This window comes from Lactuca saligna, chromosome 8 (genome assembly GCF_052625555.1).
Source record: "Lactuca saligna cultivar CGN05327 chromosome 8, ASM5262555v1, whole genome shotgun sequence".
Lineage (NCBI taxonomy): Eukaryota > Viridiplantae > Streptophyta > Magnoliopsida > Asterales > Asteraceae > Lactuca > Lactuca saligna.
Window position 1 is genome coordinate 1,911,763 of NC_136424.1, and position 72,089 is coordinate 1,983,851.

Sequence of the window (72,089 nt, forward strand, 5' to 3'; positions counted from 1 at the left end):
TTCGCAACAAAAATATGTACCCTCTCGACATCAACATGATTATTGGCAAACCTCAACTCTGTCTTCTTTCCAAAGTTGTTCCTGATGTTAGCTGGTTATGGCACCGAAGGATCGCACACCTGAACTTTCAATACATGAATCATCTTGTATCTGGTAAAATCGTAAGAGGTTTACCTCTGCTCAAGTTTGAAAACGATCATTTGTGTGTTGCGTGCGAGTGTGGTAAGCAATCAAAGAAGGGTCATATTGTCATTATTGAAAAATCCATCTCCAATCCCCTGAAATTCCTACACATTGATCTATGTGGACCATCCTCTGTGGAAAGTCTTCATCATAAGAAATACATTCTTGTGATTGTTGATGATTTACAAGGTTCACTTGGGTCTTCTTCCTGAGGCTCAAATCCGAAACAGCCTCTGAGCTCATCAATTTTATCAAAGGAATAGTGTAACATCCGGATTACCAGGTATATTTTTTTATTCAGTTATTTTGGAGTTTGTAGAGGGACTCAGCAAGTTGGTGCTTAGACTCGCCGAGTAGAATCGTGGATTCTCATCCGGGTTCATGACTGGACTCGGCGAGTCCATGCTGTTTAATGAAACCCTAATTTCCTGGGTTTGGGACCTATTTAAAGGCCCTTAGGGCCGTCATTTGCGGCCATCAAACCCTAGAGAGAGACCCTAAGAGATCTAGAGCGTTTGTGAGGAAGGAGAGGCCACTTTTGATCATTTTGTTGGTGTGATTGCAAAAAGGAGGTGACCAAGGCAAGAGGAGGCTGAAGGAGGATCGGATCTGGTGATTTCAGAGTTCAGAGACTTCATCTTGAGGTATTTATTCGTACCTTCTTCAGTTTTGGTGTTGATTCTTAGAGTTAGGGTTTTCTAACCCCCTTTAGAGAATGGATATGTGGAGCAATTGGTCCCTTCTCGAGTTTATGCTTTGGATCTGGACTCAAAGAGGTCCAGAGACCTTAACCCTTGGAGATTTATGGGTTATTTTGGGAGCCATGAACTTAGGAGGTTATTTTTGGGGCTAAATCACCAAGTAGGACCATCTAGATGTTATATGAGTGTCAAGGTCTGAACGTTACGTGATTATCATGCTTGGGAAGGTCAGATATATGGATTTAAGGAACATATCTAACCTCAGAAGGTCAATGGAGTTTTTGCATGGCATGAACTTGCCGACTCCAAAGATCAGACTCGGCGAGTAGGGTTAGGGTTTCCCGTAAATCACTCAGCGAGTAGACTCACCGAGTTTGGGGGATAACTCAGTGAGTCAGAGAGGGATTAAAGGACTGGAGTTCAAGACGAAACTCGTCGAGTTGATCTTGAGACTCGACGAGTTGAGTTAGGGTAGCCCCATGATTCATGCCAGGCGTGACTCGTCGACAAAGGGGAGGGACTCGACATGCCAAGCGAGACTAGGGAGTTAGTGGACACGTGTAGACTCTCCGAGTTGCCCAAGTGCACTCGACAAGTCGGGTCAAAGTTTGACCATTGACTTTGGTTGAGTCTTGTCCTGAGAGTTATATTTATGAGAGTATTACTTTATGTGATTAGGTGGAGGCTAGATCGTATTTCTACCGAGTCAGAGATTTACCGAGACATCTGAGGTGAGTCTTCTCACTATACTTTACCTTGAGTGGTAATTAGAGTCATGTGACAGAGTTACTGTATGCTATTATTGATGGGTTTTGGTCCTAAGAACATCCTATGTGCTCATACAAACCCTAAAACTCGAATCTAGGTTTCTCTATTGTACATGCAAGTTATCCAAGACTACAAACCCTAATTCTAGCATACAAGTAATCGTATTAACATAAGAATAAGTTTATAATGTTACCTTGATTGATATGTAGCAAAAACAATCCCAAATATCCTTGAATTGACTTTGGAAGGCTTAGAGTCACAAGTGTCACTCCTCTAATGGCTTACAAACACCATAAGCAAGAGGATGAAGAGGAGAGAGGTTGGATGCTGCCCAAAAACATGTAGAAACCCTAGAAAGATCATTAGCCACGTTTTTGGGTCATAAGGGTCTTATATATAGTAAGGCTATTAGGGTTATCTAACAAGGAAACCCTAAATTGGATGCTTAAGCCCTAAGCAACCCATGGAGCCTTTTCTTTAAGGCCTTGGACGATTTCATATGGGCTTCCCCATAGAATTCGTCCACCTTATTATATAAGGCAATCCATGGCCCAAATTATAATTATCTTATAATTACAATTCCAGTCCCTTAAGTTTAATTAATCTCTTTTAGTCTTAATTAAACAATATGATTTCTCCTTTAATATATTATTCTCATAATACATTAATAAATCATATTTAATCCTTTCTCTCCATAATTCATCCTATCAAGTTGCTTTGGTGAAGGCAACCCAAAAGGACCATGCACCATCGGGTCAAGTACATACCAAAATAGTTATGGACTTAGACACTAATCCAACAATTATGTGATGTGTTGCACTACATTATTTCTATTTGATTTCTGCCATGTGTATATCAGAGTTGGAACCGGAAGGTTCACAGAGCTAGGACCAGAGGGTCCACAGAGTTAGGGCCCACAGAGTTATAGCCTCAAGTGGCTAGTATGTGTTATGTATGGTATTTTGGGGAACTCACTAAGATTTATGCTTACAGTGTTATGTGTTTCAGGTACCAGTGATGATCGCGGGAAGGTGCCGGCATGATTCGTACACATGCATGGGATTTATGTATTTTGATCTTGGGAAATATTTTGTGAAACAAAGTTATGATACAATGGGATTTTGTTAATAAATGTGTTAGGAAAATGTGTTTTAAAATGAGAAAATTTGTTTTAAATTTTACGGTGTTACAATTTGGTATCAGAGCCTTGGTTTGAGGGATTCGGATGCATCTTCGGGCGTATCTGAACTCAAACTGAGGATTTGAGGAAAATTTTGATAATAAAGTAAATTTTTTTAAGAGTAAAAAGAGTTTTGAGACAAACAGAGCAGAGCCGTGTGCACGATCAGCCAGCGCCCGAACGGTGATTTCCCAAAATACCCTTACAATAAGTTTTAAAAGAAACGTTATGTTATGCTATATGATGAATTATATTATGCATGTTAGAGTAAGACTAGGTATTCTTATTAGGACTAGAGTGGCCTGATTTATGATGCCTTAGTCTAGGGGTTTTTCTACTAGAGATGCTTGAGAGTGTTTAGATAGCAGCAAGGAGCTTATGAGAGATCTGCTAGTGAGTAGCACATGATTAGAGAGAATAGCATACTTGGGATTTAGGACTCTGGGAGGAGGACTTGGTGTGAATGCTGAGTTGGTGTGGTCGGTAGTATTGGGTCCGTACTACTGAAGGCACCGGGTCAGTGCGCAACCCGAGTAAGAATCCTTATGGTATCAGAGATCAAGTAGGGTTAGGATATCAAGTGTGTGTACATCCGAGCAAATTACTGATATCTTATGTTGTATTTCAGAGAGGCATCATGGTAGGGACACGCCACAGACCTGGGACCAGTGGAGGGGGTGTGAGCAACGAGGAGCTCCGCTAGATGATTCATGATGAGGTGGCTGCTGCCATCCACGATGAGATTCCAGAGATGTTCGGGTCTATCAAGACCACCCTGATAGAGACATTCAATGAGAGATACGCTGCTCTTTCTGATGTTGTTGTTGCTACGGCCACTGCAGCTATAGTTGTGGCTAGACCGCAGGGTGGTGATGCGTTGCTGTTCCGGGAGTTCAGCAACACAAAACCACCGGAGTTTGATGGGACCCAGGACCCGATTGCAGCGATGAGGTGGATATCAGACATAGAGGTATGTTTCTTTACTTGCTCATCTCCTGAGCATTTGAGAGTTCGGTTCGCGTTGAACCAGCTTCACTTGGGAACGAAGGATTGGTGGAAGTTTGTGACGGTGCATTATTCGCCTGCTGAGCTTGATGCAGTGACTTGGGAGAGGTTCACTGCTATGTTCCGAGGTGAGTACGTTCCCCAGGTGGAGAGGGAGCCTTTGGCCCAGGAGTTTCTGAACCTCAAGCAGGGTATTGATTATGTCACAGTAATTACGAGGAAGTTCCATGAGCGGGCGATGTTTTGCCCAAAGCACGTGTCCTCCGAGCAGGCACGTATGACCGCTATCTGAGGATTTTGAGGAGGGATATACGGGAGTTCCTGGCGAACTCGACGTATCGAACGTTTGTTGAGCTTCAGGAAAATGCCCGAAAGAGGGAGATAGAGTTGGAGACCAAGGCTAGAGAGGAGGCTGAGTCTCGGGCAAGGGATCAGCGACTGGCACAGTCTCAGCCGGCAGCCAAGCTGATTCTCAATCTGGGAGTCAGAAGGTCCGCACTTGTGGCAAGTGCGGAAAGAGCCACGAGGGGGTGTGCAGAGTGGGGTCTTGCTACAAATGTGGCAAGGAGGGGCATATGTCCAAGGATTGCCCCAAGGGGTTTGTAGTATGCTTTCACTGCAACCAGACCGGACACGGCAAGGCAGAGTGTCCAAAGCTACGAGGGACAGCCCAGGGAGCACCTCAGGGATATGCCCTTGTTGCTATCAGCCGACCAGTGAAGGCCGAGGTACCGAAGGCACGAGGGAGAGCCTTCCAGTTGACTGCGATGGAGGTCCGCGCAGCGCCTGATGTCGTGGCTGGTATGTATTCTTTCATATATTTACTTTTATGTTGAGATATTGTTCTTATATTATGATATGTGTAGGTACTTTTCTTGTGAATTTTGTACCTGCCTTGGTGTTATTTGACTCGGGTGCGAGTCGGCCTTTTGTATCTTTGGCTTTTACTCAGCACATCAGTATTAGTCAAGAGGTGTTGAGTCGACCTCTGAGAGTTTCCATAGCTGACGAGAGAGCGGTGTATGCCACCGAGGTGATCCGAGGGTGTGTACTCGAGATTTTCGGCGTTGAGTTTCCTATTGATCTAGTTCCTATTGCGATGGGAGATGTCTGTGTCATCATGGGCATGGACTGGTTGAGCAAATTTGGAGCGGTTATCGACTGCGAGAGACAACTGGTGACCATACGAGACCCTAGTGGGGGAGTTCTTACAGTGTACGTGTTCTGGGTTGTTCAGCCGTTAGAGCGAGGCAGAGTCTACAACAGGGCTGTAAGGGATTTGTAGCATATGTGATGGATACAAGGGTTGATTCAGAGAGACCGAGGTCAGTAGATAAGGTTCCGATAGTGCGTGAGTTCCCGGATGTATTTCCGGAAAAGTTACCGGGTGTGCCTCCCGAGAGGCAGGTTGAGTTCAACATCGATTTGGTTCTGGGGGTTGCGCCTATCGCCAAGGCACCTTATTACCTTGCGCCTCCAGAGATGCAGGAGTTATCCTCGCAGCTTCAGGAGCTGCTAGGAAAGGGGTTTATTCGGACGAGAAGTTCGCCATGGGGAGCACCTATCCTTTTTGTTAAGAAAAAGGATGGCTCACACCGGATGTGCATTGATTACAGGAAATTAATCAAGCTGACAGTCAAGAACCGTTACCCGTTTCCGAGGATCGACGATTGTTCGATCAGTTACAGGGAGCATCTTGGTTCTCCAAGATCGATTTGCGGTCGGGATATCATCAGGTGAGGGTGCGAGATGAGGACATCCAGAAGACAATGTTCAGGACTCGTTACGGGCATTACGAGTTCGTGATGATGCCTTTCGGGCTCACCAATGCACTGACGATATTCATGGATCTCATGAACAGAGTGTGTAGGACGATGTAGGATCGCTCGGTGATCGTGTTTATTGACAACATATTGGTGTATTTGAGATCCATAGAACAACATGAGGAACATTTGAGAGAGATCCTCGGAGTTTTGAGATCGGAGAGGCTTTACGCCAAATTCTCCAAGTGTGATTTCTGGTTACGAGAGGTCCAGTTCCTAGGGCATCTCCTTAACCAGAAAGGGATATTGGTCGATCCGGCCAAGATTGAGGCAGTGATGAGTTGGGAGGTGCCGAGATCACTTACAGAGATCAGGAGTTTCCTAGGATTGACACGCTATTATCAGAGATTTATCAGAGATTTCTCCAAGATTGTTGTGCCACTCACCAAGTTGACTCGGAAGGGTGTTGCTTTCTCATGGGGCCCAGAGCAGCAGGCCTCCTTCTAGACACTTCGCCAAGGGTTATGCGAAGCCCCGGTGTTAGCCCTTCCAGAAGGAATGGAGGACTTCGTGGTATATTGTGACGCATCGATATCAGGTTGGGACCAGTGGTTATGCATAGGGGGCACGTGATAGCATACGCATCGAGGCAGCTGAAGCCTCATGAGAAGAGGTATCCTACCCACGATCTCGAGTTGGGAGCAGTAGTGTTCGCCCTCAAGATTTGGCGTCACTATCTGTATGGGGTCTGGTGTACCATATACACAGATCACAAGAGCCTGAAGTACTTGATGGATCAGCCTAACTTGAATATGCGACAGAGGAGATGGTTGGGCGTGGTAAAGGATTATGATTGCTAGATCCTATACCACCCGGGTAAGGCTAACGTGGTAGCCGATGCCCTGAGCCGTAGAGCGGAAAGCGCCCCGATGCAGGACGTTTGCATGAGATTGACAGTAATGACTCCGGTATCGGAAACCATTCGAGGGCCCCAGGATGAGGCTGTGAGACCAGAAAACCAGAAGTGGGAGCGAGTTATCAGACATGTATCGGAGTTCGTTACCGATAGCCGGAGGCTTATGACATTTCAGGGTCGGATTTGGGTACCGTTTGTGGGTGGGAAGCGTACCATTTTGATGGAAGAGGCACATCGATGGAAGTTCTCGATCCATCCCGGGGACACTAAGATGTATTTGGACTTGAAGAAGGAGTATTGGTGGCCCTGTATGAAGAGGGACATCGCGTGGTTCGTTGAGAGGTGCCTAACCTGTCGTAGGTTTAAGGCCGAGCACCAAAGACCGCATGGTAAGTTGCAGCCGTTAAAGGTTCCCGAGTGGAAGTGGGAGCATATTGCTATGGATTTTATCACCAAATTGCCAAGGACTGCGAGGGGCGTCGATGCAATTTGGGTGATTATAGACAGGTTGATGAAGAGCGCTCACTTCCTTGCTATTAGCGAGAGCTCTTTTGCGAAGAGGCTGGCAGAGTTGTACGTGGGAGAGGTGGTATCGCGGCATGGAGTACCGATCTCGATTGTCTCAGATCGAGATGTGTGTTTCACTTCCAGATTCTGGAAGAAATTTCATGAGGAGTTGGGTACGAGGCTGCATATTAGTACTGCATATCACCCACAGACTGACGAGCAGAGCGAGCGGATGATTCAGACACTCGAGAACATGCTCCAAGCATGTGTGTTAGATTTTGGCGGGAGTTGGGACACATATTTTCCCTTGGCAGAGTTTTGCTACAACAACAGCCATCATTCGAGCATTGGTATGCCACCCTTTGAGTTGATGTATGGGAGGAGGTGTCGGAACCCCATTTGCTGGGGAGAGGTAGGGCAACGTGTGATGGGTAGTACAGAGATTGTGCTTCAGACGATTGAGCAGATACAGCAGGTCAGACAGAGGTTGTTGACTGCTCAGAGTCGTCAGAAGAGTTATGCGGACAGGCACCGGTCCGAGCTCGAATTTCAGGTCAGCGACTTCTTGCTCCTAAAGTTCTCTCCTTGGAAAGGAGTAATACGATTCATGAAGAGGGGAAAGTTGGGGCCACGACATATTGGACCTTTCAGGGTGATCACGAGAGTAGGAAGGGTAGCCTACCGTTTGGAGCTACCTGCGGAGTTGGGTCAGATTCACGACACTATCCACGTGTCGCAGTTGAGAAAGTGTAAAGCCGACGAGTTGGTAGTGGTATCATTAGAGGATATTTAGGTGGCTGTGAGCCTGAACTATGTTGAGAGACTGGTGACAATTAGAGATCGGAAGATCAAGGTTCTGAGGAACAAGGAAGTGCCTCTGGTGCAGGTACAATGGCAACATAGGAAAGCGTCAGAACTGACTTGGGAGCTGGAGCGCGAGATGTGTGAGCAACATCCAGAGTTGTTTGCAGAATGAGACTTCGAGGGCGAAGTCTGACTCTAGTGGGGGAGAATTGTAACATCCGGATTCCCAGGTATATTATTTTATTCATTTATTTTGGAGTTTGTAGAGGGACTCAGCGAGTTGGTGCTTAGACTCGCCGAGTAGAGTCGCGGATTCTCATCCGGGTTCATGACCAGACTCGGTGAGTCCACACTATTTAATGAAACCCTAATTTCCCGGGTTTGGGACCTATTTAAAGGCCCTTAGGGCCGTTATTTGCGGCCATCAAACCCCAGAGAGAGACCCTAAGAGATCTAGAGCGTTTGTGAGGAAGGAGAGGCCACTTTTGATCATTTTGTTGGTGTGATTGCAAAAAGGAGGTGACCAAGGAAAGAGGAGGCTGAAGGAGGAGCGGATCTGGTGATTTCAGAGTTCAAAGACTTCATCTTGAGGTATTTATTCGTACCTTCTTCAGTTTTGGTGTTGATTCTTAGAGTTAGGGTTTTCTAACCCCCTTTAGAGAATGGATATGTGGAGCAATTGGTCCCTTCTCAAGTTTATGCTTTGGATCTGGACTCAAAGAGGTCCAGAGACCTTAACCCTTGGAGCTTTATGGGTTATTTTGGGAGCCATGAACTTAGGAGGTTATTTTTGGGGCTAAATCACCAAGTAGGACCATCTAGATGTTATATGAGTGTCACGGTCTGAACGTTACGTGATTATCATGCTTGGGAAGGTCAGATATATGGATTTAAGGAACATATCTGACCTCAGAAGGTCAATGGAGTTTTTGCATGGCATGAACTCGCTGAGTCCAAAGATTAGACTCGGCGAGTAGGGTTAGGGTTTCTCGTAAATCACTCAGCGAGTAGACTCACCGAGTTTGGGGGGATAACTCAGTGAGTTAGAGAGGGATTAAAGGACTGGAGTTCAAGATGGAACTCACCGAGTTGATCTTGAGACTTGGCGAGTTGAGTCGGGGTAGCCCCGCGATTCATGGTAGGTGTGACTCGTCGAGCATGGGAGGGACTCGACATACCAAGCGAGACTAGGGAGTTAGTGGACACGTGTAGACTCGCCGAGTTACCCAAGTGCACTTGACGAGTCGGGTCAAAGTTTGACCGTTGACTTTTAAAATTTGGTCAACAATGAGGGCCTTTGAGGGTGCCTAGAGAGGGTTGAGTCTAGTCCTGAGAATTATATTTATGAGAGTATTACTTTATGTGATTAGGTGGAGGCTAGATCGTATTTCTACCGAGTCAGAGATTTACCGAGACATCTGAGGTGAGTCTTCTCACTATACTTTACCTTGAGTGGTAATTAGAGTCATGTGATAGAGTTACTGTATGCTATTATGTGATGTGTTGCACTACATTATTTCTATGTGATTTATGCCATGTGTATATCAGAGTATATCAGAGTTAGAACTGGAAGGTTCACAGAGCTAGGACCAGAGGGTCCACAAAGTTAGGGCCCACGGGCCCATAGAGTTATAGCCTCGAGTGGCTAGTATGTGTTATGTATGGTATTCTGGGGAACTCACTAAGCTTTATGCTTACAGTGTTATGTGTTATGTGCTTCAGGTACCAGTGATGATCGCGGGAAGGCGCCGACATGATTCGTACACACGCATGGGATTTATGTATTTTGATCTTGGGAAATATTTTGTGAAACAAAGTTATGATACAATGGGATTTTGTTAATAAATGTGTTAGGAAAATGTGTTTTAAAATGAGAAAATTTGTTTTAAATTTTACGGTGTTACAAATAGAAGTTCTCATCAAGCTCCCTGTTAGAAGAATCCGAAGTGATAATGGCTCAGAATTTGTTAATTCCATCATTGATAAGTTTCTCACAGAAAAAGGGATCAACCACAACCTTTCAGCTCCCTACACTCGTCAACAAAATGGTGTAGTTGAAAGAAGTAATAGAACACTCATTGAAGCCTCTCGATCCATGCTGAACTATGCAAATCTGCCACTCTATTTCTAGGCTGAAGCCGTATCCACCGCCTGTTTCACTCAAAACCAAAGAATCATCAATGGACGTCTCAACATGACTCCATACGAAGCCATGAACGGTCGGAAGCCAACCATCTCGTTCCTACATGTCTTCGGCTGCATGTGCTTCATCAAAAACAACCGTGACCAGCTTACAAAGTTCCAACCCAAAGCTGATGAAGCTATCTTTCTTGGGTACTCTTAGAAATTCAAGGCTTACAGAGTTCTCAACCAAAGAACTCATGTTCTAGAAGAAAGCTTTGATATTACCTTTGATGACAAGTTCGTTCGGAATTCTGGTCCCTCTCATATCACTACTCATATTATGGAGTCTGATGCTCCTTCTCAAGGATGTCCAAACCTTCAAACCATTCTCGAAGTTGATTTTGAAACTCTCTTTGGTCCTTCCGAAACCGCTCTTGATTCCGAATCTAAATCAAAATCATCTATGATTCAAATTCCTTCTTCGGAAGCCCTACTTTCTCAGAATCTATATGGTCCTCTTCCGAGCCTATCACCATTTGATTCCGAGCCAGTCCAACCTTCTCAGGTTGAGGGGGAGAATAATACCAATCCCTCTAATGAATTAAGTGTGGATGGCTTCCAAGATGCAACTGCTGAATTTGATGACTCCAATCCAATCAACAATGATGACAATGAAAATTTCTTTGAGTTTCCTTCTGATTTCGACGTAAACCTATCTGGCTCCGAAGTTCAGGGGGAGCATCATCCTCAAATTCAAACCATTCAGGGGGAGCAACTCAATTCTATTGTTGATATTGGATCAACCGCTGCTCAAGAACTTCCCAAATTGCACGTTTGGACTAAGGATCATCCGCCCAACCAAGTGATTGGAAATCTCAATGTTGGTGTACAAACTCGCTCTGCCTTAAGTATCCAAAATGAATGTCATTTATCAGCCTTCATTTCTATGGTCGAACCAAAATCCATTAACGAAGCATTAGAGCATGCTGATTGGATCACAACCATACAAGAAGAGTTGGCTGAATTTGACCGAAACGAAGTATGGACTCTTGTTCCTCCCCCCCAAACCACCCCGTTATCGGTACAAGATGGGTATATCACAACAAATTAGACAATGCAGGAGTTATCATTCGAAATAAGGCAAGATTGGTAGCTAAAAGCTTCACTCAAATTTAAGCTTTTGACTATGACGAAACGTTTGCCCCTGTTGCACGACTAGAAGCTATTAGAATCTTTCTCGCATATGCATCCCACAAAGGTTTCAAAGTTTATAAAATGAATGTTAAGAGTGCTTTTCTCAATGGTGAGCTTGACACCGACGTATATCTCCAACAGCCTCCTGGCTTTATCAATCTTTCATTTCCGAACCACTGCTACAAACTTCGTAAAGCTATTTATGGTCTCAAGCAAGCTCCTCGCGCCTGGTACGAAACCCTCACCGACTTTATCAAACGCTAAGGTTTTCAAAGAGGAATTCTAGATCCGACTCTATTCAGGAGATCGAATGGAAGACATCTCATGTTGGTTCAAATTTACGTGGACGACATCATTTATGGATCCACGAACTCATCCATGGTTGAAGATTTTGCTAACTTAATGATCAAACGTTTCCAGATGAGCATGAACAGAGAATTAAGTTTCTTTCTAGGCCTTTAAGTCAAACAAACCAACAAATGCATCTTCATCCACCAAGAGAAGTATACTTCTTAGCTCTTCAAGAAATACTCTATGGACACCTGTGCCTTATCCAAGGTTCCCATGGGCTTCGATCATAAAGTCTTTGCTGACCCTTCGTGTGTCTCTGTAGATGCAAAGAAGTTGTTGGGTTTTGAGTATTCTAACACTCCTGAGTGTACATGCAACCCTAAATACCTTGAATATATGTTTTCTTTATTATACATGCAAATATGAACATCCAAGGTATTATCCCAATCTAGCATACAAAACAATGAATATAACAAGATAGAACACATACCTCTTTGATGTAGAATGTCTTCATGAAGCTTGAGTGCCTAGTGCCTCAAGTGTGACACCTCAAATGGTTCACACAACACCAAATACACTTGGAGTAATTTGAGAGAATTCTACACTACATGAAATCGGCTAGCCCTTCCCTTTTCACATACTAGTGCCGATTTTGGTCAAGAATAAGATGCATATATAGTTAGGGTTACACCATGTAAACCCTAATTGACATGGCCTTTCATTTCCATGATCCATGGGTACAAAAACACCATGGAGCATCCATGGAGCATCATATGGGTTTTAGCCCAACTAGATAATCCATAGAGCATTAGCCCACTATATAAGTATGGATGATTTGCACAATCAACCCATATATTTAATTAGTCTTCTTTTGATCACTTAATTAATCCTAGATTGATTCTTGATCAATTCTAATTAAATAATCTTATTATTCTTATTATTAATATACTAGAACTTATAATATATTAATAACCATAAGTGTCTTATTTCTCTCATTATAGTCTATCCAAATGCATGATGCCATGCAACCCAAATGGACCATGCCGAGTCGGGTCAAGTCTTACCAATTATATTTATGGACTTAGACATTAATCAAACAATCTCCCATTTGGATAAGTCTAAAACTATTATTGCGTATGACTTCAAGAACCGACTGGCAATCGTAGCTCTCAAAAGCTTCTGTCGAACTAGGACCTTGTAGATGAACTCTGACCTCTGTCAATGACTTGTCCATTAGATAAGGGATCATATATTCCTCCATTCTAGATATCATATGGACTGAGACATGGATTATAATCATTCTCTCTGTCCATTTGTAGTTTCCCGATTTCCGATTTATGATGACTGACTAATTGAACAAATCAAATGAGTCCTAGCCCGGCCGAGCACTTCCATTTGTCATCATCAAATCATCGAGGGGCCCACAGATATCGCTTTTATCCCGAAGGTAAAAGGAAGGGATAAACTTCGACTCATATGGCTTGTTCTACTACTTGTTGAATCATACACAAAGGCACGTTTTATAACATCGAGTTACCAATGCGTTTTCGTGCAATCAATGTACTATCAACTCATAGTACCAACTCATATCTCTAGGTTTGAAGAATATAAGATATTATCATCTCATGATCACTCGTGATAAAATCCATGAAGTGATTCCAATGAGCGCGGGTTGAATCCAATACTCAGAACTTATGAGCACTCATGAGTGTTGTAGCCCTTTATCCAACACCTTAGACCTCTACAAGCCAACCCGTGACAGTCTTAATTCATTTCTACTTCCAACATATGACTGACTGTGGATGGTTTGAACAACTTAGTCATTTCGGAAGAATAACCTAGTTTATTCTGGAAGTCAAAACATGAAAAATGAAACACAAGAATAATTGAATCCAATATGGTATCAAAACCTATGAACATAAATAAAACACCTTTTATTTATCACCATATGATTACACATTATTCATTGTATACTGTTTCAGCTATCAACTTTATTCTCGAATTTAAAACAATAGTTGTCCCATGCTCCAAGCATGTACATTATGTTTTATAAACTCTAGTCATGCCACACACTAAGTATGCATACTATGTTTGTCTATTATCTTTACTTTGTGAAATAGATCAACTGAACATAACTCTAATGATTCTTTTTTCACAGTCCCAAATCCTTACTGCAAATGCAAGAATTCCAAATTCATGCCATTTATTGAAATCTGTTAGATTCTAAACTTATATGCATTGATCCTCTTGTAATGATTATGCATAAAATCACAAGGACTTGACAACAACCATTACAAAGTATTCCACAGTAGATCTCCTTGGGAACATCCTTCTTGCATTAAGTTTCCTAATCTTACACAGATTGAATAATTTCTAACTTTGAACCAATTCCATATTCCATTTTGACTATCACTACTGAACAAGAGTTGCCTCCTTACAGATTATGTCAATATGGTCCTTCCAGAATTATCACTATACTTCCAATTGTCCTTGAGCACCCAATCTTTTGTAAACCTTAGATTGTCCTCAACAATTGATTAATCCTTTTAGTCATATCCAATTATAGACCTTTTCCCTTCTTAATGCCCCAGGCATTTGGAAAATTTTAGAAAGGATGAATATAGCACATGTAATCGATCCTATATCCGAAGCATATGGGACACGATTCAGGATGTCTCACATAAAGACTAAACCGGTCTTTTTCTATAACATTCCCATTTCTATTTGCCAAGTTCTCATAATTCAGATTATGAAAAGGGATGCTGTAATCATAATTGAATTTTAGAACGCAAATAATGGACCCATATACAGAATTTCCTTATGTTGAGCCATTCCAACATGAAATTCATATATATATATATATATATATATATATATATATCATTCACTAAATACGATTAAAGCCTCAATCTAAGCTTTTAGATTTGAGATGAAGTATAATTTCCTCTTCCTTAATTATAACAAAACAACTCTTTCCCAATTGAAACTTTTGTTTTTCTATAATTAACATTGCTAACTTGCAATACTTATCATAATTATCATGCTCCCACTAACATGATGATTATTAGCATGACACTTATGCTCCCACTAGCTTTGACATGAACTCAGAAATCAGTTGACTTTCTTACTAAAGTTCAGATTTCTGATACTAGATTGTTTTGATAAAACTTTATCATAATCATACACCTTCTCTTAGATAGCTTATGGTTGTGTCTAAACAATTTCAAAAACTATGAAAAGGGATGATGTAATCATAGTCTTGATTGTTTTGACCTTTGCCACTTCTCACAAGTCCAAGTTAGTGTGCCGGTAAACCACACACGCTCCACTAACGATTTTGAGAATGCAAATATCACAATTGCTATCTAACTAAAATCTACTTAGTGAAAGTGTTTCCTCACCATCATTTTCATGAATTGAAGAGAAACCTTATGACACTTAGATTTAATGGTGTATGTGTTCTTATCCATGTGAATTATCAAAACCATAGTCATAAGAAAAGGTTAATGACAAATCCAAACTCATATGGACTGAACTCAATCCTAATTTCTTGCCACCTGGCAGCTGAAGGGCCTGCCATTGCTTCCAAGTTGTTGTGCAACCAATTGAGAACTCTAAGAACTCATATGCAAAGCCAACTTTAATTGGAATGGGCACAGAATATGTCAACACGATAGGTTATAAACCTTAAGTCGTGTGCTAGTGAAGAACTTTAGGTTTTATTCTTGATTAGTTCTTGAGACTTTCAATACTTTTAAGACTACCACTGTCCTCTTGACATATAAGACTTTCTTGTCAGTTATTCAAGAGATAGTGTGGATTCTAATCAAGACAAACACTTCACAAAATTGTCCTAAGTTGGTCTTTGTTTTATCCAAAACATCACAACTTACCAATTTCAAATGTACAAGAGTAGAAAACTTTTACTCTTACATTTGACAAGTGTTTTAAACCTTCTTTAAGATAGGTCACTCAAGTTACAATCTTAGAGTATAACTCTAAGAATTGTTTTTGGAACGAAATATGAATCATCTTCTTGATTTAACCACTTCAACAATTCATAGCTCCTCTTCTTAGCTATAAGAAGGTACTTAGAGGATGAATTGTGATAAGGTCTCTAAATCATTAAGATGATCATAAAAACTGATACTAAAGTACTCTCCCATCTTTTCAGATTTGAGAGACTTTTATCCTTCTGCCTAGATTGATTCTTCTTATTCGCTCTGCCATACATTGGAACCTTTTTCCAATGTCTTAGAATTACACTTAAGCTTGTAAGTATAACTATATTTACTGAGCTTTAGTAAACTATGACGAATAGTCTTATCAATATTTTGTGGTGGACTTAATCAGTGCACAAGAATGTGTACTCGATCCCTTAGTCCTTTACTTGACTCACACATCCATGTGAACAAGTAATTAGTCTTAATTTTCCAATACTTGAAAGTTCTCATTCATCATGCTATACACCTTGCATGATTCCAAGTCCCGGTCCAATTGAAACTTGGGTGATGAGAATCTTTCCTTATTTGGTAAATTTAGACATTACCACAAATGAAAGAATCAATTTCATATTTCCACTCTTGCTATTAATGGAATCTTATAAGCAACAAAAATTTTCACATATGCAATTGTAAGGATATTTTAAAATAAATAAAATCAGAAATTTTCTTTTTATTTTAAACCTTGCATGATTCCAAGTTCCGGTCCAATTAAAACTTTGTTGTTATCTATTCCTAAGCAACATCTCATAACTCCTAAGAAGTAGCTCAAGAATCTAATCTTCAAACTATGCGATAGAAATCCATCTACGCGATTAGATTCATCATACTCTTTCTTTAAGTTTCTTTACTTTTCATTGATTCTTAAAACATCAACATGTGACCCAGTCACATCATGTATCAAGAATCTCAGAATAGAAACTTAGCGGAGTTAGATAGTGGACTTTACCTGAAGTAGAGTCAAACTTATTGACTTTAGCATCCTTAGGTAAATTTGGCAACTTCGCAACTAATGCCCATTTCTTTAGCAATGGACCCTTGATAATGGGACTATCTCGGACTTAGCCTCTCTCTTTACCATTTGGTCAACTGAGTTGACTATGGCCAATCCCTTTCCATTGGGAAGAGAGATCTTTACTGGATATCCAATGTCATTATTGTCAATGTCCATAAAGTTTTAGGAAGTTGATCTTAGCAAATAGATAGGATCATTAAGGGTCTTGTCATAGTCTGTTTCATAGGAGTCCTAAAGGAGCTCACTATGTGACTTAGAAAGTGATTGAACCACCATCTTTCTCAAGACTTTGACACCCAACTCTCCCGGCTTGGCAATATGTGACTACATCTCCAAGATGTGATCACACGTAGACCTTTACTTGCCAATAGGGCTTGAGTGACTTTAAACTTTTCAAGGACTTGTGGGTGAGGGAGAATAATTGGAGGAGGTGAAAGAAGTATGATTTCCATGGGACATCATCTTCATTTAGGAAAGCTTGTTTCAAGAGATTTGGGAAGATCATAGATGTCTAAACCAGACATCTTTTGGGAGATATTCAAGATAGTTGATCTTAAGTCCTTAATATGACACCCAATATGAAATATTAAGGCTAGGACCTAACAAACTATTTTATAACTTAGAAGAGGGATGCCGTAATCCAAGCTATAAAATATTTAAAGGTAGGTGAATGACGATTCACCAATTTCCACCAAGATAAATGAAATGTATTATTAGGTTTTAATTGGATTTGAAACTCCTAGATCTTTTGAGATTCATTGAAGTGTTTAATGGCATGTTTCAATCTCGAGTGTGCCCTTCGGGTTTTGTGACTGGGATGCCGATGATCACAAAACAAGGTGTGAAGTAACCATGCAAGTTACTTGGTACCCTTAAGTGTTTACCCCTCAATCGATGTGCCGGTTAACCACACACACTCCATCAATACTATGATAAACATTAAGCTACCCTTTGCCTACCTTGTTAAATACGAGTTAGTGTGCCGGTTAACCACACACGCTCCACTAACCGACTTAAACAAAGTGCAAAGTGTAATTTCATGGATTAGCACCTTATTCACATTTTCCTAAGTAACTAAGATTGGTTATTTATAAAAGCTTTAGTTGCTTAGTATTTATCATTAATACTTTTAATGAAGAGAGAATTCCAGTCCTTGTCCTACCCGTTCGGCTAACGACCCTCCACCGGTCAAGGAAGCGGTGGGTGAGAGTGGACACCCATTAAACTGCCATTTTATAGGCAGTAACCTTATACCCCCCCCCCCCTTATAGACCGGCTTCGTGAATGAGGCCTACTAACGGTAAGACTGACTTTACTCTTATACATATATATAAATATTATTAACTTATAATATTATAAAGTATAAGGGTTGAATTTTAACTTTTAAAATTCTAAGGGCTAACTTGGAATTAAAGTATTTATAAGAGAAAACTTTACAAATTCCAAAACTTGAGGGCAAGTTTTGAAACTATTCAAAACTAACTAATTCCATAACTTATGTGTTTAAAGTAATTTTAATCCAGAAACTCTTCAAGTTCCATAACTTGAGGACAAGTTATGGAAGACTTTAAACTAATAAAAGAATTAACTTTTCTTTGTTTTATAACTTATGGAATTAATTAAGGTTACAATTTTTATTTATTTATTTATTATTTAATGAAGAGACTCTTGGTCCTCCATAACTTGAGGACAAGTTATGGAGTCATAAAACCGTTTAATTAGAACTAGACTCTTCATTTTGTAACCTTTGCCAACTTTTATGAGTTTTATGAAACTTAAATGTGACTCTTCATATAACTTGAGGACAAGTTACAAAAAAACATTTTAGAATCAACTCTTAGATTAATTTGGATTGAAAAAAACTATTTCACTCAACTTTTCTATTAATCTAAGCAACTCATAAGAACAAGATAATTCAAATCAAACTTTTTCATGTAATTAGTCTAAAACTTAAACTAATAGAAAACATGAATCTATTGACAATTATATTTGAAATTGGATTAGCATGAACATTACCACATCAAAAACAAGTTTATAAGTCCAAAAACATCTTAGGGTAATGTTCCTAGTCCAATTCCAGTCAAAAAAGTCGAATTTATGCTGTCTGGGGCTCCTACTCGTCGAGTGCATGAACCTACTCGACGAGTAGGATGATTTTACTCATGGACTCGGCAAGTTCATCAGTGGACTCGGCGAGTCCAGTGCCCAGAAAGCCAGAAAATTGAGTTTTTCAGCATTTTTCAGCAATTTGCATCAAGTATAATTGAAAACAAGCCCAGGCTCTGATACCACTGTTTGGTTTTGAGCATTCTAACACTCCTAAGTGTACATGCAACCCTAGATACCTTGGATCTATGTTTTCTCTATTATACATATAAATATGAACATCCAAGGTATTATCCCAATCTATCATACAAAACAATGAATATAACAAGATAGAATACATACCTCTTTGATGTAGAATGTCGTCATGAAGCTTGAGTGCCTAGTGCCTCAAGTGTGACACCTCAAATGGTTCACACAACACCAAATACACTTGGAATAATTTGAGAGAATTCTACACTACATGAAATCGTCTAGCCCTTCCTTTTTCACATACTAGTGCCGATTTTGGTCAAGAATAAGATGCATATATAGTTAGGGTTACACCATGTAAACCCTAATTGACATGGCCTTTCATTTCCATGATCCATGGGTACAAAAACACCATGGAGCATCCATGGAGCATCATATGGGTTTTAATCCAACTAGATAATCCATAGAGCATTAGCCCACTATATAAGTATGGATGATTTGCACAATCAACACATATATTTAATTAGTCTTCTTTTGATCACTTAATTAATCCTAGATTAATTCTTGATCAATTCTAATTAAATAATCTTATTATTCTTATTATTAATATACTAGAACTTATAATATATTAATAACCACAAGTGTTTTATTTCTCTCATTATAGTCTATCCAAATGCATGATGCCAAGCAACCCAAATGGACCATGCCGAGTCGGGTCCAGTCTTACCAATTATATTTATGGACTTAGACATTAATCCAACAGAAGTATCGTGGAATGATTGGATCCTTACTTTACCTCACTGCAAGTCGTCCGGACATATTGTTCTCAACATGCTTATGTGCCAGATTTCAAGTCAATCCGAAGATTTCTCATCTTTTGGCTGTGAAACAAATTTTCTGGTACCTTAAAGGTACAAAGAACCTCAGAATCTTGTATCCAACAAATGAATGTTTCCTTCTGCTAGCTTACTTGGATTCAAACTATGGTGGTCTTCATCTCGATAGGAAAAGTACATCAGGAGGATGTCAACTCCTAGGTGGTCGTCTAGTCAGCTAGTCATCCAAGAAACAGAACTGCATTGCAGTATTTACAGCCGAAGCTGAATACATTGCTGCTGCCATTTGTACATCTCAAGTTCTCTAGATGAAATCTCAACTCTTGGATTATGGTTACCGATTTTAATGCATTCCTATCTACTGTGATTCTCAAAGTGCCATTGCCATCTCTCACAACCCGATTCAGCACTCCATGACAAAGCACATTGATATCCGGTACCATTTCATTCAAGATCATGTTCTAAATGACAATATTGAACTAATTTTTGTTCCATTTGATGATGAAATTGTTGATGTCTTTACCAAGGCATTAGACGAAACCAAATTTAATGGATTTCTGAACAAAATGGGTATGATGATGCCTGATCCTCAATTCTTTCAGGAGCATGTTATCTTTGATAGAAGTATTCAGAAGAAGTATATGCTCTGAACTTATTTATTTTTCTTCAAAACTATTTTTTACTTTAAATACACAAGATCTCTTTTGCTTGTCTCTTTTACTAATTATCTCTTGAGTTTCTTAAGATAAACAGGTTATTCCCTTCTTCAAGTCGATCTGAACTGACCATCTAGAATTTCAAAAATGCTCCGGAATTTCAAAGATGCTCCGGAATTTCAAACATGCTACGGAATTTCAAAAATTGCTCTGGAATTTCAAAAATGATCTGGAATTTCAAAAATTGCTTCGGAATTTCCAAAATGCTCCGGAATTTCAAAAATGGCTCCGGAATTTCAAACATGCTCCGGAATTTTCAAAATGTTTCTGATTTTCTATATAAACTTTAAATTCTCTCTGGAACATTTTTCTCTCCGGAACTGTCTCAAAAGAATAATTTCAAAACCTGATCTTCTACCTATTGGATGTTAGTCATCACTGATTAACTCATCCGGAACCCCAAACGGTTTTGTGATGCTCTGTTAGCAACAGTTACTTTTCGAAACCCTTATCCATTCCACCTTGATCCTCGAACCATTACTCTACCAACCCCAAAAGAAAACATCGTATCGTCGGTTGCTATTCCCTTTTTCAACTTCGAATCACCCAACCTTTCACATTCTCTCACTTCAAAACCCAAAAAGAGATAAAATCATTAAATGCAACCCGTTTTACCTCGGATCCTCATCATTGATTTTCTTTTGACCCAACCCATCCTCCTTTACCTATAAATAACCTCTCATATCCTCAGTTTACACCTTACGTTCACTTAACTGCAAATCTCTCAAAATACCCCTTGTTCTTCGTGTTCTTCAAGCATTCAGCACTCTTCAACAATGGAGTCCTCATAGAATCCAATCAAAACCACTTCCACTCAGAAAAAATCGATTGCAAGGAAAAAGTCATCCAAAGGCTCTAAAGGTTCATCGTCTTCTGCAGATCTTGAGACCTTGTTGAGAGATACACCTCAACTATTCTTTTTAAACCTACAGGACTACGATGAATCGATCAGAATAATGATCAAGTTCATCTCTAAACATCCCATCTCCATCCCACTTACCAAAATTCCTGATCCTCCACTACCACTTCATCATGCATTCACAAGTATTAAACTTGAAGATGGAGCTCTAGAAATCACCATCATTGGAGATTGCCACATTCCCATCTACAAATCAACGTTTCTCAAAGCGATTGGTGTCAAACCTAATCCCAAAGGATTCAGAGTAGTTGAACCAACGACTGAAGAGTTTCAGACCTTTCTGCGATACATTGGGTATACTCAAGATTACCGAGCAAAAGACTTCAAGAAAAGTGCAATCTCTAGGTTATGGATGGTGCTGATGCATCTCATCATCCATGGATTGTATGGAAAGCATGGCAGAACGGACACACTTAGTAAGGACTGGTTGAATGTTGTTTTCAGCATCTACTCCGGACGAGATAATGCTATTGATCTTCCTGAGGTACCATGGCATGATTTCTGCAAGTTCACCATCAAAAGAAAATCAAATGAAATTTCAAGCCCTAGGTTTTGGGCCCTGACAATCGAAAAAGTCCTCAAGGATCTCCATGTCCCTATTTCGGTGAACACCATTCCTCCTGAGGTATGTATTTCTTTCAAACTTGTTAAGGCCTATCAAATTCCGGACCAATCCTCCTTTCGTCCAGTCAGACGACTTTCGTACCACATGTTGGCTATAATTCCTTCCGAATCTCCTTATTTGAAACATCACACAGAGACTTCGGTTGTGTTCGGCCCCACACAACCTCCCCAGTCTCTGTTGAGCCTATTTCGGAAGATGCTTCTCCTGAAATGTCCGGACCCAAACTCAAAAAATCGGTTAAGAGAAAATCTTCTACCAAAAAACCCAAGGCCAAAAAGAAAACCAAAGGCAGTGCCTCCTCTCCACAGGAGGGCACCCATGACATTCCGGCTGATTCTGGTCGTCCGCACACCCCTCCTGTCCACTCATCCGAGGTACCCCTCGATGTTTCAAAACTACATGCACACACTCACGGGGACTCTCCACATAATCCACCCTCACCCTCTCAAAAGGGTGATGCAGGTGTTGAACAAAGTTCCTTGCAGCCCCCTGGAACACACCCACATGTCAAGTTTGATATTCCCATCATTTCATCCACACGCACACACTCCGGAACCACCGTTCCGGATCCCAAGCATCCAGAAGAAGGAATTGTCCCTCCCTATTCTGATGCCACAACTGAAGACTCATTCTGGAGTGAATCTCACGTCTGGAATGCTCACTGATCCGAATGATGCTATTTTGTCTTTTGTCATTTATTATTGATGTAACCTCTCATAGGACTTAACTTTTTGTGTCCATTAACAATCAGAATGTCAGAAATAGTTCTTTTGTCCAGTCATATGTAAGTTACTTGGTTAAGTCGATGTAATACTCACTCATATATATAGAAGCATTCAACTTAAGTAAATGACGGATCTTTTCTCTCACTTTGGCATTTTATCTTTATCACATCAAAACATTCTACTTGTTCATTTATTAACTTCTCTTTGATCATTATCAAGTTTTTCATGCTTAATGTCTTGATCATCTGTTGAATTAATTATCTAAGACTTGACTGGTCTTTCCAATCTTGACTTGTACATCTATATGTAAGCAGACATTGATCTCAAGCATTCACTCAAGGTTTGAGTTTTCAAACCTTGTCCCTGCGCAAAGATATTGTCTTATCATTTAGTCAATTAACCTATACTGAAAAAGGTGTATTTGAAGAATAACTAATACCCATATTTTTTCAAAATCTGAATTTTTTAAATTAATTTTAATACATATTTTAGTAATTACCGATTTTATTCTATCAGAATGGAAAAAAGTCAACCATAAATTAACGTGCTTAAAGACTTATACAACATATTATCAATAATAACATTTTTTAAAGAATACATATTTTATTCTTTTAAGAATCACGAGTTACATTAATTCGTAAAAATAAGACTATAAACAATTATTACATTCATTCTGATGAAAATCTAAGCTATAATGGTTTAATAATTACATTTAATCTTAATGATTAAAACTAAATATAGTTACAAAAAACAATAAAATCTAACAAAAACACTAATCTATTCTAAAAGAATGTTAATGTTAAGAAACACATTTTACATTGTGGAAAAATATATCCTGGTAGAATACACTCTCGTTATCAATGTTTTCTTCTTTTTCCACTTCAAAATCTAAATCCACAAAGAAAAAATAATCAACTTTCAAATATTAAAAAATTCATTACATTCTAAGAGAATAAAAACTATAAATTCTGACAGAACGTAATAGAAACTATAAAATCTGACAAATTATAATAGAGAATAAAAACTATAAATTTTGACAGAATGTTGTAGACATTAAAGAATTATAATTTATTCTAATAGAATGTAATCTTAAAACTGCAATGAGAATAGCCGCCATAAAGTTGAATAACATTATGTGAGAATGCTTTTATATGTCAAATAATAAAACAAACCTTCGTAATGTTGGAGGAATTAGGGTTTATGTTGAGATTTGGATACACCTTGGATCGTGTGAATATTTTTCCAACTGATATTTCTACCCTATGTCTGGGCTATCTGCAGAGGAAGAAGAGGAGGTTCAACTTGAAGGCTCGCCAAGGGGACACACTCCTCCTCGATCTCCAACTCCTCAGGTACAAGATGATGTTCCTAATCCTCCTCCTTCTCCAAAAGAAACCACATTACCCATCTCAGTTGCTCTAATTCCACCTCTTGTCACTTCTCAACCAATTACTACTACTCCACTACCACCTCTAGTCTTTTCTCAAACAACAACAACAACCACCACCACAACAACTGGACCTTCGGTGAGTGTCAACGTATCTGATACGGGGGCACATACCGTTGGTATTTCAATCCTTGTTGCCATTAAACCTCCCTCACCATCTTCTACAATGGATTTTGAGCCTATTCCGGGAGGTGTAAACTTTAAATTTGACTCCACTTATTACAGTCCTTATCGACTTCCCAGTGAAGATGATGATGAAGCTCCAGTGACAAGGCAACATTTACAGAGTCTTCATGAAAAGCTTGACAAATTGCTTGCTTCCCCGTCCACTTACTCGAACATGTCATGACATCTATCATGGAGTCGATGTGTCGCAAAAGGAAAGGATCCTTAGAGCAATCCTTATTAAGATTCGTGTAGTCCACACATACTTTCCATTTTCCATTGTTCTTTTGTACTACCACCACGTTGACTATCCATCTGGGGAACTTGACTTCTTTAACCATTTATGTCCTAAGAAGTTTTTCAACCGCTGACTTTCTTCTCTCTTGATGTATAGGTATGAAAGAAGGATCAATGTTAAGTTTATGAGTTTCTATACCTTTCATATCCTCATGCTTCCATGTGAATGTCTTGCTTCTAGATTTAAGGAACTTTATTAGATATTGTTCAATTTTTTCAGACATTGAGGTCCCTATGAGAATTTTGGCTTTAGGATGCTCAAGGTTCAGGGGCACTTCCTTTGCGTCTTGCTCTCTTGTTTCTAGTAGATTTGGCCACTATTGGGGGACATAATACTGGTAATGAATAAACATGTTCTTACATCCAAATAATGAATTGGCCACTATTAGGGGACATAATGCTGAGAACAGACTGCATAGAAGTTGGTTTGGTAACCAAGATAAAGTTCTCATCACAATCAAGACCAAGTCTCTAACTATTCCCGATGGCAAATAAACATGCCTTTTAGCTGTCAAGGGAACCATATGATTTGTATTTTTTTTAATAAAATAATCGCATGGAATGTACGATATGGTCCCGTATAGGCCTAAAAAAAAGTACCTAATTTATGTTAGAAATAAAAGAATCAAATTCATTTTTGCATGGCAATCGTCCATATTTGATCATGGAGAGCATAAATGAGAGACTTAGGGTTTGCATATTTAGATGAGACATAAATATTTGGACTATTAATAGGTTTTGACATTCCATGTTGAAATCGAGTGACCATCGGGTGCTTAAGATAGTGAGTCATTAGTTCCTTGGTTAAAATAGTAGAAGCTAAGGAGGATGGATTATCACTATGATACGTAAAGCCGATAAGTGGGGGTTTGGTTTTAGGAGAAGCGAGAGGAGTAGGGGCTTAGGTATATGAGTATATGAGGTGTCATGAAAATTATAAAATAAGAGTGAGGCACGATCGATCTGATCAAAGAATGTATATGAGGGGAACTGATTTAGAGTCATGGAGCATAAGGGAAACATAGATTCTTCAAAAGTGGCATAATAGTGAATGGTGATGTTTGAGATGGGAGAAAAATACAATGCAACTCTTAAAGTTTTGAAGCGTAGCCGACAAAGACACATAGTGTAAAACTGGGAGCAGGTTTGTGGGAGGATTGGTGTGAGTGTAACTTAAGAACTCGACTACCTGAAGGTCTGAATTCTTTGGTGAAAGGAATTTGGTTTTTGATTGAGGTGAAAGGTGGAACGTGTAAGAGGAGTGTGAATGTATGTGAGGTTTTGAGATAATATTCACCGAAGGTGGAATATGTAATTGGAAGGAAAAATTTGATGGATTTTAGGATAGAGATCACATGGGCTCTGATACAATTTTATGGTCAATGTTTTCCCATAATTGGATACAATGGATTCATTAAAATAAATTATGTTACAAAGTGTATATAGGCTTAATCTAATGGACTACTATATTGGGTCATACAAGATACACATATAAATATGATGTAATGTACACTAATAACATCTTGATCTTGAACATACAAAAAATTTCATCTTGATGGCCAAAATAACATAATTGTTTCTATACTAGATTGGATAACGGAGAGAGGATAATACACTTTTTATGGGCTTACATATCAGGATTGTATCTTTCTTTAATAAACCAAGTGTATATAGTAGATTCTACCTATCCCTTTGGGCATAACGAAACTAATTAACAAAGTGAAAAATAAATACATAAGGAGAAATATTAGAAAAAAAAAGAGAGGAACATAGTTAAAATAAACTTTGTCTCTAAGCCTTTATTTGATAAACATAGTTAAAATCTAAGTTGATATTTAAGCTTTTATTATTTATTAAAAACGAAAGATTGAGATAAAAACATCAAAGGTTTACTCCTACATAGTTAAAATAAACTTTGTCTCTAAGCCTTTATTTGATAAACATAGTTAAAATCTAAGTTGATATTTAAGCTTTTATTATTTATTAAAAACGAAAGATTGAGATAAAAACATCAAAGGTTTACTCCTACATAAAATAAAGAAGTTTGAAAGCTAATCAAATACCAACACATGGTAAAAATAAAGACTTAAACTAAAACAAGGAATGTTCCGAAATATACGTTTTATTCTAAATTACTCTGACATGAGCATGACAATCAATAATAACTAATTCAACATCGGGTGAATGAAGGAGATTGACATGACAAAAAAGAAGGAAGCCATTGCAATTCCACTTGAGGTACGGATACGACTTGAATGAGATAGTTTATCGCCTCGTACCGTATACACTTTCCTAGATTCCTCATCTTTCACTTTGATGGTTGAAGAGCCTAAGAAAAAACCAAAACTAGTTAATCATAAATTTTATATTCTTTCAATATTATAGAGATTAGATAAGTGTTACTGAGTGAAAGTTCAGTTCATATGCCAATTTCCAGATAATTAGGTATAATGGTTATAACTTTTAGTATATGTCCACGAGGGATTATAAAGGTTCATGCTACAAAAAGAAGCGATACAAAATAGGCACGATTTCATAGTTGAAAGAAATAAAATAAATTGATATGTGAGCTATACTTACACTTATGCTCAATCCATCCAATGGTCTTCTTTTCCACATCGTACGTTACCAACTTATCAGTCAATACAACATCTACATATAAAATTTATGTTTCATCACCTTTTATGTAATAAATATTTATAAATTATTATAAATTTTTTTGGTACCAACTTAAAAAAAAATAATTAGTAAAAATATTGGAAGAAATAAAAAAAATGAATTGTGGCTGACCTCCTAATAAAGTTATATCTTTCCCATCCTTCGTTTGCAAATTGCTGTCTTGAAAACCGATACACCATTCTTGATCCTGATACAATGTTTTTGTAAATAAAGTAATAAAATGCCTTAAGAATGCAACCAACAAACATATGGAAGGGTAAAGTGGATTGAATACCTCAACTTCAAATAGGTATTGATGGGGATAAACTTTCAGAGATAATGAATTTTTGAAGAGAAAAGTGACAACCGGAAAACCCTTCTCAACACTATATAATCATAGAAAAAAAAATACAAAGATACAAATAAAGTTTCATGTTTGAAAATAGTAATCATATAGAGATAAGTTTCAACTATATTTATTGTTAGATCTTCAACGAACACTTACTTTCCAGAGTATTTGTAGCATATAAACTGCTGATTTACAATGTGACTCTTTAAATTTGGTTGTGCAGCATTTATCTAGGTAGATACATCAACCAAGAATTTTATAGTAAGAAAACTACAAGTGTAATTTAACGAAGGGAATTTCACATGACTAACACAAATATTAATGAAAATATGGAAAAGATCACATATACCTTCTTGATCAATTGCTTGTAAGCCAAATCGGGTAAATAAGCTAAGGTTGTACCGCTGTCAATAATTGTTCCTTGATTGGTTCCAACATCAAAAAAATCTTTTGGAAGTTGTAAAACATCATCACCTACCAGAATTTCCTTTAATTCAACATTATAATGCTCCCTGTGACAAAAATAAATCATAAGCAACATATATTTAAAGTTAGGACATGATAGCTAATGTTTGTCATGTACACTACCAAATTTGTTAGAGTTAGCTACCACAAAGGCTCTGATGTTAATTTCAATTACGTTCAATTATTTAATTCTTTTAGTAGCTTATTTCTTTTTTCAATTCATACATATACATGTATTTGGTATCGTGTTCATAATCAAATTTAGAAGATAGGAAATTCATAATTTCTCTCTTTCTCTCCCTCTTTCTCTCTCTCTCTCTCTCTCTATATATATATATATATATATATATATATATATATATATATATATATATATATATATATATATATATATATATATATATATATATATATATATATATATATATGTAACGCCCGCGTTTCCAGGCTAGACATTTTCATTGATGTAATAGTCTAGGTTAACCCTTGTAACTCTTTTTGAAGTATTAATGATGAAATATTTGAGTATTATGTGAATTATGTGTTTATTTTCTTAATTATTATAATTTAATGAATTAATAACAAAATAAGCATCAAAATTAAAGTATGAGATAAGCCCGATATCTTTTGCATAAAGATGTAGTGGTCGAAACAAGGATTCCAAAGATATAAAGAATGTTGAAATTCGAGTTATAACAAAAAAGTTATGACCTGTCGAAATTTCACGACAGAATCAGCAACGCTGAGTGACGTAAAAAGTGAAATTTATGTTAGAGCAATATTTAGCCTTAGCTATCTAAATGAAAGTCGTAGAGTTCGTTAAACCGAGAGCATGCATAAAAAGAACGCCAAAATTTGACTTCGTATGAGGAAGTTATGATTTTATGAAGTTTCGACTTAGCGGTATGCAGCCCGAATACTTGATTTGAGATCGAGCAGTTTTTAGCCGAAGCAATCTAAATGAGAATCGACGATCTCATTGTTAGTAACGAAACGATGAAAAGTTAGGCGAGAACGGACATCGGACGAAGAAGTTATGAATTTATAACCAAGTTTTTCTGTCCGAGCCTACTAAAAATAAATAATAAAAAATAAAGTCAAAATTATCTGACAGATTCTAAACGAAAGTTGTAGAGCGTAGTCTCACCTACGCGTGGATATAAAGAACGTCGAAAATGGAGCTCGTATGCGAAAGTTACGCCAAGTTTGACGAGTCAAATTACGTCGAGCGTAATTTGAGTACACCCAGCGTACTTAGAAGGGTGCAAGTTGCCTTACCAATACTCGAGTGCCACCAATTGACGCATGCAGTGACGTCAAAGTACGCCCAGCGTAACCAAGTTACACCCAGCGTACTGAGTACGCCCAGCGTAATCCCAGACCCCCAACCTATAAATAGAAACCAAGATCAGCCATTTTCTCTTGTTCAAACTCTTTCTTCTCTCTAGTTATTTCCTCGATTTGCGTGCCAATCATATCCCGAAGCCCCGGTATCATTCCCGAGCCCCGAAGCAAGATCCAAAGTCCTGAGGATCCCGAAGAGTGTTATTCCCGAGCAAAAGCCCTGCTCGCGAGGAGCCTGGTTTTTGTGAAAATCTTCCAGATCTACGGAGAAACACTACTTCTGCAAGCCGTAGTGCTGTCCGATCATCTTTTGATCAAGTGAGTGTGTGGTTACTTTCTTCCAACACAATATTATGAAGTATTTTATATAAAATACGTGCTATGTTTGTATATTTTGTTGTTATATGTGTGAATGTATATCCACTCTCTTCTATCTCATAGATCTGATTTATCCTCTATGAAATACATGTTATGTGTGTGTGCCTCATATGTTATGTGGAATATGTATTGATTAAAGCATGCTATATAGGTTTTTAAAATATGTATAAAAATGTATATTTTTATCTACTAATATGTTGGGTAGAACATGGGTAGATAGTTGGTGTGTAATAAACAGATGAGAGGCCTCGTTGTTGTTTCGATTTAGTCATCTAGCGGAGTTTAGATGGCGACCGCGGACCTTTCTAGATAGTCTTGTGGAACACTAGCAGGCTCGCCACCTGTAGGTGTTAATGGACTTGGGTGTTCATTCGCTGTACTCCATCCCCCCCATGGTTGCCTTATTTGACATATATTGCCGGGAAACCCCCGAAAGCATGTGTTGTCGCCCCGATGAAATATTCTTAGACTAGGTCCCTTGTGTTAGTTATTTTAGGGACATAAAGTGAGAATAATGGGAATGGGTAATTGGGTTATTGTTGGTTGATGAAAATTAATTTAATTATTTATTGTGGGTTGAAAACCCTATACGCTCACCAGGCTCCCAAGCCTGACCCACTCAGTTTCTTTCTATTACAGGTAGTGGCGCGAGGGCATAAGATGGATAATCATCAAGTTGTTTTGTTTACAAGTCTGTATATGTATATATTTGTTGAATGACTTGTAATGTTATCGTTTATGCTTTATGGTCTGTATCGGAACATGACATCCCGAGTTTTGATTATATAATGAAAATACATTTATGAAATGCCTTGGTAAATATTATTTTATCATGTTTTGTTTTTGGGAACAAATTCCGCATCTCTTTTAAAATCAAAATGTTTTACTCTGAAAATGTTTAAAAAACATAAATGAAACCGGTCTTTTCTGGCCGAAATTTTGGGGATGTCACAATATATATATATATATATATATATATATATATATATATATATATATATATATATATATATATATATCAAGTTCTTGATTTCAACATGGTATTAGCTTTTTTTTATTTTTTTATTTTTTTTATTTTTTTTTATCTATTCTTACACATCATTTTAATTTTTTTTTTCATTTTCGATTCAATCTCTTCTTTAATTGATTTAATTTTACTTCAATCCGTTCATATTTCATCTCGATTTGATTTAATGTTTAAATATTATATCAATTTGATTTAATCGAATATTGTTGATCTTTCAAACACTTTCTACCTTAGATAATCTAATAATCCTAGCATAGTTCTCATTTATAATGTTTTCACTGGAATTTGATTCTCAACTTGGAAACAATTAATGATTATAGCTCTATTTGTGAAAAACAAGCTTGCATTCATTGATGTAACCATTTCTAAGCCACCAATCAATTCATTGTTGTATGGAATTTGGTACATATTCAATTCTATGGTAATTAGTTGGTTATACAATTCTCTTCGTCATCGCATTGATGAAAGTGTTCTCTTCCTTCAAACTGCTCATAACATCTAGAAAAGCTTAATCGTCGATATGAACAATCTAATGGAGATCTCATTTATTAGATCCGAAAACAATTATACTCTTTTTTGAAAGGATCTAATGAATTCTCCACTTACTACATCAAATTGAAGAATAATTTTGCATTATCCAAATTACATTGTCAATCATGATGTAATTGATATGAATGTTTTAAATGATCAAACATTTAAATTACTCAAAGAAGTCATTACTATTCAGTATTACTAAGAAATCATGTCATTATAAATCATAATACCATAGCTTAATTGGTATTCCATCGAAATTCAAATCTACTAAATCAAAGAAAGAACCTAAGTATGATGTTCAGATTGTAACCATTGAGTCATCATCAAACATCTCCCAAGAACAATATCAAAATCATCTTCAACTAATCAATCACACCAAATTTCAGTCGTAGTTATTTTCTCATATATATGCTTACTCTTCCATCCTTGAAGGTCCACTGCACTCTGATGTTACTTCCTATTTTTATACTTTGTTGCTAATGTAAGTATTCTGCATTTCTTCAACCACACTTATCCTTTATCACTACACTAAAGAGTTTGACCATATGTGTTCTAACCAATGTCCTTTCCAGTCTATGAATATATTCATAAACAATCAATTGGGCTTCATAATGGTCATAACTTGTTCATTTTACATTGTGATGATGTTCAAATACATGATACATTCATCTTGCATGATGTTTTATATGTTTGATATTTCAAGTACAATCTTCTTTTTATCACCAAACTCAAATCTAAGTTATAACCATTTGTCTTGTTCACCTTTGAGAAATACCTCATGTAGGAAACATCATTGAAACATAGTTTAACACTTGGTATCCTTGGCAAAAGAAGAAATCGTTATAAAGATCTTTAAACAATGTCTTTCAAATAGTTTTTCTATGTTTACTTCCTTTCCATCATCTCATATACTTATTTCTAGTTCAATTATTATTTTCCCTTGTGATCTAGCTAAACAATCATGTTTTTCGTTTTTATATAATAATTCTATCTCCAAAGCCCATTTGATCTTGTCCACATCGGTATTTGGAGGCCACACAAACATATTATTCATGATGAATATTTTAGGGAAATCTCCAATAAAGTCCTAAAATTTTGGCCCGGTTTACGTTTTAATCCTAAACTAATTTTTGTTTACGAAAAAGTCCTAAAAACCGGCAAAAGTATGCATTTTGACCCCTTTTGACCGGTTGGAACCAGCAACAAATTAATTTGAGACTATTTCATAAACTAACCTAAAATATTGGGACTATTTCACAAAATGACCTAAAAAATTGGGATTTTTTCTGCAAAAAAAATATTAGGACTTTTATACAAACAAAAACCTTATTATTATTATTATTATTATTATTATTATTATTATTATTATTATTATTATTATTATTATTATTATTATTATAAACAAGTATACTAAAATTTTAAATTATTTATTATTAATATTTTTAATAATACATATAAATACACTTAAATAAAAATATATTAAAGAAATTATTCAAAGGTGAAGGTGGTGGTGATGGTAATGCTTTAAGCATGGAAATCACTGCTTGTATGTCCTCACCTTGTATATGATCATTTCACATTTCTTATTGTTGTTTTCAAATCAAAATATTAACACTTAACAATTTAAAAGAAGTTGCCTATTTGTAAAATTATGTATAAATAGTTTAAGATAAAATGATTTCTCACTTTGTATATAAAATTTCTTAAGGTAGAATGATTTCTTTTCAAATCCAACAGATCCACAATAAATATTTACATTGGTGGCCCATATCAAAATTCGAAAATATTAATTAAAATATCTTATTTAATAGAAAGTAATATGATTTATTTTGCTTTATCACACTATATTTGCTATGTTTCCAAAAAAACCACAAGGATAAAGTAATGAAAAAGAGCAACACACATGTTGGTAATTCAAAAATACTTACACACAAGATATACACGCATATCACATGCTCACTATTTGTAAACAATTTGAAAAATCAGTAGCTTCTTTTAAATTGTTATATGTTAATATTCTGAATTAAAAACAATAATAACAAATGTGAAATGACCATATACAAAGTTAGAATATACAAACAAACATTCATGATTACAAAGCTTAAAGCATTACCATCCGCAAAACCTTCACCTTTATAAAATGTCTTTAATATTTTTTAATTTAAATGTATTTATATGTATTATTAATAATATTAATAATAACAAATTTAAAAAATAGTATACTTATTTATATTTTTAATATAATAATAATAAGGTTTTTGTTTGCAGAAAAACCCTAATATTTTTTGTTTTTGTAGAAAAGTCCCAATATTTTGGGTCAATTTATGAAATAGTCATAAATTAACTTGTTACCGGTTCCAACCAGTCAAAAAGGGTCAAAATGCAAACTTTTGCCGGTTTTTGGGACTTTTTCGTAAACAAAAATTAGTTTAGGACTAGAACATAAACCGGGCTAAAATTTTAGGACTTTATTGGAGATTTCCCAATATTTTATAACAATCATTTATGACTTTAAAAAACACACATGGATTCATATTTTGAATGATAACAATTATGAATTTCTATTTATTGAATCGTTCACTTCACTCGTAAAAACCCAGTTTCAAGTAACCATCAAATGCGTACGAACTGATAATGCTAACGAGCTTAATTAAAGTATTGATAGAGTTACTTTTATACAAAATAATGGTATACTTTACTAAAGATCAACATCTTACACCTCTCAACAAAATTCCCTTGTTGAACTCAAACATAAGCACATTTTGGAGGTTGCTAGAGCCATATATTTGCAATGGTTTATTGGTGAAGCTTGTTAGGGAGAATATATTAGAGCTTTTGTTATCCCTTTCAAAGATTCTTGCAAACCCTCTCTATTTGAGGCTTTATAAATAAACAAAAAAAAAAGAAAAAAAAAATTCGGTTCACTTAAAGCATTTGGTATTATTTGCTTTGTCTGTTCTGTCCTAGTAGGAAGTGAAACGTTCATGCTTATATCTCCTCCTTTCATTTTTATTAGCTACCCATTGGTCAAAAATTCTTATCCTGTCCTAAATCTAGTTAAAATAAACTTCTTATCTCACAAGTAATCAAATTATTGGATAATATTGATATTTCATGTAATCAATCTAATATGATTGTTAATCCTCCTGCTGATCCCAAACTTTTCCATAAGAAGATTTATGATAAAGTACAAGACTTCTTTATCAACCAACTTATTTACAAAACTATGTATGCAACCTTATTGTCTCATCTAATGATAGCCACTTGTGTATTCACGCCATAGAAAATTTGTTTATTCGTCCATAATATTATAATTCTATTGACAATACATTTTATTCTATTTCATGTAGAAGCTAACCAATATGAGTTGTGCTTTTATCATAAGATAAAGGCATCTTTGAAAGGGAATCTACTATGCAAACTGACCTGAATGCCTTGAATGTCAATGGTACATGAGATATCATCAAACTTCCTAAATGAAAGAAAACATATGCATGCAGATCAGTTTATAAAATAAAGTCGCATGCAGATGGTTCTGTTGTGGATTATAAAGCTCGTCTCATTGCTAATGGATTTACACAAAGAGAAAGTATAGACAACCATGACACATTTTTATTAGTGGAAAATTCACAACTGATCATAGCATTGTTGCTATTGTTGTTAACTCAAGTGTGATACATATCAGTTTGAGGTTAATAATGTGTTCGTACATGGTGACTTGCGTGAGGAGGTTTACATGCAAATACCACCGGGTCATAAGCCTAATCTTTATCTCTTTTTATCGACTTCGAACGGTGTGTAGGCCAAACTTTATGCATTCCTTCACTTTCATTTTTCTTTTCTTTGGCCAAATGGCTATTCTCTTTCTCTTAAAAGACAACACATTCAACAATCATTGTAGCCATTTATGTGGATGATATTTTTGTCACTAGAAATGACCATGATGAAATCAAAAGTCTTAAAACCTTTTTGAATAACCAATTTATAATCAAAGATTAGGTTTACCACATTTCTTTCTTTGCATTGAGTTTGACAAAATTAAACAAGGCTAGTTATTCATACAAACAAGTTCATTAAGGAGTTGCTCTTAACCCATAATATGACTGATTCCTCATCGGTTACAACTCATCTTACTTCTCAAGTTAAACTTCTTCAAAGTATGGATGATCGTATCCTAGATGCTACCATTCAAAATAAACTATTAGCAAACTCAACTTTTTATTCCACACTCTACTTGATTTTTTCTTGTAAAACCAGTATTCGAATTGGTTCAACAAGACTCCATCTCAAGTTTTCTATAAAGATGCATTACATGTTTTTCAATATCATAAAAGATTAACATATCAAGCTCTTTATTACAATGACTAACCTCACTTCAAGCTAATATTAGGCCTCCTACCCATTACATGAAGATCTATTAGTGGCCTCTATATAATCGTTGGAGCCACACCCATCTTTTGGAAGCCAAAAACAAAGTTACAATCTCCTTGTTGAGGCTGAATATCGATCTGTGAGACGAGTGTGTTTCAGACACCAGTCATATTCCCTTAAAGTGTGATAATATGGCAAAAATATACATCCTATCTAAGCCTCTCTTTCATGAAAGGCCAAACAAATAGAAGTATATAGAGCTTGATTGTCATTTTGTGTGAAAAGAAGTTCAAATTGGTTTTATTTGTTTATCACATGTTGCAATGATAGTTAACGAGGGATGTTAGCCAAGCTAAGACATCAACTATTTGTCATGTGCACTACCAAGGTTGTTGGAGTTATTTACCACCAAGGGAAAGTTCACTAATTCCAATTAATTATCTTCCCATAGGTAATTCTATTAGTAGCTTATTTCTTTTTGTTCTACATATATTTATAAGGTAGCTTGTTCAAAACGAATACAGAAGATAGAAAATTCAAAACACCTCTCTCTCTCTCTCTCTATATATATATATATATATATATATATATATATATATATATATATATAAAAGAAATTAAAGGGAAAGCTAGTATAGTAAAGGCCTTACAAGAATTTGAATGAAAATTTGTTGTATCTTAAAAGGAAAACTTACGTGTGACTCATTGATGTTGTCTTGACTTTCGGATATATCACTTCTCCAATGGTAAATATGCCGCCTCCTTTAGAGCCATCCAGGCAATGTGAAAAAATCTTTTTAACCTTTTTGGCAGATGCAAGCTGTGAAAGCATAGAAGAATCTGCTTGCCCAAACCCAAGCATTCCATCTAGTGGTTGTTCTGATGAACCCAACTCTCCAGATTGTTGAGATCCATACCTATCATGTATAATGGAACAAATGGAAATCGGTAAGATCATATGCTAATAAACATAAGCTATGCAATTTTAATCTTCAAACTTCGTAGAAACACACTACATATGGGAAGTGTAGACTTGCCCGAATGCTATACTCCCATTCATAGATGTTGTTTGAAGGTCTCCTGAAACTCGATCAAGATTTACAATATCTCTCACAAAATATCCTGTCGCTGAGCTTCCATCACCGTAATTAACAGAATAAGAACAACGGGTTCCGACCTTACAGTTACTAGTGGCACCTTTCAGTATGGAACTGCAAATTCCTTGATCACAACTAACAATTTTTGCAGTTGTGGAAGCCTTTGGATCATAAAATGGACGTGGTGCCTGGGAATAGTAATGGTACAAGTTGTTACTTTAGTAAGAAAGAAAACAATGATCAAAAGAATGCACTGAATGTAAATTAACTAACTAAACTCATGCTTCAAAGTACAGGGGAATTAAAAGTTTATAAAAGCTCCAAGTAAGAAAAAGAACATACTCCATGGCCACTTGTCCTAGGACATTCTTGACATCCAACACCATTTACCCATAGAAGGTCACTCCCTGTATCAACCTGCACCATATAGTCCTTTCCTGGAGTCCCTATCCGTATCTTAGAAAAATAAAGGCTACATAAACACACAAAGAAACAATATAAACTTTCATGGCATGAATGCTAAAAAAACACTAAAAAATCACAAAAAAAAAAAAAAAAAACATTAAAAATCACTAAAAAAACCCTAAAAATCACAAAAATACACACACACACACATATATATATATATATATATATATATATATATATATATATATATATACTTAGAGATCACAAAACTTTGTTTTTGACTTTATATTCTAAAAAATCGTAGCTTTTTTATTCGTTTGCTGAAAAAAATTAAAAAATCGATTTTTTATTTTTTATATTTTTTTTGTTTTTTTTTTCAAAAAACAATTCAACAAATTTATAGAAAAAGGTACGGTTTTAATGAATATAAAGTCAAAAAAAATTGTGATCTCTAAATATTTTATTTATGCATTGTTATAAATTTTAGGGTTTTTTATTTTTCATAGAGCCTATATATATATATATATATATATATATATATATATATATATATATATATATATATATATATATATATATAGGGTTACGTTTATGTCAGACGATCTAATTTTGTGAGACCGTAAGACGCAATCATAGCCATTCATTTGGTAGATAAAACAAAAAATATTTTTAAAATGCAAAATAATTGAAAATTTTCGAAAAAAAATTTCAAATATTATTTTTGGAATTTATATTTTCCAAAAAAAAATATATATATAGCAAAAAAATAAAATAAAATAAAATACATTTTTTTACATATTCTAGTAGAATAATAGAATATTCTACATATATGAGAATTCTAGTAAAATATTCTAACATTTTAAAAATCACATTAGAATATTTACATGTAATATTCTATTAGAATATTTCACATATTTTTTTTCGAAATAAACGGTATTTTTTATTTTAATTTTTTTTAGGTAGTTAAAGTTCTGAAAATAATTATTAGAAAAAGAATTTTTGGATTTTTCATTTTATTTTGCATTTTAAAATTATTTTTAAATTTGATCTCACGGTTTCATAAAATTAGCATGGTCTCAAATGAACCTGAACCTAATCTCAGATGAGAAGGACGGAGGACATTTTCGCCCTTATACAAAGGGACTCTCTTCTTTGGATTGATAGTAGGCTGTTAAAAATGGTGATTGATGGGAGTGTTTGATTTTTTTCTTCTAGACTAACTATCAAACCAATTTAATTGTTGGTTTTGTGCCTCCCAACTCTTTGGTGGGTGTGCCTTTTATTGATATATATATATATATATATATATATATATATATATATATATATATATATATATATATATATATATATATATATATATATATATATATATATATATATATATATATATATATATATATATATATATATATATATATATATATATATATATATATATATATATGGCATTCCTTAATTTACAAGAGAAAGAACATATTTTATTTTTCTTAATCACAAATCCAGAAAATAGGACCAGAAATTCCAAAAGGATCATAAACACAGTCATCTTCCATATGTGAGTATGCAGGAACTGGATCTAGCCATATTTGTCATGGAAACAATGACTACAGGAACAACACTGAGCAATCAACAAACAATCTTGAATACATAATATATTAATAGCGAGAGAACTAACGCTGCTGAGGTAGGGTTACTATCGCCACCTATGGGGAGGCGGACGGCTGAGAGAATCCTCCGATGACGTTGGGAATCATGAGCTTTGAACTCAGTTAAAGGCTTCTTGTTGCCAGCAAATTTATGCTGAACCTGGAAGACGACATTGGCCGATCCCAGCAAAGACAGTTGAGGAAGAACAAACCCAATAACCAAAACAATAAATTCTCCTTTATTCAGTTCCATTTTCTTCGAATGGAAATGTATATTTGGTTCAAATGAGTTTCTTGAGGGTTAAATAAATGAACAAGTGCATATTGCCATGTTTTATAAATGATATTAATGACTTGGAGCGAAGAAGAATGTGAGGACAAGAAAGTTAACCCACCTCGGCTTAGCCGCTAATAAAGAATCAAAGCCAAATTAGAGGCAGTTCTGTCAACAAACAAATAAATTATTATCTTTGTGCGTGTTCACATTGCTTGATACCGACCGATTCCTCATCCAACTATTTTATATTTTCGCCGGGGGTAATTCTATTAGTACGAATAGATTTCCAACCGTACGACCAAGATATTTAAAGAAAATCACTTTAATGTAAAAATTGATTATTTACGTCAAAACAAAAAATTGGGATTTTAAGGGTATAATTCGAATTTTCAAATCTTGCCCTTCGACTTTATTAGGCTGAACGGTGGCACTACACTCCACATATAGGACATTTTCATCATTTTTATCTTTTTCAATTAATGTTATGGTGTGGTGTTTATGTATTACCCACACTAGAAAGGCAGTGAAAAAGATTAAATTTGAACGGTAAAGGAAGAGAAAGAAAGCGGTGGGTTTCCACCGCCGACATTATACCGCAGATAAAACAACGATTGAGGGTCGATGTTCACCGTTGATAAAGGCTGCCACATAGGATTACCGGCAATGATAACACTACCACACCACATAGGCTTAAGCTTAGATCATATATAAAGGTTCGATAATCAGATTTTTGAGCTGCTGCTTAACAGTTATGATAGATTGCTTAAAAATATTTTGGAACATAGTTTTCATTTGTAATTGTATTGTAAGGAAAAGATTTTTCCGTATTTTATAAATAAATAAAAATTGTATTTTATCTTATCTTATATCTCCTTGCAATGATATTTGTGAAAATTGATGTTTGTATGTTTCTATTGTTAGCAATTTTGAAAATGGATTTGATTCTTTTATTTATGGTAGTGTCAAAATTTACCAAATAAAGAAAGATTCTCAATGTCCAAGTTTCAATTGGATAGAAACTTGGAATCATGCAACTTGTATTGTATGATGAGTGAGAACCTTCGTCTTAGGGAAATTAAGACTAATTCATTGTTCACATGTATTTATGAGTGAAGTGAAGGATTAGGGGATCGGGTACACTTGGTTGTGTGCTGGTTAGATCCACCACAAAGAAGGATAAGACTATTCGTTATGATTTACTAAAAGTTTGGTAAACATGGTTATACTTACAAGATTAAGTGTAATTTTGAATCATTGGAAAAGTTTCAATGTGTGGCAGAACGAATAAGAAGAATCAAATTAGGCAGAAAGATAAAAGTTTCTCCAATATGAAAGGAAGCAAGAGTACTTGAGTATCGTGTTTTATGATCATCTTAGTGATTGTGAAACCATATCACAATTGATCATCTAAGGACATCTTAGTGTCTTTATATGGCTAAGAAGAGAAATCGTGAATTATTGAAATGGTTAAATCAAAAAGTGAATCATACTTCTTTCCAAAATCGAGTCTTAGAGTCGTACTCCAAGATCAAGCCTTGAGTGACATAATCTTAAGAAAGGTTTATAACACTTATCAAATGTAGAGTAAAATGTTTCTTACTCTTGTACGTTTGAAATTCGTAAGTTGTGATGTTTTTTATGAGTTTTGAGCAAAACATTAATCCTATGGTGTGCATGCAAACCCTAAAGCTTTGGATCTAGTTTGTCTAATAAATATGCAATAATCATCTAAAGCTCATAAACCCTAGCTCTAGCATACAATAATCGATATTATCATAATAAAAGGGTTTAAATAGTACCTTTCAATGGTTACAAGAGTTCTTTGATCTTTAAGAAGCTTAGTGTCACAAGTGTCACACCTCTAATGACTCACAAACACCAAGAGCAAGAGAATGATGTAGAGGAAAGAGGATGAGAGGCACAAAAATGTCCAAGAACCCTTAGGGATTGCTTCCACACGTTTTTGGGGCCTTAGGGGTTCTTTATATAGTTAGACTATTAGGGTTATCAAACAAGGAAACCTTAATTTAACTGCTTAAGCTCCAAGCAGCCCATTGACTCCCTCCTTAGAAGCCTTGGACAAATTCTAATGGGTTTCCCCATAGATTTCGTCCACTCCAACTTCTATGGAGTCCATTAGCCCAATATTAACTATCACACAATTGACAATTCTAGTCCCCCTTATTTAATTAATGTCTTTTAGCCACATAATTAATTTCTTAATTAATTCTTGTCTAATATTAATTAAACTATATGGTTTCTCTTTTAATATATTATTCATATAATATATTAATAAACCATAATAACCTCTCTCTTCATAAATCATCCTATCAAGTTGCTTTGGTGAAGGCAACCCAAAATGACCATGCAAAACCGGGTCAACTACTTACCAAATATCGTTACGGGCTTAGACACTAATCCAATAGTCTCCTACCTGGATAAGTCTAGTAACTATAGTGCAAGTACAATCCGATTAGCAATCGTAGCTCTCAAAGACGTTTAACTCTGATCTTATCACTAACCTATCCTTTAGATAAGGGATAATATATTCCTCCATTCTAGATATCATATAAACATGAGACATGGATTATAATCATTCTCTCAGTCTATGTGTTGTTTCTCGATTTCCGATATATGACGACTGATAACAGACTACAGTTGAACACATCAACTTAGTCCCAGATTGGCCAAGCGCTTAGGGTGTCATCACTAAATCATCGACGAGCCCAAAAATATCTCTTTTATCCCACTTTAGGTAAAAGGAACGAATAAACTCTGACTCAAATGCTTGTTTGTACCTACTCATCAAATCACACACGACAATATGTTTTATAACACCAAGTTACTGTTGCATTTACATATTATCAATGTGCAACAGACTTGTAGAGTACAATTCACACGTCTCGGTTTCAAGAATATAAGATATTACTGTATCACCAATCACTCGTGATAAAATCCATGAAGTGATCCAAGTGAGCGTGGTTTTAATCCAATACTCTAATCTTATAAGAACACTCATGAACTCTGCAACAAACTTGTGCTATGTCTAAACACTTTAGACAATTTACAGACAGATTCATGACAACCTTTTTTCATAGCTACTTCCAATGTATGATCAACTGTGGATGGTTTGAATAATCTTATTATTCGGGAAGTGAAAACATGCAAAGCGAAACACAAGAATAATACCTAATCCTATATGGCCTCAAACTTTTAAGTATAAATAAGACATCTTTATTTAATCACCATATTGATTACTCATTATTCATTGTATAATGTTTCGGGTAATCAACTTATTACTTGAATTATAACAACATTTGTCCTATGCTCTAAGCATGCACACTATGTTTACCTATGGTCCCTATTATGTGAAATAGATCAATTGAATACATTTCCAATGATACTCATTTCATAATTCCTAATCCTAATCACTAGTGTAAGAATACCAAATTCTTGCCACTATTAGAATATTTTAGATTCTAATATTTTATGCAATGACCCTTTGTAATGTCACAGTACCAAAATCACAAAGACTTTGCCAATGAAATTACAAAGTACTCTATTGTAGATTTTTACAAGACAATTCCATAGACATGAAGTCTCACATTCAAAGTACATTCTTTTGAACTTCCTTCTTGCATAAAAGTTTCTAATATGAACATAGATTCTTGATATCCAACTCCCAATATGGAAACATTTCCATATTTTCCATACGACAACTCATTGTAAATAGAGTCTTATCTATTCATAATAATGTCAATATGGTCCATCTATTACTATACTTACAACTATCCATAAACGACTAATCCTTGGTGAACCTTAGACTGTCCTTGACAGTTGTTTAATTAATTTAGTCAAATCCGGTTCTAGTCCTTTTTCCCTCTTAATGCCCTTGTCATTTGGAAAATTTTTAACCGGTCGAATATTACAACAAATGCAATTGATCCTATACACGAAGCGTATGGGAAACGATCCATAATGAAAAACGTGATACTTTACCAGTTTCTTGCTATAGTGTTTCCATATATAGAATTCCCTTATGTTGAATCTTTTCAACATAACATCCATATATGTCCTTTGACCAAATTCGATTAAAATTTCTCGATCCAAGCTTTTAGATTTTGAAACGAAGTATAATATTCTCTCCCTTAATTATAGAAAAACAAATTTTTAACCCCTACAACTTTGCAAAGTGAAACCTTTTGTTTTCTATAATTATTAAATCATAAAAGGTGACCCTCTTAAACTTAGTCTACTGCAACCTCCCAAGATCCGCAGTCAACTCTGATCAGCAACTCATCCGAAGTCATCATCATCCGAAGTTCACTATCTAGTTTTCTTAGTTTAACTCCTTATCTGCTTTTCTTAGAATACTCTTTTTTGTCCAACATGCCTTTCATGGCTACGGTTAGATAGTTGAACAAATGTAATTCTCGAGTCTCTATAAATAGAGCTCAATCCTCCTTATTTAATACATCTGATAACACTATGCATCTTGAATCTCATATCTTGTGTTATTACTCTTATCTCCTTCTTACTCTCAAAGTTCACCTGAATATAATCGAACATTACCTCTCTTTGGAGAAAGTCAGTCTTGACTTAATCGCTAAGTTTGATCTCACTTACTAACATGGTTTGAATGCATTCCTTGTTAAGAATCAACTTATGTGTATGCTTGATATAATACCTGCTGTCATTTACATTTCCTTATATTTCCGCACCTAACTCTCTACTTATCTAACTCTAACTTATTATTATTGTTGAGCTTTTAGATCCTTTGAGATAAACTATTCTGCAACTATACTTGTTCTTACATTTTTTCAAATGTGTCTCACGTTTTTTCTCTCAACATTAATTAATATTGCTAACTTGAAACACTTAAAATAATAATCATGCTCCCACTAACATGATGATTATATCCATACCAACATAACATTTATGCTCCTACTAGCTTTGACACGTATTCAGAAAACAGTTGGACTTATAGAAAGCAATACTTATTGACTTCCAAAGTTCATATTTCTAATACGATTTGCTTCGATAAGCCTTTATCTAAGCTTCTCAAACTCATACACCTTTCCTTAGATAACTCACATGTATGTCTAAACAATTCTAGAACTTACAGCAAGAAGTCTCGAATGTTCAAACTAATTATCAAATCTCACAATTCGAACTATGAAGAGGGATGTCGTAATCATAATTGAATTTGAGAATGCAATTTACATAATCGATATCTCCTTAAAACCTTCCTAGTGAAAGTGTTTCCTCACAATCATTTTCATGAAGGAGAGAAACCTTATGACACTTCGATTTTATGGCGTATGTGTTCCTATCGATGTGAATTTGTCATAACCATCATCATAAGACAATTTATCACTCAATCTTCTTGCATAAGTCATAATTTCTCAGCTCTATACACCCCGCAATATACCTCATGTACCGCAACTCTGGTAGTTTTGGTATATCTCATGTACCTCAGTATACCTCATGTACCGCAACTACATATCATATGTATCTTTCAATGGTCCTAATTGATAGTAGTTACTAATTTTTGTTCTAGTGCTCTTCTTAGTTTTTCTACTGCAGTCATCTAACCATCCATCCACAATGATAAAAGATCCATCCTTAATGAAGCCTCAATCCGCAATCACATTGATTAATTTCTCAAATACCTCATAAATTCTTGAAACGTTGTGTGCTATTTAATAATCCTTCATTAAATAAGAAAAACATTCTAAAAAAAACATTCTTTGTGTAACAGATCACCGTTTTAGTTCCACTTTTCAAATAAACTTTGTATCAGACCTATTTTGGGTATAATGACAAAAAGAACAGTTTTCCATAAAAAAAATCTTTTAAGAAATCTTTTTCATTAAATTGTCTCTTCCTATTCCCCCAAAACGACAAATCCGTTACATCTTCCTCTTTTTTACAATGGATTAACCCCCTCACCACACGTTCTTCAAACGTGAGGTTATAGGGCCTGACATTTCATTAAATGCAACCTCTTTAGGAAAATTCAAAATTTTTTTTTTAATTAAATCATCTGTAGCTGGGATTGATTCTTCTAATCTAAATAAAAAAATGTTTCTTTTACCTTTATCCGATTCTACTTAGGGTAAAATCAATAAAGTTTCAAATCCGCCACTATGAAACATTTTTTTCTTCCCCAAGAAAGCTTTACGCTTTCTGAAAACTCTCAAGACGAACTTCATCTTCTTCATCTTCTTGCACTCTGTTTTCCTGCAAGTTCTTCAAACCTTTTAAAAATGATGAAATCGGGTATCTCAAAGAAATATTCCAAGGCATATGTCTCTGTTTACCTAACTGGTTTAGACTCAACTTCAAGGAACCAAATGCCTACCATTGCATCAAGAAATTTTAGGGTAGTGTTCGATGTGCATTCTTCTTACAATGTTTCAATCAAGTTGATGATCAAGTTCCTGTCAAATCATCCATTGTTTGGTCGTTTTGATACCTTCACAGATGCGATACCTCTTTCAACACTCGTCAAATACATTTGAATCTGGTTAATGATTCTTTGGTTATTATGACCAAAGAGAAATTTCTCAACGCCATCAATCTGTTAGTCCATCCTTCAAAAATGTTCTTCACCCCAAGCATGGACGAAATTCTATCTGCACTTTATCAGATGGGATACCAAAAGAAGATGAATGGCATAGGCGAATTCAAGAAGAATTAGTTGCCTGCGCTATGGCAGTTTGCTTTCCATTTCGTGATCCGTAGTTTATCTGGTAGGACCGGAGGCACTGATAACATGGGCCTCAAACTGTTAGAGTTAGTGTGGAGTACTTTTACTGGCCACGACGTCAACAACGGTCAGATTCTGTGGGATGACGTCTTGCAGTAAATCCCCAAGGAAAGTCCAAGAGAAAATCCTACCGAGCTCACCTTTGCAAGATTCTGGTCTCTATGCATCTCACATCTTCATGTTGATACAAAACTAAGCATGGGCAACGATGTTAACCTCTTCATCACCAGAGATCTTAAAAGGTACAATCCCTCTACAGATCAATCTATTTTTGGACCCATTTGATGGTTACCAGTCCACATATTGTCTACACTGGGACTTGACACCAATGATGTCATGGATCACACAGAGGCTACGTAAGGTATTGACCTATACCTTCATACCCCGCCTCTACCTAGTCAGAACATACAAGCCGCAACCGCACCCATCAATCCTAGTAGTACCGCAACTCTATCTTCCACTACTCTATCCAATTTACCATTATCAACAAGGCTCAAGAAGGTAGCTTCACCCAACCATGGCCCCCGCAACATCATCAAGAACCATGGAACCCCAAAGAAGAAATATACTCCCAAGAACATTGAACCATCTAATAAAAGGAAACTCACACAAATTGTGCTTTCAGATGACGAATCAGATGACAATCAATTCAATCTCCCTCTGTGGAACTTATGAGTGATTCTGTTGATGGCACACAACCCATTTCTATCCTCAAGAAAAGAAAAACCAAATCCACCGACCAAATGCGTGACCGGACTGATGCTGCAACCTTTCAAAAGGCTCAGATAGTCCTTGGGGTGGTTGCAGACCCATTCAATTCAACCATCGAATTCCACTCAGACATAGAAAGTGTGTCTGTTTTAGCTGAACATGGAGACTCACCCCCAGCTCACTCCCAAGGGGATGGAACTGCTTCTCGCCTTAAGGTATCCAGGGCTTCCCATCTACATCTCTTTTCATCTGAGGAGTTGAACTCCATCCTTTTATCTGTAACCCACACACTTCAAACACCTTCCCAACAGCAGGGTAATTCTTCCGCCCTTGCCGGAACTGAGCCGAGGCCAGACTTGACCACCGGTCAAGGAGACCAAGGAAGCTCAGGAAATCCTACTCTGCTTACATCTTTTCCAGGTGGTTTAGGAATGGTGAGCACAATTGTGCAAGGATGCGGGAACCCGAGGGACACCTCGGTGCCTGCTCAAGGATTTGACAAAATTGATCTTAATGATTCTTGGAGTTCATACAAGCCATCCAATGAAGCTGAAGCAAAGAAATATGTTGCTTTCTGTAGGGAATTTCAAGCGAGAAAAGATCAACAGACCAAGTAGCTTCAACAAAAACAGCAAGAGATTCAATCAGTGGCAAAGTATTGGGCAGACGCCATTAGCAACGCCTACACCGTAACCACAATTCTGAAAGTACAGGAGTGGATGTCCAAAATGGCTGAGATGATCCGCAATTCTCAGACCACTCCTGGTGGTGAAGGCCTATCAAAACTCCCTCCAACTCCAAATGTTAGAGATTCTCAAGATGATGGAACCACAATCGAAGTCAGCTCCGCACCTACATTCGGGTTCGAGACTTTGATATCAATGAGGTAAATCAACTTACCCCTTCTGATAATGATTTAATGATTTTTGATGAGGAAAAGCTTCGAGTGGCTCTCATGTAACATCCAGATTCTTGGGTATGTTATATTATTTATATATTTTGATTTAATCGAAGGGACTCGGTGAGTTGGTGGATTAACTCGTCGAGTAGGGGCGCGATCAGGTGACGTGTTTAAATGAATGGACTCGACGAGTCGAGCATTGGACTCGCCGAGTCAGCGCTGTGGAGGAAAACCCTAATTTTTCAGGTTTGGGACCTATTTAAAGAGCCTTAGGGTCTTCAATTGCGGCTATCCTTACCTTGGAGAAACCCTAAATCATCCTTGAGAGCTTAGAGAGTAAAGAAGAGCCATCTTGAGCATTTTGGTGTGTCATTTCTAAAGAGAAGATGATATTCTAGCAAGAAGGATCAAAGGGGTTGATGTACTGAGGTTATGAAGCCTGGAGCTTCACTTTGAGGTAACAAATCGGACCATTCTCCTGTTTGATGTTGATTTCATGAATCTAGGGTTTCTTAACCATTCTCTTTAGAGGTTTATGGAATGTTTGAGGTCCCAAAGTGGAATAAGCCTTAAATCTGGACCAAGGGAGGTCTAGAGAGTGCCTTATGTTCAGCTTTATGCAGTCACATAGAGAGTTTGAGCCTAGGTTTCCATTTAGATGGTTATTTCTTCATTTATGGCTCTAATCATGATGCATGGACGTAAAGTTTGGACCTTTATGTGATTTGTGGGTGCTAGAAGGATAGATCTACAAGTTAGTGAAGCAGGTCTAACCTCAGAAGGTCAGATGAGTTTGGTCATGGAGGAGACTCGCCGAGTCCATAGGAGGACTTGACGATTCGGATCGAGTTTACCCGAGTTTCGTGATCAGTGGAGACCCGACGAGTTGGGTGGGTGACTCAGTGAGTCGAGTGAGACCTTGTGAGGAATCTGATTATGTGTGTGGACTCGCCGAGTCGTTTCCTGACTCAGCGAGTCTGGTCAAAGTTGGACTGTTGACTTCCGTTGACTTTTAGGGTTTAGTCAACCGGTGGACTATTGGGCCAGGGGAGGGGTAGAATGGTCTTTTACCCTTCTGGGAAGCATAGTACGAGACTTGTGTAGCCTTTCAGAGCCACTGCTGATTTACAGTTATTTATTTATGTGATTAGGCGGCAGCTAGATCGGTATTTCGAGTTCGAGACTTTTCGAGAATTACTAGAGGTGAGTCTTCTCACTATACGTTACCTTGAGTAGTAGTTATGTGTGACCGGAGGGTCTTATGTGCTTACATTGAGTATTATGTTATATGTGATATACTATGCATCATGTCTTTGTGATTTATGCTATGCGGAGTTTATAGACCAGACCGGAGGGTCCAACGATACGGAACTGGAGGGTTCTGCTGAGACACACCGACCGGAGGGTCATATTGTAGCCTTGAGTGGCGTATGTGTTGTATGTGGTATTTTGGGGAACTCACTAAGCTTCGTGCTTACCGTGTTATGTGTTATGTGTTTCAGGTTTTTCAGAATCGCAGGAAGGCGGCGGCTCGATTGTACACACACAAGAGAAAAGAGTGATGAATACAGATCCAGGAATTTCATAATGTTCTGAAAATCTTGTTGATGATTTTTAAATAAAAAGTGTTTATATAGAATAAAGTGCATTTTTATGAAATAAAAATGAATAAAATAAATTTAAAATTTTTCGGTGTTACATCTCAACACTCAGCCTACAAGACACAAGAGAAAAAGAAGAAAAAGAAGATTGTTGTTTCAAGAAAAGAATTTCTGAGTCTACAAGCCAAAGTAAATCAGATTCTTGCTACGGTTAATCCTACTCAACCGCTACCTAAAGACATTCTAGGACCGCAGTCCTTTATTGAAAGGATCGAACGGCTCGAAGCTCGTGAACAACTTGCTGTTGAGCGAATATCTCTGAAAGTTGAAATAGGAATTCGATCTCTGTATACAAGTTGTAAGGCTGACCTTTCTCTTTACCATCCGGTCAAACGGCTCGAGCATGACCAATCCCTGTCCATTAGGTAGTGAAGACTTTTCTGAACTTCCGGTGTCGCCAGTATCCATGGACGCTTGGGAATTTGACCCGCCAGACAAATTTGCTTGTTCAGCATGCCAAATCATTGGTGATTCAACATCAATAAGCAAATAGGTGAGTTCAATGTGGGTCACATCGTGGTCTATCATATAGTACTCTCTTACAAACTCACTATATGAGTTAGGAAGAGACTGAAGAACCCAGTCAACAACCAGCTCCTTGGAGACAACAATACCCAACATTCATAGTCTCTCGATGTGTGACCTCATCTCTAAGACGTGTGCTCACACAAACTTTTCATTTTCATGTTTACTTGCCAAGAGGGCTTGAGAGAGGTTGAAATTTTCAAGCTTTTGAGCTTGTGGGTCAAGGAGAACATGTTGAGGAGGTGGAGGAAGTGAATAACCATTTCCATTTCCACAATCCAATCGTGGAACATCATCTTCAAGCAGAAAACTTTTTCCAACGGATTCGGGAAGACCATAGTTGTTAGACTTTGACATCTACAATACAGGAGAAAATTCAAGTTTGTTGATTGAGTCCTTGATAAAACACCCAAATGAGATATTAATGCTACGAACCAACACAATATTCTACAATTTGGAAGAGGGATGCCGTAATCCAAATTGCAAAACATTTGAAGGTAGGTAAATGACGATTTACCAAATTCCACCATGAAAAACGAAAAATAAATTTTAGTTTTAAATGAATTGAAACTCCTAGATCTTTTGAGATTCATTGAACTTTTCAATGGCATGTTTAAATCTCGAGTGTGCCCTTCATTTGTGACTGGGATGCCGAGGAACACAAACCAGGTGTGGATAACCATACAAATTAGCTTTGTACTCTCGATGTTACAAATCACTTAATCAATGTGCCGGTTAACCACACACACTCCATTGATCTATGATAAACATCAAGCTACCCATTTCCATCCTTCATTGGCTCCATATTAGTGTGTCGGTTAACAACACACGCTCCACTAATCGAACAACAAGGTGCAATGTGCAATTTCATGGATTAGCACAAATTCCGCATTTTTCCTAAAGTAACTAAGATTTGGGAATTTATAAAAGTGTTTAGTTACTTCGTATTTCATTATACATATAATGGAAGGTTGTGTCATATCCTACTCGTTCGGCTAACGACCCTCCACTAGTCAAGAGTGCAGCGTGTAAGATTGGATACCCATTCAATCGCCATTTTATAGAAAATTTCCTTAAACACCCCTTAGAGATCAGCTTCGTGAATGAGGCCTACTAACGGTACGAATGACTTTTTATTGATACATATATAATATTAGACTTTTAATTTTATATAGTATAAGGGTGTATTTTACACTTTTAAAATACTAGGTGGTCTAATTTAATAAATTATACTTTTAATTTAATTAAATATAAACCATATCATTATGGATTTATTAACTCTCTTTTAATTACACGCTTAATTAATTTAATAAAACCATAAGGGTGTAATTTGAAATTTTCAAAAACTAGGTTTTTAGAATTTAATAGTTCAACATTAAACATTTTAATCAAAATTTAAATTCAAAAACTTGAGGGTAAATTATTAAAACTTTTCAAAACTATCTATATCAAATTACAGATAATTCAATTAATAAAATAATTACTGATTATCTAAATTTAACCTAATTCAATTACTTGCAAGATAATTCATCAAATAATTCAAATAATCAAATTTTATCATATAAGGAAATAATGATTCAATTAAATGACAATTATCTTCTATTTTGGTAAGGAAAATCACATAATAACAATAAAACTCGAATTTTATCAATAAAAAAACATTTTTGGTAATAATACCACAACAAAATAGGTCAAAAACCCGAAAATTCTGGCATCTGATACTCCGACTCGTCGAGTTGCCAGTGAACTCGACGAGTTCACATATTGACTCGGCGAGTCCAGCCTCCAGATCCAAGAGTTTTCGATTTCTAGCTTTGAATAATCATGTAAAACATTAAATACATCAAACAAACAACCTAGTCTCTGATACTACTGATAGATTTTGAGTAGAACATCAATCCTATGGTGTACATGCAAACCCTAAAGCTTTGGATCTAGTTTATCTAATGAACACGCAATAATCATCCAAAGCTCATAAACCCTAGATGTAGCATACAATAATCGATATTATCCAAATAAACGGGGTTTAGATAGTACCTTTCAATGGTTACAATAGTTATTTGATCTTCAAGAAGCTTAGAGTCACAAGTGTCGCACCTCAAATGGATCACAAACACCAAGAGAAAGAGAATGATGTAGAGGAGAGAGGATGAGAGGCAAAAAAAACGTCCATGAACCCTTACGAATTGCTTCCACACGTTTTTGGGGCCTTAGGGGTTCTTTATATAGTTAGGATATAAGGTTATCAAACAAGGAAAGCCTAATTTGACTGCCTAAGCTCCAAGCAGCCCATGGACCCCCTCCTTAGAAGCCTTGGACGAATTGTAATGGGTTTCCCCATAGATTTCTTCCACTCCAACTTCTATGGAGTCTATTAGCCCAATATTCAACTATCACACAATTGATAGTTCAAGTCCCCTTTATTTAATTAATGTCTTTTAGTCATAGAATTAATTTCTTAATTAATTCTTATCTAATATTAATTAAATTATATGATTTCTCTTTTAATATATTACTCATATAATATATTATTAAACCATAATAACCTCTATCTTCATAAATCATCCTATCAAGTTGCTTTGGTGAAGGCAACCCAAAATGACCATGCAAAACCGGGTCAAGTACTTACCAAATATCGTTACAGGCTTAGACACTAATCTAACAGTTTTGGCTGAAACAAAGACCAACTAAGACCAATTATATGAAGTGTTTTTCTTGAGAAGAAACCGCACGAACTCTTGAATATTTGTTTATATTATATGTCAAGAGGTCATTGGGAGTCTTAAAAATCTTGAAAAGTTTCAAGAACTAATCAAGAGTAAAACTGTTTTTAATCACTAGCCCACAACTTGAGGTTTTTTATCCTATCGTGTTGACATATTCTTATTTTTGTGCCCATTCCAGTCAAAGTTGATTAGGAGTGCTCAATTATTTGCATAGCAACTTGGAAGAAATGGTAGGCCCGTGTGCTACCAGGTGGCAAGAAATTAAGATTGAACAAGTTCAGTCCATATGAATTTGGATTTGTCACTAAACTTGTCTTATGATTATGGTTTGATAAATCAACATGGATATGAACACATAGACCATAAAATCTAAGTGTCGTAAGGTTTCTATTCAATTCATGAAAATGATTGCGAGGAAACGATTTTACTCAGTACATTTTAAGGGGATAGCATTTGTGATATTTGCATTCTCAAATTCGATTATGATTATGGCATCCCTCTTCATAGTTCGAATTTTCAGAAATGGAAAAAGGTCTAAAAACATTCGGACTTATTACTATAAGTTTTGAAATTTTTTATGCACATATGTGAGCTATCTAAGGAAAGGTGTAGTAGTTTACATAAAGTCTTATCGAAGCATCTTGTATCAGAAATTCGAGCTTATTGATTTCTAGATTTTAAGGAGAAAGTCAACGATTATTGATTTCTAGAAGTCGAGCTTATTCCTGGGTGTCCCACCCCCAAACCAAATTGGCGGAAACATTCGGGGGTGGAGGACGTCATGTATAGTATCACAACAATACGTAATAGTAAACAAGCAACAACATCATGCATTGCATTAATAGTATAATTTAATACAATTATGTTCTGTATAATAATAATAATACACCAAAAAGGAATGATCAAAATAAAGACAAGTCTGAAAGTGCTTCGTCTTCTCAAAACATGCCATCGGTACCTGTCTACTGATGACCTGAGAATACAAGTTATTTTGAAATAGAGGATCAACATTAAAGCTGGTGAGTTCATAAGTATTTAGTGTCAAATGTTGTATAAGTTTGAAGAAAAGTGTTTGTAAATGTTTTAAATATCTATAAATGTTTGTGATGAAAGTTTGTTGTAAATGTAAATGTTGTAAATGACTATCATTACCAAAATATAGTTTTACATTACAGACCATGTGAGAATATCACAATGTGAATTCAATAGGAAAAATAATAAAGTACTGTAGTATTGTATAAAGCAACTACCGTTGTACTAACTACCTTAAATTAATTGTTAATTAAGGTTTGGATGTGATGTGGTTATAACCATGCTAAATCGACAAGTAGATAAATATGACGACCCTCTGGCACCGAAAGTAAATGTGACATTTGTCACCCATAACCTTTCGGCCGACTGTAGCGAACAGTCAGGATGCAAGATTTTCAGTCCCGTATAGATCTATACAAACAATGTCCGCTCTCCCTCCAGGAGACTCTGGTTACAAAAGGTGACACAACAAACTTGTTGTTGTGACATGAAGTAGACTCATATAAAAGTTATCTTGTTCTTGAAAAGGATGCATGTTCCTTTCTGTTTCTCATTATAATATGTTTGAACTGACTCGTGTATGTTTCATTGTACTAGAACTAGTGAGTAGTAATCTCTTAAGCTATACCTATTATAGCTTACTAGTAATGTTGTTTGAATGATTGAGTATGTTTGTACGCCTTTTTTTTTTTACCTAAAAACTTTAAACTAATGTAAGAAATTTTATATCTATACATATATACATGATATATAACTAAGATTAAAATGACATTCGGATAAACAGCAGATTCCCTAAGTCCACAACCAAACAAGTAACATGAAATAAAGAGAGTTATCAGTCCTAAGTCCTTTCAACCTTGTTTATATAACTATATTTGAATAGACATGATTTTGACAGTGTACCAGTTTTAAAATAGTTTAATAAGGAGTTTTAGCATATAAAAGAGTTTGATAAAACATTTTGTAATAGTTGTTTAATAACATAGTTTTGAAGTATAAGAAATCCATCTATATGATAGTTATTAATCACATGTAATTGATATAACAACTATAATGTTTCAACTTGTATCCCCCCCATAAAAGCGTTTAAAATCATTTAAAATGTTAGTTAGGGGTATGAACTCACCGGTTGTGAGTGAAGCGAATGTAAGATCAATAACGGTTGCTACTATTGACGAGACCTTCGATTCTCGTTTAGGTTGTTTCGGCTAAATATCGCTCGATCTTAAATTCGAGTATTTAGCTGTCTACTGTTAAGCTAAAACTTAGAAAAATCATAACTTCCTCATACGATGTCAGATTTGGACGTTCTTTTTATCAAAATGCTCGGTTTAACGAATACTATGACTTTCGTTTAGATTGTTAAGGCTAAAAAGCACTTTATCAAAATATTCACTTTTTACGCTTCCCGGTGCTGTGCTGGTTTCGTCGCGAAACTTCGACATGTCATAACTTCTTCGTTATAACTCGGATTTCGGCGTTCTTTATATCTCCGGAATCCTTGTTTCGGCCACTACAACTTTCTTAAAAGATATCGGATTTTTCTAATATTTATTTTAAAGGATTATTTTCATTATTAATTAATTAAATCATAATAATTAAGCAAATAAGCATATAATTCACATAATATTCACATAATTCCTCTTTATTACTTCAAAATGAGTTACAAAGGTTGACCTAGACTATTACAACTTTATTAATGCTTTTAGCCCAGAAACACGGGCGTTACAATTCTCTCCCCCTTAGGATGATTCTGGCCTCGGAATCACACATCAGCAAACAAATACGGGTAGCGACTCATCATGTCACTCTCCGTTTCCCAGGTGAGATTTGACCCATTCGTATGTTTCCATTGCACAAGCACTAAATCGACCATCTTGTATCGCAACTTTTTAGTCTTACGGTCAACGATTTCCTCTGGTTCTTCGATTAACCTCTTGCTTTCATCCAGCCTTAACTCAGATATTGTAATTATGTCGGGAACATCTCCCGTGAACTTCCTTAAAAAACACACATGGAAAGTGTTATGAAAACCATCTAGTTCTTATAGTAGTTCTAGCTTGTAAGCTTTATTTCCAATCCTCTGAAGAACTTTAAATGGTCCAATAAACCTTGGACTCAACTTTCCCCTTTTACCAAATCTTATAAGTCCCTTCCACAACGAGACTTTAAGCAAAACCGAATCACCAACTTCGAATGTTATCGGTTTTCTTTTCTTGTCAGCATAGCTATTTTGACGATCCTGAGCTGCTAACATCCTTTCCCTAATAACTTTCAACTTTTCAGCAGTCTGATGGACTATCTAAGGTCTGTTATGAGTGTAACGTGGAGGGGCACATTTCAAAGGATTGCCCAAAGAAGAAGGAGGTAGGAAGACCCAACATACCACCAAAGCCGAAGGCGAGAACCTTCCAGATGACGCTTGAGGCTGCAAAGGAGGCAGCATACGTCGCTTCAAGTACCTTTCTTGTAAATGGTTTGCCTGCAAACATTCCGGAGCCAACTACTCCTTTGTGTCGCATAAATTTGGTGGGAAATTAGCATTACCTGTAGAAAAACTTGATAATGCCCTGATTGTAGAAGTTGCCAGTGGTAAATTCATACCTGTTAGTAATCATATTAGGAACATCATCATTGACCTAAACGGAAATGAATTCCACGAAGAGCTATTACCCATAGAGTTAAATGGTTTCAACATCATTTTGGGTATGGATTGGCTTAGCACCAACAATGCTGAGATTCTTTGCAGGAAGAAGATAGTTAGAGTGAACCCACCCGGATGAAAATCATTCATGGTGTACGGGGACAAACGCAAAGTGAATTATGGAATTATCTCCCTGATGAAAGCCAGGAAATGTTTGTCCAAAGGATGTGCGTCGTACTTGGCATTCGTAATTGATGCTAAGAAGGAGAAGAAAGAGGTGCAAATATACCGGTTGTATGTGATTATCCGGAAGTCTTTCCCGAAGATCTTCCCGGATTACCACCTGATAGGCAAGTGGAGTTTCATATAGATTTGTTACCAGGAACAACACCGATAGCAAAGGCACCTTACCGATTAGCACCGACGGAGATGAAGGAGCTCATGATGCAACTTCAGGAGCTGTTGGACAGCGGTTTCATTCGACCTAGTTCATCACCCTGGGGAGCTCCGGTGTTATTCGTGAAGAAGAAGGACGGAAGCATGAGAATGTGTATTGATTACAGAGAGCTGAACAAAGCAACGATAAAGAACAAGTACCCGTTTCCAAGGATCGATGACCTGTTCGACCAGTTACAGGGTTCGAGCTATTTCTCGAAGATCGATCTTAGGTCGGGATACCATCAACTAAAGGTGAGAGACCAGGATATCAAAAAGACTGCATTTAGAACAAGATATGGATACTATGAATTTTTGGTTATATCGTTAGGACTAACCAATGCCCCAGCAGCTTTCATGGATTTGATGAATAGGGTTTGTAAACCATTCCTAGATAAATCTGTGATAGTATTCATAGACGATATCTTGATTTATTCAAAAAGCAAGCAGGAGCATGAAAAGCATCAATGTGAAGTGCTAGAAGTCCTGAAAAAGGAGAAGTTGTATGGAAAGTTCTCCAAATGTGAATTTTAGATTCAAGAAGTCCAATTCTTGGGTCATGTGATTAACCAAGAAGGAATAATGGTTGATCCAGCAAAGATTGAAGTTGTAATGAAGTGGGAATAACTAAAAAGTCCTATGGAGATTCAAAGCTTTTTAGGATTAGCTGGATATTACCGAAGATTTATCCAAGGCTTTTCTTCGATAGCCGCTCCATTGACAGCCTTGACCCACAAAGGAGCTACTTATACTTGGAGTGAAAAGCATAAGGAAGCCTTTGAGAAGTTGAATAAGAAATTATGTGAAGCACCAATTCTTTCTTTACCCGAAGGAGTTGAAGACTTCGTAGTCTATAGTGATGCATCTGGAGTTGGGTTAGGTTGTGTTCTGACCCAGCGAGATAAAGTGATAGCATATGCATCAAGAAAACTGAAAGAGCATGAAAAGAACTACCCCACTCATGATCTGGAGTTGGCAGCGGTAGTATTCGCCCTAAAGATAAAGAAGAACTATCTTTATGGTACTAAATGCACACTTTTCACTGATTATAAGAGTCTTCAATATCTCTTTAATCAGAAGGAATTGAATATGAGGCAACGGTGCTGGCTAGAGTTACTCAAGGACTACGACTGTGAGATACTTTACCACCCTGGTAAAACAAATGTTGTTGTTGATGCTCCCAGTCGGAAGGTAAGTCTTGAAAAGAAAAGGGCCAAGAGCGCTAAGAATTAAAGTTGTCTTGATAATTGTGAAAAGTATAAAGAAAGCTAAAGAGGAAGCTTTAGAGAAAAATGACTGAAAGAAGGAACGTTTGGGATAAAACGTTGGTGTTTGATACAAACGGTCAAGGACTGGAGGTATTCAAAGATAGGATTTGGGTACCTAGGAGGGGAGGAATAAGAGGTCTTCTGATGAAAGAAGCTCACAAGACCATGTACTCGATTCATCCCGGCAATACAAAAATCTATAGAGATCTAAAACCCTATTACTGGTAGCCGACGATGAAACTCGAAGTTGCTAAAGTATGTGGTTGAGTGTGTAACTTGTGCCAGGGTTAAGGCACAACATCAGAAAACGTATGGGAGTTTAGAACCTTTACCTGTACCTATGGGTAAATAGGAAGATATCACTATGGATTTTGTGACTAAACTGCCTACAACAAGGAACGGTCACGACATGATTTGGGTGGTTGTTGATCGCTTCACTAAGAGTGCGGATTTCATAGCAGCCAACGAAAAATGGTCTATGGATAAACTTGTGAATTCTTATGTAAAGGAAAGTGTGAGGCTTCACGGTGTTTCGTAAACCATTGTATCTGATCATGACAGCCGTTTTACCTCAAGGTTTTGGAGGAGTCTATAATAGGAAATGGGTACCAAGTTTTGTTTAAGTACAGCTTACCATCCACAAATGATCAGAGCGAAAGAACAGTACAAACACTTAAAGATATGCTAAGAGCATGTACCCTGGAATTCCAAGGTAACTGGGATGAACATTTACCTTTAGTAGAGAAAGCCGATATCTTTTAAGAAAGTTGTAGTGGCCGAAACAAGGATTCCGGAGATATAAAGAACGCCGAAATCCGAGTTATAACGAAGAAGTTATGACCTGTCGAACTTTCACGACGAAACCGGCACGGCACCGGGAAGCGTAAAAGTAAATATTGTGATAAAGCGCTTTTTAGCCTTAACAATCTAAATGAAAGTCATAGTATTCATTAAACCGAGAATTTTGATAAAAAGAACGTGCAAATATGACTTCGTATGAGGAAGTTATGATTTTTCTAAGTTTTAGCTTAGAAGTAGATAGCTAAATACTCGAATTTAAGATCGAACAATATTTAGCCGATACAACCTAAACGAGAATCGAAGGTATCGTCAATAGTAGTACAAAGGTAAAAAGACTGACGAAAATGGACGTCGGATGAAGAAGTTATGAATTTTTAACGGATTTTCCTATCCCGGTCTGTTAAAAATAATAATATTAAAATTAAAGTCAAAATTAGCCGAGCTTGGTAACGTGAGCTTGTGACTCAAGTGAGGGCTTTAAAGATGGATGTTCATTTGAGAGAGCCTATAGAATAGATCAACTGTGACATCCCCATTTGCATTTACGTTTTTTCTACGGGTCCTTGCCATCTTGATCTATACACCGAATAAGGTGAATTTAGATCTTTATTCACTATAGACTCCGAAACGTTTACATGTTAGTTCTAATATTGTAATCATACGCTTAGAATCCTACACACATAAGGTTTTCCAGATCCGGTCGGCAACAGACCATAGATTCAAACAATAATATGATGTATATCAAACACATAACATTTAGCATATAAAAGCATTTTAGGCGTCTTTCCTAAAATATACTAATGCTCACACCTCACAATCATCGCTTAGCATTCTAAGTTTAAGTCTAGAAATCCTACAAATTCCTAGTTCTCTTAAACTAATGCTCTGATACCAACTGTGACATCCCCAATTTCACAGCCAGAAAAGACCGGTTTTGTTTATACTTTATTTCAAAATCAGATTAACCTTTTAATAAAAGAATTGCGGAATTTATCCCAAAACAATAATATGATAAAGATTTATCAAAAGCATTTCCTTAGAAATGTATTTCATTAAAAGACTCAGGATGTCATGTTCGATATAGTACATAAGTATAAACAGTACATAAGTATAAACAGTTATTTACAACTAATGGCCTATAATCCAAAAGTCCCTCATCATCGTCATAATTATGCTCTGAGTCCACTACCTGTAAAACAGAAAGCTGAGTGGGTCAGACTTGGGATCCTGGTGAGAATATAGGGTTTTTAACCCACAAATAATAATAAATTTATTAATTTCTTCGATCAACAATAAATTTATTAATTTCATCAACCAACAATAACCCTGATTACCCATTCCCGTTATCCTCACTTTATGTCCCTAAACACCTATACAAGGGACCTAGTCTCAGGATTTTATCATCGGGATGGACACTACTACTAAGGGGGTTCCTCAACAATAAATGTCCTAAAGGCAACCATGAGGGGGATGGAGTACACCGGTGAACACATCGTTCACAACACCTACAGGTTGCGAGCCTGCTAGCGTTCCACTGGACTGTCTAGAAGAGTCTGTGGTCGTCATCCACACTCCGCTAGATGACTGGAACAACAACAACATCGAGGCCTCTCATCATTTTAACACACATCAAATATTTTGTCTACCCATGTTCCATCCAACATATTTGTAGATACCATACATATACAATTTATAACTTGTATAAAACATTGTATTCAACAATCATCTCAAATAAACAATCAATATAATTACACATAACATGTATTTTATAGAAAATACTTCATATCTATGTGTAAGATGAAAGTGACTATACACTCACTTGATTTGACGATAATCGGGCAACAATTCGTTCCTTAAAATGATCGTTTCTCAGAAAACCGGGAGTTTTATTGAGAAACAGGGATCAGCGAGAGTTGGAGCTTCAAAACCGAAAAGATAAAATTTTCCGGGTTTTGGGCACTTCGGGATGTATTCCTGGATTTAAAAATGATACCGGGGCTTCGGGGGAAATCAAAATAGTCAAAATATAAGTTTAGGGGTGAAAAATGTCAAATTTCCAAAAGTAGTCGGAAAGGCTCGCAGCCTCCCCTTTATATAGGGTGCGAGGCCAAGGTCTTGTGGCTAAGGAGTTTCCGCGTAGTACCTGCGAGATTCGGACACGGAGGGAAGAGGCGGCAGCGAAGGGAATGAGGCGCGTGGTAGCAGCGAGGCGAGACACGGAGCGAGCTACGAAGGGTCAAGAAGCGAACACCGATGCGAGGCGTGTCGCTCTTCTATTGGACCATGGCTTCGGCCTATCAGAAGCTGACACGAAGAAGGCATGCGTCGGTCTCGGATTCAGACACGACTTGGTGACGCAGCTGCTTCGGCCTTGAGGCGGTTTCGCGAGAGGGGTGACATGTCCGGTTACTGTTCATGCGAAATTGTTCGAATTTTGAGCCCCGAACTTCTAAAATCCTTAACCTTCGCATAAGAGCTCCATTTTTTATGTTCTTTATATACACGCGTAGCTAAAATCATGTTCTACAACTTTCGTTTAGACTTCGTCGGCTAATTTTGACTTTAATTTTAATATTATTATTTTTAACAGACCGGGACAGGAAAATCCGTTAAAAATTCATAACTTCTTCATCTGACATCCGTTTTCGTCAGTCTTTTTACCGTTGTACTACTATTGACGAGACCTTCGATTCTAGTTTAGGTTGTGTCGGCTAAATATCGCTCGATCTTAAATTCGAGTATTTAGCTGTCTACTACTAAGCTAAAACTTAGAAAAATCATAACTTCCTCATACGAAGTTAGATTTGGACGTTCTTTTTATCAAAATTCTCGGTTTAACGTAGTCGGAAAGGCTCGCAGCCTCCCCTTTATACAGGGTGCAAGGTCGAGGTCTTGTGGCTAAGGAGTTTCCACGTAGTACCTGCGAGATTTTGACACGGAGGGAAGAGGTGGCAGCGAAGGGAACGAGGCGCGTGGCAGCAGCGAGGCGAGACACGGAGCGAGCTACGAAGGGTCGAGAAGCGAACACCGATGCAAGGCGCGTCGCTCTTCTACTGGACCTCAGCTTCAGCCTATCAGAAGCTGACAAGAAGAAGGCACGCATCAGTCTCGGATTCAGCCGCGACTCGGTGACGCGGTAGCTTCGGCCTTGAGGCGGTTTCGCGAGAGGGGTGACGTGTCCGGTTACTGTTCATGCGAAATTTTTCGAATTTTGAGCCCCGAACTTCTAAAATCCATAACTTTCGCATACGAGCTTCGTTTTTTACGTTCTTTATATGCACGTGTAGCTAAAATCATGCTCTACAACTTTCGTTTAGACTTTGTCGGCTAATTTTGAATTTAATTTTAATATTATTATTTTTAACAGACCAGGACAGGAAAATCCGTTAAAAATTCCTAACTTCTTCATCCGACTTCCGTTTTCGTCAGTCTTTTTATCATTGTACTACTATTGATGAGACCTTCGATTCTCGTTTAGGTTGTGTCTGCTAAATATCGCTCGATCTTAAATTCGAGTATTTGGCTATCTACTACTAAGCTAAAACTAGAAAAATCATAACTTCCTCATACGAAGTCAGATTTGGACGTTATTTTTATCAAAATTCTCGGTTTAACAAATACTATGACTTTCGTTTAGATTGTTAAGGCTAAAAAGTGCTTTATCGCAATATTCACTTTTTACGCTTCCTGGTGCCGTGCTGGTTTTGTCGCGAAACTTCGACAGGTCATAACTTCTTCGTTATAACTCGGATTTCGGCGTTCTTTATATCTATGGAATCCTTGTTTCGGCCACTACAACTTTCTTAAAAGATATCGGCTTTTCCTAATATTTATTTTAAAGGCTTATTTTCATTATTAATTAATTAAATCATAATAATTAAGCAAATAAGCATATAATTCATATAATATTCACATAATTCCTCTTTATTACTTCAAAATGAGTTACAAAGGTTGACCTAAACTATTACAACTTTATTAATGCTTTTAACCCAGAAACACGAGCGTTACAGTTGTGGAAGTGTGACCTAGTCAGTGACAATTCCTTAGATAAGTGATGAAATATCGCACTGTTCTACAAGATTTCATATGGACATGAGACATGCATTATAATCAATCTCTTTCCAAGAGTTGTTTCCTGATTTCCGATTCATGATGACTGAATTAGACTACAATTGAACACATCAACTTAGTCCAGGCTTGGCTAAGAGCTTAAGATGTCATCACCAAATCATCGAGGGACCCACAGATATCACATTTATCCCAGTAAGGGTAAAAGGAACGGATAAACTTTGACTCATATGTTTGTACTATTTAAACATCAAATCACACACAACAACATGTTTTATAACATCAAGTTACTGATGCATTTACGTATTATCAAAACACAACCGACTCATAAACACTAACTCATATGTCTCCGTTTCAAGAATATTAGATATTATCGTCAAAAAATTACTCGTGATAAAATTCATAAAGCAATTCACTGTTCATGGGTTAATCCAATACTCAAAGTCCTATTTCAGGAGTACTCATGAACACTACAACAAATGTGTTCCTTGTCTATGCTCTTAGGCAATCTGCATTCAGATTCATGATAGTCTTAATTCACTACTTACTTCGAAAAGTATGATCGACTGCGGATGTTTGAATAACCAAGTTATTCGGGAAGTAAAACGTGCGAAGTGAAACACGAGAATAATTTGATTAACTACGGTCTCAAAACTTTTGAATATAAATACAACACTTATTATTTAATCACCATATTAATTAGACTTTATTCATTATATAATGTTTTGAGTGATCAAATTAATACTTGAACTAAAACAATAGTCATGCCATGCTCCAAGCACGCACACTATATTTATCTATGGTCATTTCTTTGTGAAATAGATCAATTAAACACATTTCCAATGATGCCCATTTCATAATTCCAAATCCTTATCATAAGTGTAAGAGAAATTCTTACCACTACTAGAATTCGTTAGAGTCTAAACTTACATGCAATGATCCTATAGTAATGTCAAGGCACCAAAGTCACAGAGATTTTTCCAATGATACTACAAAACATTCCATTGGAGATTGGTTACAAAACAATTCCATAGAAATGAAGTCTCACATTCAAACAACATTCCTTGAACAACCTTCTTGCATTAAAGTTTCTAACTCACATATAGATCTCAATATCTAACTCCCATTATGGAAACATTTCCAAATTGCCATATGACTATTAATTCTAAATAAGAGTTACCTCTATTCAGAACATGTCAATATGGTCCGTCCAAATTAATACTATACTTCCAACTGTTCATAAGAAACCAATCTATGGTAAACTTCAGATTATCCTTGACAGGTGCTTAACAACTTTAGTCATATCTGGTTCCAGTCTTTTTCCCTCTTAACGACATAGGCATTTGGAAAATTAGAAAGAGTGGATATTATAACATATGCAATCAATCCTATATCCAAAGCATATGGGATCTGATACATTATGTCTTACATAAATACATGATACTTGATCAGTCTCTTGCCACAATATATCCATATACTGAATTTCCTATGTTGGATCATTTCAACATGATATTCATATATGTACAAGACTAAGTTTGATTAAAATTTCAATCTAAACATTTAGATTTGAAATGAAGTATTATTGCCCTCTCCGTTATGATGGGTTTTGAGCATTATAACACTTCCTAAGTGTACATGCAACCCTAATAACCTTGGATCTATGTTTGTCTAATTATCATGCAAAGTTGAATTCCAAGGTTATATTCCTATCTAGCATACATGGGGAACATTTTTAACTTGAATGAAAGATAGAATAACTTACCTTGTTGTTGATTATGATCCTTGAAACCTTGTGAGCCTAGCACCCTAAGTGTGATGCCTCAAATGCTTCACACAACACCAAATGCAAAGGAGTAAACTTTGAGAGAATCTTACACTTGCAAAATCGACTCTAGCCCTCTTGTTTCTTAGTGTAACCGATTTTGGTGGAGGAGATGGTCTTTATATAGTGTGACACATCTGGGGTTACACCATTTAAACCCTAATGTGTCATGGCTCTTCATTTCCATGACCCATGGGTTTGTAACTCCCATGGAGCATCCTATGGGTTTAACCCAACTTGATAATCCATGGAGCCTCTTAGCCCCCTATACAAGTTATGGATGATTTACATAATCAACCCATATATTTAATTAGTTATCTTTTGATCACTTAATTAATTCTAAATTAATTCTTGATCAGACTAATTAAATAATACTATAAATATATTAGAACTTATAATATATTAATAAACCACAAGTGTTATTTCTCTCATTTAGTCTATCCAATTGCATGGTGCCATGTAACCCAAATGGACCATGCCGGTTCGGGTCAAGTACATACCAGAAATAGTTATGGACTTAGACACCTTATCCAACACCTTAAGCCTTACTATAGCGAAACAATTTCCAAATTTTGCAACTTTTCAAATTTAGAACTTTATTTCCTATAAATAGCATTGCTAACTTGCAACACCTTACATAATAATCACACTCGCCCTATCATAACAATTATGTTCTTACCAACATAAAAATTATGCTCCCACTAGCTTTGACATGTACCCATAAATCAGCTGGACTTCTAGAAATCAATACCTATTTACTTTCTTACCAAAGTTCAGATTCATGATACGCGGTGTTTCTATAAGTCTTTATCTAGACTTGTCAAGCTCGTACACCTTTCATTAGACAGCTTATGTGTGTGTCTAAACCCTTGCAGAACTTATGGCAATAAGTCCCGAATGTTCAAACTATTTGCCATTTCTCACAATTTGAACTATGAAAAAGGATGCCGTAATGATATTGGAATTTGAGAACGTAATTATCACAACTACTAACTCTATCAACCCTTTAAAATCTACCAATGAAAGTGTTTCCTCAAAATCATTTTCATGAAGTAGAGAGATACCTCTTACCACCTAGATTTTATGGTGTATGTGTTCCTATCCATGTTAATTTATCATTTCCAACCACTATCATAAGACAAGGTTTATGAAAAATTAATACTCATATGGACTGAACTTGCTCAATCTTAATTTATTGTCATCCGATAGCACAAGGGCCTACTAGTGCTTCTAAGTTATTGAGCATCTCACCCATAGAAATCAATGTACTTTCACTAATCAAGATGCTTTACCTTATGCGATCAAATGAGAACTCACAAACATTGCCAGCTCAACTAGAATGGGCACAGAAACAAGAATGTGTCAACACGATAGGCTATCAACCTTAGGTCGTGTGCTAGTGATTACTAAAATATTTATTCCTAATTGTCTCCTAAAATTTTTTGAAGGTCAAGAAGACTCCCACTGACCTCTTGACATATAATATTCTCTATCCTAGAACATTCCTCGTCACACAAATATTCAAGAGTTAGTGTGAGTTCTTATAAAGAAAACACTTCATATAATTGGTCTTAGTTGGTCTTTGTTCAAACCAAAACTTCACAACTACCAATTTCAAATGTGCAAGAGTAAGAAAACAATTCTACTCCACATTTCATGAGGTGTTGTAAACCTACTTAGAACATGTTACTCAAGGTACAACTAGGAGTAATTGGAGTATAACTCTAAAACTTGACTATGGAACGAAGTATGACTCATCTTGTTGACTTAACCAATTCAACAATACTTGATTCCTCTTCTTAGTCATATAAATGAACTGAGGTATCCTTAGAGTATCAATTTTGACATGGTTCCATAATCATTAGGATGATCATAAACATGATACTAAAGTACTCTCCTTTCCTTTGAGATTGGAGAAACTTTTATCTTTCTGCCCAATGGATTCTTCTTATTCGTTATACTACACCTTGAACTTTTCAAGGTATCAGAATTACACTTAATCATATTAGCATAACGACATTCACTGAACTATTAGTAAATCATGAAAAATAGACTTATTGTTCTTTGTGGTGAATCTAACCAATTCACATCAATGTGTACTATATCCTTTAATCCTTCACTTAACTCACGTATTGACGTGAGCAAGGAATTTAGTCTTAATTTTCCAAAGATCGAAATTCTCATACATCACATAATTTAAATCATATGATTCCAAGTTTCTATCCAATTGAAGCTTGGGTGATGAGGATCCTTCCTCACTTGGTAAATTATAACACTACCACAAGTGATATAAGTAAGAATCAGATCCATTTTCAACATTACTAATAATACAAATATAAACACCAATTTTCATAAATGCCATTGTAGGTAATCATAAATCACATAAGATAAAACCAAACTTTACTTTATTGTTAAGGTGCGGAAAACTTGTCCTTACAATGAAAATACATATAATAACTATGCTTCTATATATTCCTAATGTCACACCCCAAAACCGATAACGGCGGAATACGTTTCAGGGTGGAGGACGTCATGTACATTATCATCACAATTGAATAATAGTAAAAACAAGAAACATCCAACCATTTCATTTACTTAGTGATTTTAGTTACAAGTGTGTTTCATATTGTTCCACAAACACTAAAAGTAACACAAAAATAAGAGATGGATCTTGTATGCTCCACCTTCTCCAAAATGCTGCACCTATACCTGTCTATCTTTGACCTGAGGATACAAGTTATTTTGAAAATGAATATCAGCATAAAACTGGTGAGTTCATAAGAGTTTTAGTGTGAGTTTTTGTATCAAAAAACATTAAAACCGATAGTGTGAAAAGCTGTAGTTCACAGTCATAAGTAGTGGTAAAACCTAGAAAATCCTATATTTTCCAGAAATACATTGTAAGTGAAAACCTTTAAGAAACATGTCATTTTTCTTCTTTGAAAATCCATTTGTCGTAAAAGTATAATAGTGACTCTCCAATAAGTAATGCAATATAGTAAGTTATGCCTGAAGTCAATAATAGTGGTACCAACTTCCTTTAGTGCTAGATATTTGGTTACTTCGGGATATTAACTTAACCTTTAGTTTAGTATTTTAGTGCGGTTATAGTGTATTCCTTGTATGTTACCGATAGTGTGAGCAATAGAGAACCCCATGACCTTCCCGGTCATGCATAGTGTAGTGAAGTAGTGGCATCCCTGGGCCTGCACGGCTCGGACTGAAGTTAACAGTGTTGGGTTATGAGCATTCTAACACTCCTATGGTGTACATGCAACCCTATAAACCTTGGATCTATGTTTTCTCTATAATACATGCAAATAAGAACTTTCCAAGGCTTTAGTCCTAACTAGCATATTATGAAGCACTTGTACTACAAAGTGCTAGTTAGATGACATACCTTTTGATGTAGCTTGATGTCTTCAAGCTTTAAGAGCTTAGCCCCAATAGTGTGGAAGCCTCAAGTGGAATCACAAATCACCAAAACACATTGGAAGACTTTAGAGAATATGGATACTTGGTTCTCTCTAGTGAAATTGGCTAGCCCTTCTTAGTGTACCACACTAGTGCCAATTTCACCAACCAAGGACATCTTTATATAGTGTGGAGGATTAGGGTTAAACCCTAATACCCATGACCTTTCATTTCTTAGGATCCATTGGTTAAACACTCCATGGACTATCCATGAAAGCTTAGCCCAACCTAAATGAACTTGGCCCATTCCATATATATATATAAGAGTCCATATTTAATTAGTTCCTTTTGATCAGTTAATTAATTCTAAATTAATTCTTGATCAATACTAATCAAATAATATGATTCTGTATTAATATATTAGAACTTATAATATATTAATATCAATCATAAATATACTATTCTCAAAAGATTATCCATATAAATTGTGTCGGTGAAGTGCAACCCAAATGGACCATGCCGGGTCGGGTCAAATACATACCAAATAAAGTTATGGACTTAGACATTAATCCAATAGTCTCCCACTTGGATAAGTCTAAAACTATTATTGCGTATGACTTCAAACCTAACTGGCAATCGTAGCTCTTAAAGCCGTTGTCGAACTCTGATCTTGTCAACGAACTTGTCCATTAGATAAGGGATCATATATTCCTCCATTCTAGATATCATATAAACTGAGACATGGATTATAATCATTCTCTCTGTCCATTTGTTGTTTCCCGATTTCCGATTTATGATGACTGACTAATTGAACAAATCAAATCAGTCCTGGCCCGGCCGAGCACTTCCATTTTTCATCATCAAATCATCGAGGGGCCCACATATATCGCTTTTATCCCGAAGGTAAAAGGAATGGATAAACTTCAACTCATATGGCTTGTTCTACTACTTGTTGAATCATACACAAAGGCACGTTTTATAGCACCGAGTTACCAAATGTGTTTCCGTGCAATCAATGTACAACCAACTTATAGTAACAACTCATATCTCTAGGTTTGAAGAATATAAGATATTATCGTCTCATGATCACTCGTGATAAAATCCATGAAGTGATTCCAATGAGCACGGGTTGAATCCAATACTCAGAACTTATGAGCACTCATGAGTGTTGTAGCCCTTTGTCCAACACCTTAGACCTCAACAAGCCAACCCATGACAGTCTTAATTCATATCTACTTCCAACATATGACCGACTGTGGATGGTTTGAATAACTTAGTCATTCCGGAAGAATAACCTAGTTTATTCGGGAAGTCAAAACATGCAAAGTGAAACACAATAATAAATGAATCCAATATGGTATCAAAACCTATGAACATAAATAAAATACCTTTTATTTATCACCATATGATTACACATTATTCATTGTATATTGTTTCAGCTATCAACTTTATTCTTGAATTTAAAACAATAGTTGTCCCATGCTCCAAGCATGTACACTATGTTTTCTAAACACTAGTCATGTCATACACCAAGTATGCATACTATGTTTGTCTATGATCTTTACTTTGTGAACTAGATCAATTGAACATAACTTCAATGATTCTCTTTTCACACTCCCAAATCCTTACAGCAAATGCAAGAATTCCAGATTCATGCCATTTACTGAAATCTGTTAGATTCTAAACTTATATGCATTGATCCTCTTGTAACGATTATGCAAAAATTCACAAAGACTTGGCAACAATCATTACAGAGTATTCCAAAGGAGATCAATTCCTTGGAAACATCCTTCTTGCATTAAGCTTCCTTAATCTTACACAGATTGAAATTTCTAACTTTGAAACATTTCTAGATTCCATTTTGACTATCACTTCTGAACAAGAGTTGCCTCCTTACAGATTATGTCAATATGGTCCTTCCAGAATTATCACTATACTTCCAACTGTCCTTGAGTAACCAATCTTTGGTAAACCTTAGATTGACAATTGTTTAATCCTTTTAGTCATATCCAGTTCTAAACCTTTTCCCTTCTTAATGCCCCAGGCATTTGGAAAATTTTAGAAAGGATGAATATAGCACATGTAATTGATCCTATATCCTAAGCATATGGGACACGATTCATGATGTATCACATAAAGACTAAACCAATATTTTGCTATAACATTTCCATTTCTATTTGCCAAGTTCTCATAATTCAGATTATGAAAAAGGGATGCCGTAATCATAATCGAATTTAAGAACGCAAATAGTGAACCCATATACAGAATTTCCTTATGTTGAGCCATTCCAACATGAAATTCATATATATTTCCTTGACTAAATGATTAAAACCTCACGATCTAAGCTTATAGATTTGAGATAAAGTATAATTTCCTCTCCTTTAATTATAGCAAAACAACTTTTTCCCAATTGAAACCTTTTATTTTCTATAATTAACATTGCTAACTTGCAATCTTTATCATAATTATCATGCTCCCACTAACATGATGATTATTAGCATAACACTTATGCTCCCACTAGCTTTGACATGTACTCAGAAATCAGCTGACTTTCTTACCAAAGTTCAGATTTCTGATACTTGATTGCTTTGATAAAACTTTATCAAAATCATACACCTTCCCTTAGATAGCACACTTGTGTGTCTAAACAATTATGAAGAGGGATGCCATAATCATAATGGTTAGACCTTTTTGCCACTTCTCACAAGTCCAGGTTAGTGTGCCGGTAAACCACACACGCTCCACTAACGACTTTGAGAATGCAAATATCACAATTGCTATCTAACTAAAATCTACTTAGTGAAAGTGTTTCCTCACCATCATTTTCATGAATCGGAGAGAAACCTTATGACACTTAGATTTAATGGTGTATGTGTTCTTATCCATGTGAATTGTCAAAACCATAGTCACAAGACAAGGATAATGACAAATCCAAACTCATATGGAATGAACTCAATCTTAATTTCTTGCCACCTGGCAGCTCAAGGGCCTGCCATTGCTTCCAAGTTATTGTGTAACCAATTGAGAACTCTAACACTCAACTTTAACTAGAATGGGCACAGACTATGTCAACACGATAGGTTATAAACCTCAAGTCGTGTGCTAGTGAAGAACTTTAGGTTTTATTCTTGATTAGTTCTTGAGACTTTCAAGACCTTTAAGACTCCCACTGTCCTCTTGACCTATAAGACTCCCTTGTCAAACATCCAAGAGATAGTGTGGGTTCTAATCAAGACAAACACTTCACATAGTTGGCCTAAGTTGGTCTTTGTTTTATCCAAAACATCACAACTTACCAATTTCAAATGTACAGGAGTAGAAAACTTTTACTCTTACATTTGACACGTGTTTTAAACCTTCTTAAAGACATGTCACTCAAATTACAATCTTGGAGTATGACTCTAAGACTTGTATTGGAACAAAGTATGACTCATCTTCTTGATTTAACCATTTCAACAATTCAAGATCCCTTCTTCTTAGTCATAAGAATGCACTAAGACTTCCTTAGAGAACTAATTTTGATATGGTTTCTTAATCATTAAGATGACCACAAAACTGATACTAAAGTACTCTCCCATCTTTTCATATTTGAGAAACTTTTATCCTTCTGCCTAATTTGATTCTTCTTATCCGCTCTGCCATGCATTGGAACCTTTTCCAATGTCTCAGAGTTACACTTAAGCTTGTAAGTATAATCATATTTACTGATCTTTAGTAAACTATGACGAATAGCCTTATATCTTTTATGGTGGACTTAATCAGTGCACATCACTATGTACTCGATCCCTTAGTCCATTACTTGACTCACACATCCATGTGAACAAGTAATTAGTCTTAATTTTTCCAATACTTGAAAGTTCTCATTCATCATGCAATACAACTTACATGATTTCAAGTCCTGGTCCAATTGAGACTTTGGGTGATGAGAATCTTTCCTTATTTGGTAAATTTAGACATTATCACAAATGAAGGAATCAATTTCATATTTCCACTCTTGCTATTAATGGAATCATATAAGCAACAATTTTTCCTCAAATGCCATTGTAAGGATATTTTAAAATAAATAAAATCAATTTTTTTTTATTTTAAAACTTTGCGGAAAAACTTATCCTTACAATCCATATGAAAACTTGTTGTTATCTATTCCTAAGCAATATCCCATAACTCCTAATAAGTAGCTCAAGAACCCGATCTTTAAACTACGCGATAGAAATCCATCTATGCGATCAGATTCAACATATTCTTTCTTTAAGTTCCTTCACTTTTCTTTGATTC

The 72,089-nt window shown here is 36.2% G+C and overlaps 1 protein-coding gene across 1 annotated transcript; it reads right to left on the reverse strand.

The window, feature by feature from the left end:
* Positions 1-26,588: 26,588 nt before the first annotated feature.
* Positions 26,589-39,045, reverse strand: LOC145011745 (aspartic proteinase 39-like). Its single transcript, XM_078970477.1, has 10 exons — positions 38,787-39,045; positions 37,043-37,172; positions 36,641-36,888; positions 36,299-36,520; positions 27,834-27,996; positions 27,641-27,714; positions 27,431-27,521; positions 27,268-27,343; positions 27,058-27,129; positions 26,589-26,806 (listed from the first exon to the last, which is right to left on the reverse strand). The coding sequence occupies exons 1-10, from the start codon at positions 39,008-39,010 to the stop codon at positions 26,643-26,645; spliced, it is 1,464 nt and encodes a 487-aa protein (XP_078826603.1). The 5' UTR covers positions 39,011-39,045; the 3' UTR covers positions 26,589-26,642.
* Between the last annotated feature and the right edge of the window lie 33,044 nt (positions 39,046-72,089).

What these genes read in the sequence shown, in the direction of transcription:
- LOC145011745 (XM_078970477.1), bottom strand. Translation starts at nt 39,010, where the DNA reads ATGGAACTGAATAAAGGAGAATTTATTGTTTTGGTTATTGGGTTTGTT. An exon ending in ACAAGCAATTGATCAAGAAG is followed by an intron (nt 27,715 to 27,833) that starts GTATATGTGATC and finishes GTATCTACCTAG; the next exon opens with ATAAATGCTGCACAACCAAA. An exon ending in TGGATGGATTGAGCATAAGT is followed by an intron (nt 26,807 to 27,057) that starts GTAAGTATAGCT and finishes GTTTTTTCTTAG; the next exon opens with GCTCTTCAACCATCAAAGTG.